Raw genomic sequence first — 72089 nt, forward strand, 5'->3', positions numbered from 1 at the left:
TTGACCATAGGGCACTATATAGGGAAATGGGGTGCCATTCGGGACACTCATATTCAACCCTTCTGTCGTGCGTAAAATGTCATCTCATGTAGGTAAGTGGTCCGTTTAACATTTATGAAACGTAACAGCAACTGCAATTTATTGAATTTCTCTACTAGAGTGAGAATCTCCATGAGGCAGTATCTGGTTATTACCGTGACGACACATGAACCCAACAACCAGTATGTTGTCATCTGAAGATAAGAAGCAGCAAAGTCATCAACAAAGAGTCATCAGTTTGATGTGGACCTAGCCAATGAGTGCATGCATGTAATATCAAATCGTTCTCTGGTCTGTGGACCAATGCCCAAACACACACAGCAAAAACTATGACCTTTAGATTCAAAATTAAGCTCAATGCACTTCATGTAGATTTGGATTGTTTGCAAAAAACCTGGCAGACTAAAAGGTTATTTTTCTTTTCTTTCCAATTTTCACTTAGTCATATATTGACGCCAATGGATGTTAGGATTCACCCCCATGGGAATAACAAGATCCAAATGCCATTGTAAGAAACAGATGGTAAAAACATTTAGAAACTTAAAAACAATAAAAAAAAATCTGCAGAGTAAATAAAACATTGGCAAAACTTCTCAGAGGTGTATTTACTTTAAAGTATCCACACTTGTGTATGAAAACGATCTGATTGACTTAAAGTCTTAGAAATGTGACTGTTAAAAAAATGGATGTAAGGCTCTACAAAGTCAGAAGCCGGTAAATAATCTGTTCCGTTTGGTCTCTATCCGTAGCTCCGCCATGGCACAGGTTACATATGGAAAAACTGCATAAGTACGTATGTGGTTGAGGTGACTTCGTTTTACTGGCTTTTCCAAGAGGGAATCACCATTGAGACCTATAGTACAATACAAAATTGAAACAGATGTGTTCTTCCTTGATCGATCAGAAACAAAATTAATTGAAACTTGCAAAATGTAACTGCAATAAGTTATCATAATAACTGAAATATTTTAAATGTCCTATATTATGCCCTAGATCTACACTACCGGTCAAAAGTTTTCAAACACCTACTCATTCAAGGGTTTTTCTTTATTTTTACTATTTTATACATTGTAAAATAATAGTGAAGACATCAACACTATGAAATAACACATATGGAATCATGTAGTAACCAACAAAAAGTTTTAAACAAATCAAAATATACAGTTGAAGTGGGAAGTTTAAATACACATAGGTTGGAGTCATTTTTCAACCACACCACAAATTTCTTGTTAACAAACTATAGTTTTGGCAAGTCGGTTAGGACATCTACTTTGTGCATGACACAAGTCATTTTTCCAACAATTGTTTACAGACGGATTATTTCACTTATAATTCACTGTATCGCAATTCCAGTGGGCCAGAACTTTACATACACTAAGTTGACTGTGCCTTTAAACAGGTTGGATAATTCCAGAAAATGATGTAATGGCTTTAGAAGCTTCTGTTAGACTAATTGACATAATTTCAGTCAATTGGAGGTGTACCTGTGGATGTATTTCAAGGCCTACCTTCAAGTTGAAATAAATCATTCTCTCTACTATTATTCTGACATTTCACAATCTTAAAATAAAGTGGTGATCCTAACTGACCTAAAACAGGGCATTTTTATTCGGATTAAATGTTAGGAATTGTGAAAAACTGAATTTAAATGTATTTGGCTAAGGTGTATGTAAACTTCTGTATTTTATATTTGAGATTCTTCAAATAGCCACCCTTTGCGTTAATGACAGCTTTACGACATGATTCCATATGTGTTATTTCATAGTTTTGATGTCTTCACTATTATTCTACAATGTAGAAAATAATAAAAAATTAAGAAAAATGGGTAGGTGTTCTAAAACTTTTGACCGGTAGTGTATATAATGAAACACCTACAGACGGAAAGAACATAACATTAAATAAAGTGTGAGATGCTTGTGGTCCAGACAGAGAAGTACAACGTACTCTATTCAATTACTCTAATACCATTTATCTTTCTGAATAATCTGTCATTTAAAAACCTACTGAAGCATATTAAAACATTTACATACTCTGATTCCAGACGTACAGAGTTTAAAAAATATTTGTTTTCAGGCGGCCAGCTCTATATGGTACACACTTATTGTGTGAATTCACATTTTGAAGTCTAAAACCATTTTAAATAAGCTGAAAGACACAGGGAACAAGTGCACTGTTTTGGATTGTGTGACGCCCAGGTCCTATGATAATGCCAATCGTCTCTCTCTTCGTTCAAGGAGGATGATCAGTGACGTGTTCCTCCTTTACTTCAGAGGGCAAAAAAAACTTCTCCCCCTCTTTCCTTAGACCACAGTGATCACTATAAGGAACTCATGGCGTTCAGAGAGGAGAGGGCTTCCTATAGACAGGAGGGGTCTTCCTATAGAAACTGTGTCAGAGGTTGAGAGGTACATCATCAGGTAGTCCGTGGTCAGGGGCCGGGGTTCAGGGGCCGGGGTTCAGGGGCGAGGTGGAAGGGAGGAGGTGCAGTGACGGACAGATCTCAGGTGCTGGTGAATAGAATCCCTGAGAGAAGGAAGAAGGAAGAGAAAAATATCAAGGAATTGTGTGTGTGTGTGTGTGTGTGTGTGTGTGTGTGTGTGTGTGTGTGTGTGTGTGTGTGTGTGTGTGTGTGTGTGTGTGTGTGTGTGTGGTGTCCCCTCTCATACCTTTGTGTAGTGCTACTCAGATGTGTGTCTCCACGTCAGTGTACCCAGGAATCATGTTTCCGTTAGAGCAGGCCGCCGGGGGCAGCATATGATCCGTGCTGGTGTCATCCGGCCCCCCATCCTGGTTCTCAAAGGCTCTCTGCTGCCGCCGGTGTATCAGGGGCACAAAGAACAGCACAATGCCCCCCACGATGGGAGGGCCCCCTGCCAGGTAGAAGGCCACGTTGTAATCACCACAGTAGTCATGCAGGAGTCCTGGGGGACAAGGGAGGGAGAGGTTTCAGATGTAGTGTATGGAACCACTACTCGTTACTCAAGATAGAAGCACTGAGCAAATCTCAATTGTATTTCCTTGATTCCTCGTGTCCACTCTCAACGCCTCTTTCTCAAAATGAATTGGTGGAGAAGATCTAAGGGAGAAGCTTTTGATATTTTGCTCCAATGTCCTTTGATATTCACCCACTATCTTGGTGATTCAAGTTGTTTTACCTGTTTGTCTGTTTTATTCCAGCAACTAGCTCAGAACTAATAATTAGCGGTCTTAAAATGTCTAAGAAGATAAGAAATAGTTTATTAGTCTGGAGGGCTGTCAGATGGTACAGCATCAGCAGTCAGGCGCCAGCTAGGGGCATGTCTTTGCGTTATTATTTTTACAGGGTAACCATAGAAACCATGCGTACCACTAAATTGGGGTACATTTTATTAAAACGTTCCTCAGCAAAGTGTGTCTAGTGTATGTCCAGGGTGATGGGCAACACTGGCCAAAATATTCAGTCAGGAGCTAGCTAGCTAAGTGGCCCTGCCATAAACAAGAACTGAAAATGACAGATAATTCCTCCAACATCTGGCACTAAGAAAAGAAAGAAATAAAGAGAGAGAGAGATTCAGCCAGGCCTCACAGGACGCAATGTCAATACAGAACACTGAGGCTCTGAGAAGGAGGACGAGCCGGGAGACAGACCTGGGTTTAAATATTATTCTGAATCTTTCAATTACTTTAGCCATGCTTGATTGAGCTTGCCTGGCGTGATGTAATCAATTATTCAGTCTACTAAAGTGTAGTCTGCAAACCCCACACATCTGGCACTCAAGGCAGACTCAAGCAAAGCTCAAAGTATAAAAAAATATATCTAATACTATTTGAACCCAGGTCTGCCGGGAGGCGAGCAGACAGGCTTATGTCCAGTCTGGGTGCTCCTGCTGCAGACTGACGGGGCATGATTCCTCCTCCTTCTCACTGGGATCTCTGGAGTGTTTTCAGCCAGAGGAAATATTCTGAATATTGCAGATAGACATATAATGACTCCCTATTCAACATGACTGATACTTGTTCTATGTAATACATTTCTATCAGAATCATTGCATCACTCTGAACAGCACCCTGGTGGTCTGAACAGAAATGTGGCGAGTGGCAGTGGAGCCTGACGAGTGGCAGTGGAGTAGCAGAGCCCCATAAATGCAGCCATAATGTCTACAAACCATCGCTAAACTATCCACTATCCGAGACTACTACTCCCTCTGAAACAAATTACCAGCCCTGGATCTCAGCCACTTTACTCAGGGTGCATCCCAAATTTCACCCTATATAGTACACTACATTTGACCAGAGCTCTATGGGCCCTGGTGAAAAGTAGTGCACTATAAAGGGGATAAGATGCCATTCGGGATGCATACTCACTCTATTTACTCTATAGACCAGCTACATTCAGAGCCAAGACCAATGACGTACATAAACGCAGTGAATATACGCATGTATATGGAGGAGACATGTCAGCTCAACGGCATGATAAACACAAAATACATTATTCTAATCCTACCCCATTTAGAATTCCATATGGAATGTGGCTATCCTCAAAGGACTTACAGGGCCTTTGGAAAGTATTCAGACCCTTTGACATTTTGCTAGGTTACAGCCTTATTCTAAAATTGACAAAAATGTTTTTTTCCCTAATCAATCTACACACAATAACCCATAATGACAAAGAAAAAACAGGATTTTATAAAAAATATAAAAACTGAAATATCATATTTACATATGTATTCAGACCTTTTACTCAGTACTTTGTTGAAGCACCTTTGGCAACTATTACAGCATCAAGACTTCTTGGGTATGACGCTACAAGCTTGACACACCTGTGTTTGGAGAATTTCTCCCATTCTTCTCTGCAGATCCTCTCAAGCTCTGTCAGATTGGATTGGGAGCGTCGCTGCACAGCTATTTTCAGGTCTCTCCAGAGATGTTCGATCGAGTTCAAGTCCGGGCTCTGGCAGGGCCACTCAAGGACATTCAGAGACTTTTCCCGAAGCCACTCCTGTGCTGTCTTGGCTGTGTGCTTAGGGTCGTTGTCCTGTTGGAAGGTGAACCTTCGCCCCAGTCTGAGGTCCTGAGCGCTCTGGAGCAGGTGTTTAATCAAAGATATCTCTGTACTTTGCTCCGTTCATCTTTGCCTCTATCCTGACTAGTCTCCCAGTCAGTCCCTCCTGCTGAAAAACATCCCCACAGCATGATGCTGCCACCACCATGCTTCACCGTTGGGATGGTGCCAGGTTTCCTCTAGAAGCGACGCTTGGCATTCAGGCCAAAGAGTTCAATATTGGTTTCATCAGACCAGAGAATCTTGTTTCGCATGGTCTGAGAGTCTTTAGGTGCCTTTTGGCAAACTCCAAGCGGGCTGTCATATGCCTTTTACTGAGGAGTGGCTTCAGTCTGGCCACTCTACCATAAAGGCCTGATTGGTGGAGTGCTGCAGAAATGGTTGTCGTTCTGAAAGGTTCTCACATCTCCATAGAGGAACTCTTGAGCTCTGTCAGTGGGACCATCGTGTTCATGGTCACCTCCATTACCAAGGCCCTTCTGCCCAGATTTCTCAGTTTGGCCAGGCGGACAGCTCTAGGAAGTCTTGGTGGTTTCAAACTTCTTCCATTTAAGAATGATGGGGGCCACTGTGTTCTTGGGGACCTTCAATGCCGCAGACATTTTTTGGTACCTTAAAAAAACTGTTTTTGCTTTGTCATTGTAGGGTATTGTGTGTAGATTGCTGAGGATGTTTTTTTATTTAATCTATTTTAGAATAAGGCTGTAATGTAACAAAATGTGGAAACGGTCAAGGGGTCTGAAAACTTTCCAAAGGCACTATATAATGGTACTACTATGCTAGCTCGGGACTTGACTTTTCTCGATGGGAAGGAATAGGTTCCTGTAGAGAAACTAACCATATTTTTTATCACGTTGGCTTCCACTCCTAAGTTTTGAGGTGATACTCAGCAGCAATTGCCTGTCACATAGAAGTAAACCATCTCTTTATCACCTGCCATTCAAAATCTTTGGAGGTCAGTGTTTAGTAACCCAAGGAACCGATAGTACTCACCAGCGATGGGGGGTCCTGCGGTCATGGGCAGGGCCATGAGTCCCAGTAAGTATCCTATAGCCTGGGAGGCCTGCATGGGGCCCACCAGCTCAAAGGCTATAGGAGCCATGATGGTGATGAAGCAGCCGTCACACAGCCCCAGGAACACACACACCACAATCAGCCCCTCGAACACAGTGCACTGGGGGATCATCATGGACATCAGCCCCAGCACCATGAACGACACCGACTGGGGGAGAGAAGAGCAGGGACAATAAACACACAATAATGAATGCCATTTAGCAGACACTTTTCTCCAAAGTCACTTGAAGTACAGTGGTGTGGGCGTACATTTTACTTTGGGTGGTGTTGTGTAACATGTCGGAGAGAGGAGTCTTAGGTTAATGTTGTCCAATACCTCTCCAGACTAATACCTTCTCCCTTATACACTCTTTCACTTCATACAGAAACAACAAAGCAACTGACCAACATGGCAAACAACTTGGGTCAAATCCATGTCAAATACTTTCAACCACTTCAATTAGTTACATTTTATCAAGCGCAGCGAGTTCTTTACTTACACTACCGTTCAAAAGATTGGGGTCACTTAGAAATGTCCTTGTTTTTTAAAGAAATGCTTGTTTTTTGTCCATTAAAATAATATCAAAATGATCAGAAATACAGTGTAGACATTGTTAATGTTGTAAATGACTATTGTAGCTGGAAACGGCAGATTTTTTATGGAATATCTACAGTTGAAGTGGGAAGTTTACATACACTTAGATTGGAGTCATTAAAACTCGTTTTTCAACCACTCCACAAATTTCTTGTTAATAAACTATAGTTTTGGCAAGTCGGTTAGGACATCTACTTTGTGCATGACACAAGTCATTTTTCCAACAATTGTTAACAGATAGATTATTTCACTTATAATTCACTGTATCACAATTCCAGTGGGTCAGAAGTTTAAATACACTAAAGTTGACTGTGCCTTTAAACAGCTTGGAAAATTCCAGAAAATTATGTCATAGCTTTAGAAGCTTCTGATAGGCTAATTGACATCATTTGAGTCAATAGGAGGTGTACATGTGGATGTATTTCAAGGCCTACCTTCAAACTCAGTGCCTCTTTGCTTGACATCATGAGAAAATCAAAATAAATCAACCAAGACATCCGGGATGCTGGCCTTCTAGGCAGAGTTGCAAAGAAAAAGCCATATCTCAGACTTGCCAATAAAAAGAAAAGATTAAGATGGGCAAAAGAACACAGAAGGCCAGCATCCCGGAGTCGCCTCTTAACTGTTGACATTGAGACGGGTGTTTTGCAGGTAGTATTTAATGAAGCTGCCAGTTGAGGACTTGTGAGGCGTCTGTTTCTCAAACTAGACACTAATGTACTTGCCCTCTTGGTCAGTTGTGCACCGGGGCCTCCCACTCCTCTTTCTATTCTGGTTAGAGCCAGTTTGCGCTGCTCTGTGAAGGGAGTAGTACACAGCAATTTCTCGCATTCAATGGCCTTCTTTCTCAGAGCAAGAATAGACTGACGAGTTTCAGAAGAAAGTTATTTGTTTCTGGCCATTTGGAGTCTGTAATCGAACCCACAAATGCTGATGCTCTAGATACTCAACTAGTCCAAAGAAGGCCAGTTGTATTGCTTCTTTAAAATCAGGACAACAGTTTTCAGCTGTGCTAACATAATTGCAAAAGGGGTTTCTCATGATCAATTAGCCTTTTAAAATTATAAACTTGGATATCTAACCAACGTGCCATTGGAACACAGGAGTGATGATTGCTGATAATGGACCTCTGTACACCTATGTAGATATTCCATTAAAAATCTGCCTTTTCCAGCTACAATAGTCATTTACAACATTAACAAATGTCTACAGTCGTGGCCTAAAGTTTTGAGAATGACACAAATACAAATTTTCACAAAGTTTGCTGCTTCAGTGTCTTTAGATATTTTTGTCAGATGTTACTATGGAACACTGAAGGATTATTACAAGCATTTCATAAGTGTCAAAGGCTTTTATTGACAATTACATGAAGTTGATGCAAAGAGTCAATATTTGCAGTGTTGACCCTTCTTTTTCAAGACCTCTGCAATCTGCCATGGCATGCTGTCAATTAACTTCTGGGCCACATCCTGACTGATGGCAGCCCATTCTTGCATAATCAATGCTTGGAGTTTGTCAAAATTTGTGGGTTTTTGTTTGTCCACCCGCCTCTTGAGGATTGACCACAAGTTCTCAATGGGATTAAGGTCTGGGGAGTTTCCTGGCCGTGGACCCAAAACATCTATGTTTTGTTCCCCGAGCCACTTGGTTATCACTTTTGCCTTATGGCAAGGTGCTCCATCATGCTGGAAAAGGCATTGTTCGTCACCAAACTGTTCCTGGATGGTTGGGAGAAGTTGCTCTCGGAGGATGTGTTGGTACCATTCTTTATTCATGGTTGTGTTCTTAGGCAAAATTGTGAGTGAGCCCACTCCCTTGGCTGAGAAGCAACCCCACACATGAATGGTCTCAGGATGCTTTACTGTTGGCATGACACAGGACTGATGGTAGCGCTCACCTTGTCTTCTCCGGACAAGCTTTTTTCCGGATGCCCCAAACAATCGGAAAGAGGATTCAGAGAAAATGACTTTACCCCATTCCTCAGCAGTCCAATCCCTGTACCTTTTGCAGAATATCAGTCTGTCCCTGATGTTTTTCCTGGAGAGAAGTGGCTTCTTTGCTGCCCTTCTTGACACCAGGCCATCCTCCAAAAGTCTTCGCCTCACTGTGCGTGCAGATGCACTCACACCTGCCTGCTGCCATTCCTGAGCAAGCTCTGTACTGGTGGTGCCCGATCCCGCAGCTGAATCAACTTTAGAAGACGTCTTGGCGCTTGCTGGACTTTCTTGGGCGCCCTGAAGCCTTCTTCACAACAATTGAACCGCTCTCCTTGAAGTTCTTGATGATCCGATAAATGGTTGATTTAGGTGCAATTTTACTGCCAGCAATATCCTTGCCTGTGAAGCCCTTTTTGTGCAAAGCAATGATGACGGCACATGTTTCCTTCCAGGTAACCATGGTTGACATAGGAAGAACAATGATTCCAAGCACCACCCTCCTTTTGAAGCTTCCAGTCTGTTATTCGAACTCAATCAGCATGACAGAGTGATCTCCAGCCTTGTCCTCGTCAACACTCACACCTGCGTTAACGAGAGAATCACTGACATGATGTCAGCTGGTCCTTTTGTGGCAGGGATGAAATCCAGTGGAAATGTTTTTTGGTGATTCAGTTAATTTGCATGGCAAAGAGGGACTTTGGAATTAATTGCAATTCATCTGATCACTCTTCATAACATTCTGGAGTATATGCAAATTGCCATCATACAAACTGAGGCAGCAGACTTTGTGAAAATTAATATTTGTGTCATTCTCAAAACTTTTAGCCACAACTGTACACCGTATTTCTGATCAATTTGATATTATTTTAAAGTACAACAAATGGGGTTTTCTTTAAAAAACAAGGACATTTCTAAGTGACCCCAAACTTTTGAACGGTATTGTATGTATTTGAAATAATCATGGATTTTAAGTATTTAGTAGCCGTCACCATCCAGGGGAAAAAAACAAGGGGATGTGGCTGACGTGCTTACCCATATTTAAACATCTGAATTGGTTCCAATTAAGCTGACAATTGGATGCCGAAGAGGGTTACCTCACCTGCATCCAGATCTTCTTGGCTCCGGGAATGAGGTCTCCTACTTTCCCGAAGAGGAGGCGTCCCACGCCAGATGAGGCTCCTATACACACCAACAAGATCCACTCCTTCTGGGGCTCCTTGAACTGCTCCTTCACGAAGTTCATCTGGTGGAAAAGAACAAGAGGAATACTTTAAAATGTCCATTGCTTAGTGCCTCCCGAGTGGCGCCACTGTCTAAGGCTGTGCCACTAGAGAATCTGGGTTCGAGTCCAGGCTCTGCAGCCGGCCGCGACCGGGAGGCCCATGGGGCGGCGCACAATTGGCCCAGCGCCGTCCGGGTTAGGGAGGGTTTGGCCGGCAGGGATGTCTCAATGCACACTAGCGACTCCTGTGGCGGGCCTGGCGCAGTGCACACTGACACGGTCGGTGTACGGTGTTTCCTCCGACACATTGGTGCAGCTGGCTTCCGGGTTGGATGGGCATTGTGTCAAGAAGCAGTGCGGCTTGGTTGGGTTGTGTTTCGGAGGACGCATGGCTCTCGACCTTCGCCTCTCCCGAGTCCGTACGGGAGTTGCAGCGATGAGACAAGACTGTAACTACATCAATTGGATACCACGAAATTGGGGAGAAATAAATAATAAATAAATGTCCATTGCTGCTTTCAAACCAAGCCCCCTGGATACACACATCCCCTGAGGGGTTGGACGCAGCCAAGCCAGGCCCCCTGGATACATACACACCCTGAGGGGTTGGAAGCAGCCAAACCAGGCCCCCTGGATACATACACACCCTGAGGGGTTGGAACCAGCCAAACCAGGCCCCCTGGATACATACACACCCTGAGGGGTTGGAAGCAGCCAAACCAAGCCCCCTGGATACATACACACCCTGAGGGGTTGGAAGCAGCCAAACCAAGCCCCCTGGATACACACACACCCTGAGGGGTTGGAACCAGCCAAACCAGGCCCCCTGGATACATACACACCCTGAGGGGTTGGAACCAGCCAAACCAGGCCCCCTGGATACATACACACCCTGAGGGGTTGGACGCAGCCAAACCAGGCCCCCTGGATACATACACACCCCGAGGGGTTGGAAGCAGCCAAACCAAGCCCCCTGGATACATACACACCCTGAGGGGTTGGAAGCAGCCAAACCAGGCCCCCTGGATACATACACACCCTGAGGGGTTGGAAGCAGCCAAACCAGGCCCCCTGGATACATACACACCCTGAGGGGTTGGAAGCAGCCAAACCAAGCCCCCTGGATACACACACACCCTGAGGGGTTGGAACCAGCCAAACCAGGCCCCCTGGATACATACACACCCTGAGGGGTTGGAAGCAGCCAAACCAGGCCCCCTGGATACATACACACCCCGAGGGGTTGGAAGCAGCCAAACCAGGCCCCCTGGATACATACACACCCTGAGGGGTTGGAAGCAGCCAAACCAAGCCCCCTGGATACATACACACCCTGAGGGGTTGGAAGCAGCCAAAGAAAATACAGAATTACACATCAAATGCGTAGTAATTTCTTGATATGTCATCATGGATTCTTTCATGTGTGTTATTCCCATGTTGAATCATCAATGGGATTCAAAGTGAAGGGATTTCAACGGAGAAACAGGGATATTTTCTTCTTATAACATTCCAAATTTCCATAACCATTCCATGGAATAACACATTTTTTCATCAACGTCCCACTGTCAGAAGAACTGTCAATAGTGAAGCAGGAAGGGGCGGAGCTATAGGTGAGTGATTTCCTTTCTCTCCTCTCCGCCCAACACCTGAATCTGATCCAAAACACAAAACCCTCTGAAGTCCATTCCTGATCAGAAGCTTCTCTCCCTGAGGAAACATGTGAAGTGTTTCCTCTGCTTTGATTCTGCACTACATGGCACCAGCATAACATCAAGGGCCATAGGATACCCATGTTTAGGGCTGACCTAAAGCAAAGATCACAACAAAAGCCGGTGGCTTTGTTTACATCTGGGCCTGGCTCTGGGGCCTGAGAAAACAGAACAGGCAGTGGGGAGGCTGCCTAAAACATCTGACTTGTGTAGCAGAACTTCACACTACACATCTACCCCTTCTCTTCCCTCCCTCTCGCTCTCTGTCCCTCCCTCCCACTCTCCTTCTGTCCTCCTTCCTCATCCCTCTGGGATGTTTTACGTAACATACTGCTGTGACAAGGTGTCTCCTTGATATTCCTCACATCACCATGCAGCAATGTCACTAGCTGCTTATTTTAGATAAGTAGGTCTTGTCTGACAACCTAACCCAACACACAATGTAACCTAACCCAACACACAATGTAACCTAACCCAACACACAACGTAACCTAACACAACACACAATGTAACCTAACCCAACACACAACGTAACCTAACAACACAACCTAACCCAACACAACACAATATGACACGACCTAACCCAACAATGTAACCTAACCCAACACACAATGTAACCTAACCCAACACACAATGTAACCTAACACAACACACAATGTAACCTAACTCAGCACACAATGTAACCTAACCCAACACACAACGTAACCTAACCCAACACACAATGTAACCTAACCCAACACACAACGTAACCTAACAACACACAACGTAACCTAACAACACACAATGTAACCTAACCCAACACACAACGTAACCTAACCCAACACACAACGTAACCTAACACAACACACAACGTAACCTAACCCAACACACAATGTAACCTAACAACACAACCTAACCCAACACAACACAATATGACATGACCTAACCCAACACACAATGTAACCTAACAACACACAACGTAACCTAACACAACACACAATGTAACCTAACACAACACACAACGTAACCTAACCCAACACACAATGTAACCTAACACAACACACAATGTAACCTAACACAACACACAACGTAACCTAACCCAACACACAATGTAACCTAACCCAACACACAATGTAACCTAACCCAACACACAATGTAACCTAACCCAACACACAATGTAACCTAACACAACACACAATGTAACCTAACAACACACAACGTAACCTAACCCAACACACAATGTAACCTAACACAACACACAATGTAACCTAACACAACACACAATGTAACCTAACACAACACACAATGTAACCTAACAACACACAACGTAACCTAACACAACACACAACGTAACCTAACCCAACACACAATGTAACCTAACACAACACACAATGTAACCTAACACAACACACAACGTAACCTAACCCAACACACAATGTAACCTAACCCAACACACAATGTAACCTAACCCAACACACAATGTAACCTAACCCAACACACAATGTAACCTAACACAACACACAATGTAACCTAACAACACACAACGTAACCTAACCCAACACACAATGTAACCTAACACAACACACAATGTAACCTAACACAACACACAATGTAACCTAACACAACACACAATGTAACCTAACAACACACAACGTAACCTAACCCAACACACAATGTAACCTAACAACACACAACGTAACCTAACCCAACACACAACGTAACCTAACCCAACACACAATGTAACCTAACAACACACAACGTAACCTAACACAACACACAATGTAACCTAACACAACACACAATGTAACCTAACAACACACAACGTAACCTAACAACACACAACGTAACCTAACCCAACACACAATGTAACCTAACACAACACACAATGTAACCTAACACAACACACAACGTAACCTAACAACACACAACGTAACCTAACAACACACAACGTAACCTAACAACACACAATGTAACCTAACACAACACACAATGTAACCTAACAACACACAACGTAACCTAACACAACACACAACGTAACCTAACCCAACACACAACGTAACCTAACCCAACGTAACCTAACACAACACACAATGTAACCTAACAACACACAACGTAACCTAACAACACACAACGTAACCTAACAACACACAACGTAACCTAACACAACACACAATGTAACCTAACACAACACACAATGTAACCTAACAACACACAACGTAACCTAACACAACACACAACGTAACCTAACCCAACACACAATGTAACCTAACAACACACAACGTAACCTAACACAACACACAACGTAACCTAACCCAACACACAATGTAACCTAACAACACACAACGTAACCTAACACAACACACAATGTAACCTAACACAACACACAACGTAACCTAACCCAACACACAACGTAACCCAACACAATATTACACAAGATTTCCTCTAAAGTCGGCTTGGTGAACTCTTGGTCAGAAAGTCTAGTTTTCCTACATACGATAAGATGCCAATCAAGCTGCCACTAAAAGCAGTCAGGGTGACATTATTTCCCCCTCGCAAAAACAGCTGGGCTGTAAACCAACACACAGCAACATTCTAAATGGAAATTGTTAAAGAAAAGTGACATCATAAATTGTGCTGCAGATGACTTTAATTCTATCATTATAATTTCACTCACAGCGTAGGTGTCTCTGCCAGCAGAAAACGGTACCCTAAATACAGCACAATATCAAGAACATGGCCAAATCTTGAAGAAATTGTATTGATGGTCCCCGAGCCCTTACCAAGTGGATGTAAGGCACAAAGTAACCCAGCACAGCCGTAGACACCCCGAACGCCCACACCCGGTAGGTGACGATGTGGAACACCTTCACGTTAAAGGCCTTCCGGACCTGGGTCTGGGCACTGCTCCAGCGGCTTCCCCGGGCAGGGGCTCCTGGCTGGGTTGTGGACCCAGCGGGGCCCCCTGGTTCTGGTGGTCCCATTGGAGCTCTCTGGGGCAGCAGGGGTCTGAAGATCAGGGCCAGCAGGGCCTGGACCTGTTATGTTTAAAAGAACGAAAATAAACAGTTGTTCAAAGTCGAATCTGACGTTTACTTCAACGAGTCACATCATTCAAAATCAGGAAAATGTAAACAAACAGGCTGTGTAATGGATGATCATTGAACACATTACAGCAGTACCAGCATGAAGAGGCTGAGGATCTGGAAGGTTCTGCTGAGGCCCAGCGGCTCCACCACCTTGGTGAGCAGCACCGGGAGGCCCATGGAGAACAGGCTGCTGCCCGCCGTCACCACGCCGTTTGCCAGGCCAAGCCGCCGCCGGAAGTAGTGGCCCAGGATCACCAGGGAGGGCTGGAAGGCAAAGGATGAGCCACAGCCAAACAGGATCCCATAGGTGAAATACCGTAGGCTGAGGGACCTGGTTGGGCAGGGGGGAGAGGTAATAAAACACTGGAAAACTAATGTATGTCAATTCTAACGGGTGAAGATGCAGGCGATCTCACTACTGTGCTATGTTCCACACTAGCATAATTTAGCACCTAGAATATACAGTGCATTCGGAAAGTATTCAGACCCCTTGACATTTTCCACATTTTGTTAATTTACAGCCTTATTCTAAAATAAATTAAATTAATTGTTTTCCTCAATCTACACACAATACCATAACGACAAAGCGAAAACAGGTTTTTAGAAATGTTTGCAAATGTATTAAAAATAAAAAATGTAAATACCTTATTTAAGTAAGTATTCAGACCCTTTGCTATGAGATTAGAAATTGAGCTCATATGCATTCTGTTTCCATTGATAAATCTTGAGATGTTTCTAAAACTTGGAGTACACCTGTGGTAAATTCAATTAATTGGACATGATTTGGAAAGGCACACACCTGTCTATATAAGGTCCCACAGTTGACAGTGCATGTCAAGGCAAAAACCAAGAAGCCATGATGTTCAAGACAGGATTGTGTCGAGGCACAGGTCTGGGGAAGGGTGCCAAAACATGTTTGCACATTGAAGGTCCCCAAGAACACAGTGGCCTCCATCAGTCTTAAATGGAAGAAGTTTGGAACCCCCAAGACCCTTCCTAGAGCTGGCCGCCCGGCCAAACTGAGAAATCTGGGCAGAAGGGCCTTGGTAATGGAGGTGACCAAGAACACGATGGTCACTCTGACAGAGCTCAAGAGTTCCTCTATGGAGATGTGAGAACCTTTCAGAACGACAACCATTTCTGCAGCACTCCACCAATCAGGCCTTTATGGTAGAGTGGCCAGACTGAAGCCACTCCTCTGTAAAAGGCATATGACAGCCCGCTTGGAGTTTGCCAAAAGGCACCTAAAGGACTCTCAGACCATGAGAAACAAGATTCTCTGGTCTGATGAAACCAAGATTGAACTCTTTGTCCTGAATGCCAAGCGTCACATCTGGAGGAAACCTGGCTCCATCCCTATGGTAAAGCATGGTGGTGGCAGCATCATGCTGTGGGGATGTTTTCAGGGGCAGGGACTGGGAGACTAGTCAGGAACACAGGAAAGATGAACGGAGCAAAGTACAGAGAGATCCTTGATAAAAACCTGCTCCAGAGCGCTCAGGACCTCAGACTGGGGCGAAGGTTCATCTTCCAACAGGACAACGACCCTAAGCACACCGCCAAGTCAATGCAGGAGTGGCTTCGGGACAAGTCTCTGTCCTTGAGTGGCCAAGCCAGAGCCCGGACTTGAACCCGATCAAACATCTCTGGAGAGACCTGAAAATAGCTGTGTAGCAACACTCCCCATCAACACTGACAGAGCTTGAGAGGATCTGCACAGAAGAATGGGAGAAACTCCCCAAATACAGGTGTGCCGAGGCTGTAATTGCTGCCAAAGGTGCTTCAACAAAGTACTGAGTAAAGGGTCTGAATACTTATGTAAATGTGATATCGGTTTTTAATTTGTAATACGTTTACAAAACATTCTAAAAACCAGTTTTTGCTTTGTCATTATGTGCTATTGTGTGTAGATTGATGAAGGGGAAAAAATCTATTTAATCAATTTTAGAATAAGGCTGTAACATAACAAAATGTGGAAAAAGTCAAGAGGTCTGAATACTTTCCGAATGCACTGTATATCCAATACTTTACTTCCTTATAAGTAGTAAGTTAGTGTAAATGTTGGAACAGAGCCTGTGACACCCTAACATGAATGTGTAATGCTCAAGTCACTGAGGGCAGGACATGTAAATGATGTGCAAAAGGAGTGGCAAAACATACAAGGACTGTTATAAAGATTGTGAAGGGTTCTAGAAGGGCTCTAGAGTAGATGGGTTGTAATAGTTCTAGAGTAGATGGGTTGTAATAGTTCTAGAGTAGATGGGTTGTAATAGTTCTAGAGTAGATGGGTTGTCATAGTTCTAGAGTAGATGGGTTGTAATAGTTCTAGAGTAGATGGGTTGTAATAGTTCTAGAGTAGATGGGTTGTAATAGTTCTAGAGTAGATGGGTTGTAATAGTTCTAGAGTAGATGGGTTGTAATAGTTCTAGAGTAGATGGGTTGTAATAGTTCGAGAGTAGATGGGTTGTAATAGTTCTAGAGTAGATGGGTTGTAATAGTTCTAGAGTAGATGGGTTGTAATAGTTCTATAGTAGATGGGTTGTAATAGTTCTAGAGTAGATGGGTTGTAATAGTTCTAGAGTAGATGGGTTGTAATAGTTCTAGAGTAGATGGGTTGTCATAGTAATAGAAGGTGTGGAGTGTTCTAATGATTCTAGAATGTTTGGAGGGTTCTAGAAGGGCTCTAGAACAGAAGTTTCTGTTACGTTGCGAAGGCGGTGCTGAGGAGTCCGATGAAGGCCATGGTGGCCCCGCCCACAGCTGTCTTCCTGCAGCCGAAGTGATCGGTGAACATGGAGACCACCGGGGAACAGAAGAAGATCATGCCCATCGCCAGGGCCCCCACCCAGGCTGGAGGGAGGGAGGAGAGGGAGGGACAGGTCGGGAAGAGGTAGGGGTGGAGGGATGTAGGGACAGGTCGGGAAGAGGTAGGGGTGGAGGGATGTAGGGACAGGTCGGGAAGAGGTAGGGGTGGAGGGATGTAGGGACAGGTCGGGAAGAGGTAGGGGTGGAGGGATGTAGGGACAGGTCGGGAAGAGGTAGGGGTGGAGGGATGTAGGGACAGGTCGGGAAGAGGTAGGGGTGGAGGGATGTAGGGACAGGTCGGGAAGAGGTAGGGGTGGAGGGAGGGATATGGAAGGTAGTGAGAGATGGGATGAGGACAGCAAAAAATAGTTACAATAATCCACACATTAACAGGATTATTTTTCATATTGATACAGTCAAAATGTAACCTCAAAGCTGTTTCCAAGCAACATGAGAGCTACCTAGATGGGGGACAAGGTAGGATGAATCCCTTAATCTGTGTCCTTCAACATGGTACTTGTTACAGTACATGTATGTCAACTGATAACGGGTCTGTGATGTCTGGACAGTCTGTCTGAAGTACATGTCTGCTACCTGTCTATGCCCTGCTTGCAACATATTTACAACCAGTGTATAACCTCTGTGCAACCTTTCACAACCAACCTGTTGACAACCTCCAGAAGCCAACATGTCAAAGAACATGTCAACCTCGATTTAAACTGTTAACTTCCCTGGTGCTCATGACCACACCAGTAAGGTTAACCTATACATACACACACATGCTGTAATTGATATCCTGTATAAAACATGCAGTAGGGTACTCAATGGGGCTCATCAGCATGTAGAAACATGCTGTACCCTCCTCATATAACCTGTAGAATAACAGCTGATCTAGTATAATATTAACATGCTGTACCCTCCTCATATAACCTGTAGAATAACAGCTGATCTAGTATAATGTTAACATGCTGTACCCTCCTCATCTAACCTGAAGAATAACAGCTGATCTAGTATAATATTAACATGCTGTACCCTCCTCATATAACCTGTAGAATAACAGCTGATCTAGTATAATATTAACATGCTGTACCCTCCTCATATAACCTCTAGAATAACAGCTGATCTAGTATAATATTAACATGCTGTACCCTCCTCATATAACCTGAAGAATAACAGCTGATCTAGTATAATATTAACATGCTGTACCCTCCTCATATAACCTGTAGAATAACAGCTGATCTAGTATAATGTTAACATGCTGTACCCTCCTCATATAACCTGTAGAATAACAGCTGATCTAGTATAATATTAACATGCTGTACCCTCCTCATATAACCTGTAGAATAACAGCTGATCTAGTATAATATTAACATGCTGTACCCTCCTCATATAACCTGAAGAATAACAGCTGATCTAGTATAATATTAACATGCTGTACCCTCATATAACCTGAAGAATAACAGCTGATCTAGTATAATATTAACATGCTGTACCCTCATATAACCTGAAGAATAACAGCTGATCTAGTATAATATTAACATGCTGTACCCTCATATAACCTGAAGAATAACAGCTGATCTAGTATAATATTAACATGCTGTACCCTCCTCATATAACCTGAAGAATAACAGCTGATCTAGTATAATATTAACATGCTGTACCCTCATATAACCTGAAGAATAACAGCTGATCTAGTATAAAATTAACATGCTGTACCCTCATATAACCTCTAGAATAACAGCTGATCTAGTATAATGTTAACATGCTGTACCCTCCTCATATAACCTGAAGAATAACAGCTGATCTAGTATAATATTAACATGCTGTACCCTCATATAACCTGAAGAATAACAGCTGATCTAGTATAATATTAACATGCTGTACCCTCATATAACCTGAAGAATAACAGCTGATCTAGTATAATATTAACATGCTGTACCCTCCTCATATAACCTGAAGAATAACAGCTGATCTAGTATAATATTAACATGCTGTACCCTCCTCATATAACCTGAAGAATAACAGCTGATCTAGTATAATATTAACATGCTGTACCCTCATATAACCTGAAGAATAACAGCTGATCTAGTATAAAATTAACATGCTGTACCCTCATATAACCTGTAGAATAACAGCTGATCTAGTATAATATTAACATGCTGTACCCTCATATAACCTGAAGAATAACAGCTGATCTAGTATAAAATTAACATGCTGTACCCTCATATAACCTCTAGAATAACAGCTGATCTAGTATAATGTTAACATGCTGTACCCTCCTCATATAACCTGAAGAATAACAGCTGATCTAGTATAATATTAACATGCTGTACCCTCATATAACCTGTAGAATAACAGCTGATCTAGTATAATATTAACATGCTGTACCCTCATATAACCTGAAGAATAACAGCTGATCTAGTATAAAATTAACATGCTGTACCCTCATATAACCTCTAGAATAACAGCTGATCTAGTATAATGTTAACATGCTGTACCCTCCTCATATAACCTGAAGAATAACAGCTGATCTAGTATAATATTAACATGCTGTACCCTCATATAACCTGAAGAATAACAGCTGATCTAGTATAATATTAACATGCTGTACCCTCCTCATATAACCTGAAGAATAACAGCTGATCTAGTATAATATTAACATGCTGTACCCTCCTCATATAACCTGAAGAATAACAGCTGATCTAGTATAATATTAACATGCTGTACCCTCCTCATATAACCTGAAGAATAACAGCTGATCTAGTATAATATTAACATGCTGTACCCTCCTCATATAACCTCTAGAATAACAGCTGATCTAGTACTGACCATCAAGGATGAGTGACTTACAGAATAGGAGTCAAAGAAGGTCAAGATGTAGGATTTAAGGTAAACAAACAATTTCCTAGGAAAGCAGACAACTGTACAGGGATTGGGTTGGCCAGATTGAAGTACTCGGCCAACCCACCTCGGTTCACTTTAACTCCTGGTGAGTACCAGTGTTATAGACACAAGAAAGGCACCAGGAATTTAGGATTTTAATGGATGTAAGTCTGATAGTTAATGTGACTGACTTAGGTTTGGAAGCACAGGAGAAAATTCTTAAACCTGACACACCTATAACTGATGTATGGTAGGCTTGTACCAGCAAAGGACGCAAATGACAGACACTATCAAAAGGGTGGTTAGGTACTTGCGCCCCGGGGTTATTGGTCCAACCAGTTAAGAGTTAGTCAGAGGCCAGTTATAGGAGGCTAAAGTAGGCACAGGAGGAGTTTTGACCAGGATGGGAGTAGCCCTGTCTAGATGGATGCTATTGGCATCCCCAGGGGCGTTACAGAGGAATACAACGCTATGAATCAAATAGGTGAAGGCTTTACCATTACGTTCTTCTGTTGGGTAACGATGTGGATTGGATCAATTACATATATTATATTCAACAACGTTTTGTGAAACAAATTAGAGATGCGGTGAAGGGGAGCTCTGACCAATTATCCGCCACCTCCCTCATGACCTGGCAAAATAGGCTGGCTCTCGATATGTTATTGGCAGAAAAGGGCGGGGTATGTAGAATGATTGGCGTTCATTGTTGTACGTTTATTCCTAATAATACAGCTCCAGATGGATCAGTGACCAAGGCCCTGGCCGGTTTAACCCCATTGGCTAACGAGTTAGCGGAGAACTCTGGGGTGGATACCTCACTGACTGGGTGGTTCGACAGTATGTTTGGAAAATGGAAAAATGTTATAATTACCGTGTTATGAGCTGCTTTCACCTGTATGAGTGTGTTGGTGTTGTGTGGTTGCTGTTTGATTCCGTGTATGAGAGGTTTAATTACCAGGACTCTAGAGAGATCGATGACGCAACAAATGATGAGGTACGGACCGATTCCGAGCTCCGACCAGTGGGATGACAACTACATGCCTCCAAGCCTAGTAGATGGCTCCGTTTCTTTCAACCACGAGGTGTCCATGTTGGATGAGACTATCTTCAATATTTAGACACCCTGTTTATTTAATGAAGATAATGAAAATCCTAAAAAGAAGAGTTATAATTGGATATAGGCCTAGAACAGTCGTTGATGAGTATATGATGTAAATACATGTATTGGTTAAGTTTGCTTTTGTGTGATATTTATAATTCCAAATAAAGGTTGACATATCAGTGTGTAATATTTAGTCAAAGGTTGGATTGATAAGGGAAGTTATATGTTTAAAGTAATGACTAAAGAATTCCACCCTGAAACGTAATTATTAGATTATGTGAAGTGTATTAGAATAATTAGACTATAATCCAATAATGTATGGTTGAGACAAGTTAAGGGTGAGAAATGTGTGACTGAGAAAACACAGAGGACAATTGAACTATACATGACCTGACCTGGTTTGAACTCTGAAAAACTTACAACAGGAAAGAGGCCCTGTCAAGGCCCCTCTAATCTAGGGAGGAAAGGAACGGCAAGGAACTGCCAGCTTGGTAGAATAGTGATAAACGAGGAATGTGAACTGTGGAAAAAGATACAGCCCACCTACTGTTTGTGTGTGTGTGTGTGTGGGGGGGGGGGGGGGGGGGGGGGGGGTTATAAAGACTGCTCACATTTTGGTTGACTTTAGAACGTTCTCTGAATAAAGAACAACGAACATTTTGCGGAATCGAACATCTTTGCCTAATTATTATTAAACCCAGGGTCTTACAAATCTCGGGGATTGGTCAAAGCTTAAATGATTGTTTAGTTATCATCATTGGGATTGAAAAATATTGTGACATAATGTCAGTATGGTAACGTCAGAACAGTAGCCTATGGTAATGTCAGTACAGTAGACTATGGTAATGTCAGTATGGTAATGTCAGTACAGTAGCATACGATACTGTCAGTACAGTAGCCTATGGTAATATCAGTATGGTAACGTCAGTATGGTAACGTCAGTACGGTAGCATACGATACCGTCAGTACAGTAGCCTATGGTAATATCAGTATGGTACCGTCAGTACAGTAGCCTACGGTACCGTCAGTACAGTAGCCTACGGTACCGTCAGTACAGTAGCCTACGGTACCGTCAGTACAGTAGCCTACGGTACCGTCAGTACAGTAGCCTACGGTAATGTCAGTACATTAACCTACGGTACCGTCAGTACAGTAACCTACGGTAACGTCAGTACAGTAACCTACGGTAACGTCAGTACAGTAACCTACGTTAATGTCAGTACAGTAACCTACGGTAATGTCAGTATGGGAACGTCAGTAATGTAGCCTATGGTAACGTCAGTATACTAATATCAGTATGGTAACATCAGTATGGTAACGTCAGTACGGTAGCCAGCGGTACCATCAGTACGGTAGCCTATGGTAAAGTCAGCATGGTAATGTCAGTACAGTAGCAAATGGTGATGTCAGTATGGTAACGTTACTACAGTAGCCTACGGTAACGTCAATAAAGAAGCCTATGGTAAAGTCAGCATGGTAATGTAAGTACAGTAGCCATTGGCAATGTCAGAATGGTAACGTCAATACAGTAGCCTACGGTACCGTCAGTACCGTAGCCTTTGTAACGACAGTACACTAGCCTATGTAACGTCAGTATGGTAACATCAGTACAGTAGCCTATGGTAATGTCAGTACAGTAGCCTATGGTAACGTCAGTACAGTAGCCTATGGTAACATCAGTACAGTAGCCTATGGTAACGTCAGTACAGTAGCCTATGGTAACGTCAGTACAGTAGCCTATGGTAACATCAGTACAGTAGCCTATGGTAACGTCAGTACAGTAGCCTATGGTAACGTCAGTACAGTAGCCTATGGTAACATCAGTACAGTAGCCTATGGTAACGTCAGTACAGTAGCCTATGGTAACGCCAGTACAGTAGCCTATGCTTCAGAGGGGGGAGGAGCTGTTAGCCTAAACACACACACTGGTAAAGAACGTCAGCTTGCAGGCAGACACTGTAATAAGGTTCTGATTGATTTTGCAAATCAAATCAAATTTTATTTGTTACATACACATGGTTAGCAGATGTTAATGCGAGTGTAGTGAAATGCTTGTGCTTCTAGTTCCGACCATGCAATAATATCTAACAAATAATCTAACCTAACAATTTCACAACAACTACCTCATACACACAAGTGTAAAGGAATGAATAAGAATATGTACATAAAAATATTGGGGCGATAAGCAAATTGGAGTGGTTCTAGGGTGTCAGGTAGGGTGGAGGTGATATGGTCCTTGACTAGTCTCTCAAAGCACTTCATGATGACGGAAGTGAGTGCTACGGGGCGGTAGTCATTTAGCTCGGTTACCTTAGCTTTCTTGGGAACAGGAACAATGGTGGCCCTCTTGAAGCATGTGGGAACAGCAGACTGGGATAAGAATTGATTGAATATGTCCGTAAACAAACCAGCCAGCTGGTCTGCGCATGCTCTGAGGACGCGGCTGGGGATACCATCTGGGCCTGCAGCATTGCGAGGGTTAACACGTTTAAATGTTTTACTCACGTTGGCTGCAGTGAAGGAGAGCACCGCAGGTTTTGGTAGCGGGCCGTGTCAGTGGCACTGTATTGTCCTCAAAGCGAGTAAAGAAGTTGTTTAATTTGTCTGGGAGCAAGACATCGTGGTCCGCGACGGGGCTGGTTTTTATTTTGTAGTCTGTGATTGACTGTAGACCCTGCCACATACCTCTTGTGTCTGATCCGTTGAATTGCGACTCTACTTTGTCTCTATACTGACGCTTAGCTTGTTTGATTGCCTTGCGGAGGGAATAGCTACACAGTTTTTATTAGGTCATGTTTCTGGTCACCTTGCCCTGATTAAAAGCAGTGGTTCGCGCTTTCAGTTTTGCGCGAATGCTGCCATCAATCCACGGTTTCTGGTTGGGTACAACATCACCGATGCACTTGCTAATAAACTCGCTCACCGAATCAGCGTATTCATCAATGTTGTTGTTCGACGCTATGCGGAACATATCCCAGTCCACGTGATCGAAGCGATCTTGAAGCGTGGAATCCGAAGCGTGAAATCCGATTGGTCGGACCAGCGTTGAACAGACCTGAGCAAGGGTGCTTCCCATTTTAGTTTCTGTCTATAGGCTGGGAGCAACAAAATGGAGCCGTGGTCAGCTTTTCCAAAAGGGGGGCGGGGGAGGGCTTTATATGCGTCGCGGAAGTTAGAATAATAATGATCCAGGGTTTTGCCAGCCCGGGTCGCGCAATCGATATGCTAATAAAGTTTAGGGAGCCTTGTTTTCAGATTATCCTTGTTAAAATCCCCAGCTACAATAAATGCATCCTCGGGATATGTGGTTTCCTGTTTACATAGAGTCAAATGAAGTTCTTTCAGGGCCGTCGATGTGTCTGCTTGGGGCGGGATATACACTACTGTGATTATGATCGAAGAGAATTCTCTTGGTAGATAATGCGGTCGGCATTTGATTGTAAGGAATTCTAGGTCAGGTGAACAAAAGGACTTGAGTTCCTGTATGGTGTTATGATCACACCACGTCTCGTTAATCATAATGCATACACCCCTGCCCTTCTTCTTACCAGAGAGATGCTTGTTTCTGTCGGTGCGATGCGTGAAGAAACCAGGTGGCTGTACCGACTCCGAAAGCGTGTCTCGAGTGAGCCATGTTTCCGTGAAACAAAGAATGTTACAGTCTCTGATGTCTCTCTGGAAGGCAACCCTTGCTCGGATTTCGTCTACCTGACATTGGCGAGTAGTATGTTTGGGAGCGGTGCGCAATGTGCCCGTCTACGGAGCCTGACCAGAAGACCGCTCCATCTGCCCCTTCTGCGGCGCCGTTGTTTTGGAACGCCGGCTGGGATCCGATTCATTGTCCTGGGTGGTGGACCAAACAGAGGATCTGCTTCGGGAAAGTCGTATTCCTGGTCGTAATGATGGTGAGTTGACGTTACTCTTATATCCAGTAGTTCCTCCCAACTGTATGTAATAAAACCTAAGATTTCCTGGGGTAACAATGTAAGAAATAACACATAAAAAAACAAAATACTGCATAGTTTCCTAGGAACGCGAGGCGGCCATCTCTGTCGCGCCGGAAGATGACTTGCTTCGTAGCATTTTTTGTGGGACTAGAAAAATGCCTGGAACGTTTAACATCATTATTAACCGGTTCCCCTGCTTTTAAAAATAACGGTTCTGTTCCGAAACAGTATGTATCACTTTCATTCACGGTTCAGTTATTTTTCAGTTCTGTTCCCTGAACTGGTTCACCGAACCAATTTTTGTTTGCTGTGTATACACAGTATTTACTGTGTGCATGAGTCGACTATATGCAGAAAGAAGTTCAATGGGTGTAATGTGTTGCATAGCTTAGCTTCTGAACAAACAACAGGTCCTAGGCCTGGAGCACATGCAGAGTTACAGTATAGTGGACTCAGAAACAGGTTGTTCAATGTGTCTAAATACACTATGAGGAGTGAAAATACCTTCAGCTTCTGTGCACAATTAAGTGGCCTAAAGTACATACACAGACAAACTGTTGAGGACTGGGCAAGTATTTGATTGGGTCTAAAATGCATTGGAGGGAGAGGCGGTGGACTGGACAATGGGCCCTGATCCGATTGGGATCTATTCTATTCCACAGCCTTCTGGAATGCTAAACATGCCACATTATTCCTTAAGCTGCAAGTTGTTAGAGTTTATGCTGTAGCTAGCCTCTGTACTAGTCCAGAGAGAATACAAAGGGTGGTAAATCGGAACAAGTTCATTACTCATGGGTAAATGATCATAGGCATGGTAAAGATAATGTATTGTCTTACAAAGTGAGTAGTTTTGTCAGAGCCGAAACAGTTTTTTTTTCTTGTTTTGGTACAGTAACATGAGGCGGCTTGATGTATAACTAAACACCTCTGGACAGGACGCTAGTCTAACTGTAATAACAGTATCTTGTAAAATAATGGAAACAAATGACATTTATACATCAAAAACGAATCTGCAATCAAATATCCTTTTAGGGGATTATGTTTGTCAGGTCCCAGAGAACACAAATCATAAACATCGGGTTCAAAATGGGCACAGAGTGGAATATTTCTACGGCCTATAAGGATGGGAGAGACAGCATACAGGTGCCAGTGAATAGATTTCTTTCTGAAATGGACAAAATACCAATTTTAGGGATAGTTCCATCTTACTGTATTCTACTCCTATTTAAACTGACCATAATACTGTGCATAGGGATGTTATGTACAAACTAGTGTCAATGTTTCAAGCATCAAGTCTTTAAATCCTGTAAATGCGTTTCCTTCAGTCTGTAAACCAGATGATCTATTTCTATTTCAGGGCAAATCAAATGTAGTAAAATGAGCTGAGCCAGCAGGTCCAGACAGATGAAGTAAGAGGATTCTTGTTTGTTGTGCTGTAAATGAATGGCGCCAGACTGTCATGTCTGCTCTCTATTCATGTCTCAGGCCATAGGGCATCTCGGGGGCAACAACTCCCCAAATAACCCCAAAATAAAATGTATTTCCGGTGGTTTGGAATAAAGACATAGCTGCGAATAGTAAATAACCGTTATGACCATGGCAATAACAGTTATTATAGACTCCAGGAAGCTACAATAACAGGACACAAACCAGCTCAATAAATCACTGACTGTCACTATTTCACTACAACCCATACCAAGCCTTGTGGGTCACATGGCCTAAGTCTGTATCTCTTTCAGAAATTCCCTGGCCTGAGATCATTCACTACAAATCAAATTTTATCTGTTACATACACATGGTTAGCAGATGTTAATGCGAGTGTAGCGAAATGCTTGTGCCTCTAGTTCCGACCATGCAGTAATATCTAACAAGTAATCTAACCTAACAATTTCACAACAACTACCTCATACACACAAGTGTAAAGGAATGAATAAGAATATGTACATAAAAATATATGAATGAGTGATGGCCGAACGGCATAGGCAAGATGAAGTAGGTGGTATAGAGTACAGTATATACAAATGAGATGAGTAATGTAGGGTATGTAAACATTATATAAAGTGGCATTGTTTAAAGTGGCTAGTGATACAGTATGAGTGATGTAATAAATGTATGTCCATCACCCTCTCCATATCTTTCCTCCCCTCACTCCTAGATTGACACCCTGTTTCTAAAATGCATCTGTTTTCCTTCCTTCTTCCCTAACCCTTCCTTCTCTCCTTTAAGTAATTAATCACTGATCATTATGCGATTTGATAAGTGAAAGCAGTCACCACCTTTCTGCTTTCGCCAAGACAACACTCTCAGATTTACAGTGGTCGCATCCCAAATGGAACACTATTCCCTATTCAGTGCACTACTTTTGACCATAACCCTACACTATTCCCTATTCAGTGCACTACTTTTGACCATAACCCTATTAGCCCTGGTCTAAAGTAGTGAATCATCAAGGTAATACAGGGCCATTTGGGACGCATGTTGAACTTTATTGTCATGAATGTCGCCCTGGAGGCAGAACTGAGCGATTTCCGCTAGATGGGCCAGCTGCAAAATATCATAAAAATTCATGACAATAAAAATGTGCCTTCTGATTTTAATTTAAGGTTAGGGTTATCAGTGTGGTTAAGGTTAGGTTTAAAATCTGATTTGATGACTTTGTGGCTGTGTCAGCTAGTGACCACTCTGCAGAGCTGCCTCCAGGGCAAGATTCATGACAATAAATGCCAACCTGCATTTGGGACGCGAACAGTGATAACTTCAAGGAACTGGATGTTCCCTCACACCTTCCACCCCTTGTTCTCTTTTGTCATGTCCCTCCCTTACTCTTTCCACCACTCTATCCTCTACTATGTCCCTGACCCTTCCTTCGTTTCACTGTGATACCTCAAACACGCTCCGCAGGCACTCCTTTGTTGATAAGGCTTGACTTCTTGCCCATCTGGTTCAGATCATGAAACTATTGTTTTGATGAAAGAATTAAGAGGAGGATTTCCTCCATCTTGATATGTGGCTCCTTCTACACACTTAGCCAAATGGTGTCGATACCCCCAGGTAACCTCAGGCCATCATTTGTACCTGTGTAATTACATAGTAATAATCTAAACATGTCATGACGTCTGTTTCGTAGAGATTTGGACACTTTGATCAAAACAAGCACCTCTGGGCAGCGATTAGTACCTAATTTCCCTCGTCATAGCTCTTATGGGGAGAACTAGTGTGTCTTACTGTGGATCCATTTGACTTGACCTGGGATCTCACTCCAAATCACATGTTATTAGTCACAGTGAAAAGCTTACTTAAGAGCCCCTAACCAACAATGCAGTACAAATAAGAAATAAAAGTAACGAGTAATTAAAGAGCAGCAGTAAAATAACAACAGCGAGACTACACAGGGGGATACCGGTACAGAGTCAATGTGCAGGTGCACCGGTTAGTAGAGGTAATATGTACATGTAGGTGGTGTTATTAAAGTGACTATGCATAGATGATAACAACAGAGAGCAGCAGCGATGTAAAAGAGGGGGCAGTGGGGGGCAATGCAAATAGTCTGGGTAGCCATTTGATTAGATGTTCAGGAGTCTTATGGCTTGGGGGTAGAAGCTGTTTTTCAGCCTCTTGGACCTAGACTTGGTGCTCGGTACCACTTGCCGTGCGGTAGCAGAGAGAAGAGTCTATGACTAGGGTGGCTGGAGTCTTTGACAATTTTTAGGGCCTTCCTCTGACACCACCTGGTATAGAGGTCCTGGATGGCAGGAAGCTTTGCCCAAGTGATGGACTGGGCCGTACGCACTACCCTCTGTAGTGCCTTGGGGTCGGAGGCTGAGCAGTTGCCATAGCAGGCAGTGAAGCAACCAGTCAGGGTGCTCTCTATTGTGCAGCTGTAGAACCTTTTGAGGATGAAGACCCATGTCAAATCTTTTCAATCTCCTGAGGGGGAATAGGTTTTGCCCTCTTCACGACTGGACCATGTTAGTTTTTTGGTGATGTGGACACCAAGGAACTTGAAGCTCTCAACCTGCTCCACTGCAGCCCCGTCGATGAGAATGGGGCCATGCTCGGTCCTCTTTTTCCTGTAGTCCACAATCATCTCCTTAGTCTTGATCACGTGAGGGAGAGGTTGTTGTCCTGGCACCACAAGGTCAGGTCTCTGACCTCCTCCATATAGGCTGTCTCATCGTTGACCAGGCCTACCACTGTTGTGTCATCGGCAAACTTAATGATGGTGTTGGAGTCGTTCCTGGCCGTGCAGTCATGAGGGAACAGGGAGCACAGGACGGGACTGAGCACGCACCCCTGAGGGGCCCCTGTATTGAGGATCAGCGGGGCGGATGTGTTGTTACCTACCCTTACCACCTGGGGGCGGCCCGTCAGGAAGTCTAGGATCCAGTTGCAGAGGGAGGTGTTTAGTCCCAGGGTCCTTAGCTTATTGATGAGCTTTGAGGGCACTATGGTGTTGAACGCTGAGCTGTAGTCAATGAATAGCATTCTCACATAGGTGTTCCTTTTGTCCAGGTGGGAAAGGGCAGTGTGGAGTGCAATCGAAATTGCATCTGTGGATCTGTTAGGGCGGTATGCAAATTATAGTGGGTCTAGGGTTTCTGGGATAATGGTGTTGATGTGAGCCATGACCAGCCTTTCAAAGCTACAGACGTGAGTGCTACAGGTCGGTAGTCATTTAGGCAGGTTGCCTTTGTGTTCTTGGGCACAGGGACTATGGTGGTCTGCTTAAAACATGTTGGTATTAGACTCGGGCAGTGAGAGGTTGAAAATGTCAGTGAAGACACTTGCCAGTTGGTCAGTGCATGCTCGCAGTACACTTCCAGGTAATCCGTCTGGCCCTGCGGCCTTGTGAATGTTGACCTGTCTAAAGGTCTTACTCACATCGGCTGCGGAGAGCATGATCACACTGTGTTCCGGAACAGCTAGTGCTCTCATGCATGTTTCAGTGTTATTTGCCTCGAAGCGAGCATAGAAGTAGTTTAGCTCGTCTGGTAGGCTTGTGTCACTGGGCAGCTTTCAGCTGGGCTTCCCTTTGTAGTCTGTAATGGTTTGCAAGCCCTGCCTGTTTGATGGTTCGTCGGAGAGCATAGCGGGATTTCTTATAAGCTTCCGGGTTAGAGTCCCGCTTCTTGAAAGCAGCAGCTCTACCCTTTAGCTCAGTGCGAATGTTGCCTATAATCCATGGCTTCTGGTTGGGGTATGTACGTATGGTCACTGTGGGGATGACGTATATAGCCCATCTATAATTTAGCCCAAACAACTACCTCTTTCCCTACTGTATTTATTTATTTTGCTCCTTTGCACCCCATTATTTCTATCTCTACTTTGCACATTCTTCCACTGCAAATCAACCATTCCAGTGTTTTACTTGCTATATTGTATTTACTTCGCCACCATGGCCTTTTTTTGCCTTTACCTCCCTTATCTCACCTCACTTGCTCAAATTGTATATAGACTTATTTTTCTACTGTATTATTGACTGTATGTTTGTTTTACTCCATGTGTAACTCTGTGTTGTATGTGTCGAACTGCTTTGCTTTATCTTGGCCAGGTCGCAATTGTAAATGAGAACGTGTTCTCAACTTGCCTACCTGGTTAAATAAAGGTGAAATAAAATGAAAATAAATAAATAAATACTGTAGATCATAATGCATTAGATCACATGGACAGGATGGGAACTGATCCTTGATCAGCACGCCTACTCAGACATGATTTGTGAGTACATACGGCCCTGATGCAGTGAGGCAAAATAAATAAAAGGCTATTCAATCCTAAACAGATTGGAGGTGAAGATTGAGGACACAATACAACAGAGGGCTTTGGTAAAACTGACAGGCAACCAGAGGGCTTCTTTTAGTGACACACACTTGCGACTTTGTCACGTGGAAAATACATTAACAACATGAGGAGAACATAAGGACAACAACATGAGAACGGTATGTTATCCAGCGGTATGACAGAATTAGAGCCGTAACCAGAAAGTTAATGCAAGGAAACTCTGGTGCTATATGGCCTAGGTATAGTCTATATATTAACTTGAAGTCTTCAGACAGATGATGATGAGACTGAAGTAGTCGCCTAAATTCTCTGACACATCACAGCAAAAATGGGTATGATCAATAATGAAAATTGTCATTTTATGTTTTACTTCAATGTCGTCTTGAGACAATGCTGAGCATGCTTCTAGTTCTGGCTATGTTTATGTGACCATTCTCGATGATCTTCAACAGTAAGCCAGCATCAGTAGGCTCATTTGAACAGGTGCAACAGTTACAGGACAGACTCACCTACTTTAAACTGCGACGTTTTGTCATTGGGGTCTGTGTGGTCTTCCACCAGCATCATGTGGAGGATACCGAAGGAGTTCTGTATCCCGAAGATGGATCCATTACACCAGGTAGCAGCGAAAACAACTAACCAGCCGAACCCGCCCTCGGGTGGGACGAACCCGGGGCTCTGCCCTGGTGCCGGGGACTGAGACTGGGAATTCGGGGACACAGCGGGTTTACTATCGAGACATCCAGCCTCGATTAGCTGGATAGTGCTGTCCTCGTGTGGGATCTTGCATTCGCTATCTCCCAGGTCCTGTCCCTGGTGCTCCTTCTGTGCTTGCTGATTCTCCTGGTCTTGGGGAGAACCACCGTTGTGCGCCATTACAGAGTCTGCAGTAGGCTCATCACAGTGTTCGGTCGGCGGCTCGCCGCTCAATGCTTCCTCCTCCGTCTGATTGTCTCCTATCCCGTTGACCCCCCCATCATCCTGTCCAGTATAGGGGTTACTGTTGTGTTCTGGCTGCATCGCTCATGCATCAGATAGCGACAGTATCCTACTGATTGACAAGGATTGTCTATAATAAAAACTTTGTAGGTTTCTTTCTGCTCTGCTCTTCCAAGAATAGTAGACAAAGTGAAGTCACAGCACCAATGACAGTATCCGAAATGTCGCTATAAAATTGATGTATGGTGAAAGGACAGGCACGTCTTATTTATCATGGTATCAGATGTCCCCATAGCCTAGTTCTATGGGAAATGATGACGCCAGAAAATATTTAACTTTTGCTTTCCTGCTCCGTGCAAAATATAAATCAACCTGTGAAAACGTCTGCTGCTCGCCAATCTCGTGCTCGCGCTGCACGGAGTCTCTACACTCCACATCGTGTAGCCTAATCTGTAAATAAATGAGTGCCGGCTCCTCCTCTTTCATTTGTTTAATTTTACATTGGAATATGTGGATCTCTCGGCCGGAGGCTTTCAGTATCACGGTGTCAACACAGAAAACAACCTTCATTCAAAAAGCTTGCCCCCGCCTCCACGTCCTCGTCACCAATGGCCGAGCTCAGAGACGGGTTTAAAATTCCTGCAGTATGAGATTACGAAAATACTCGAATGTCGCCCCCACCCATTCTGCTGTCTCTGACAAACACTACTCGAACTACTTTGGAAAGCGCAGCCGCAACTCAGTGAATGACGTTGATACAGTTTCTCGCGGAAGTGTCAATGTAACAATTTCTCGGCGCAACTTTGTATCCGGTGTATAGCAGCTGATTTAATTTCACTACGCCATGATGCAGCCTTCTATTTCATCAGCAAACATGCACAGTTTACATCCCATACATCGGCGTTTTAGACCAGGATAAAATAGCGTTTAGACGTTATTTATATTAATGGTGAAGAACAGGCTTGTAAAGCAAGCTCTATATTTGCATTTACACAGGCAGTCCCTGTTAAACTTCTTGGCGTAACGGTTAATGTGTGGGTTTGATATTAGGATTTGGGTTCGAAACCCGGTCAGGTTGTTATCATTGACTCTACCCTTTAAAGGGGGCAATCAGCAGTTGCTATATCCATGTTTGGACTTCATTTAATTATAAGTACCCAATATTCTTCAAGAATATAACTTAAAAAATGCCTAATGAGCTTAATTCATACCCCACCAGAACCCCAAATATAAGTTTGCTTACACCAGGTAAATGTAAAAAAAAAATATATATATATATATAGCCTCAAAACATGGTTAAAATTAAACTAGAATTTTGATATCATGGATAGTCAGTCTTTGCATCCACAGCTCTATGAATTTAAGAGGTTACATTCCTCCAGCCCCATCCCCCAGCTTTTTACCAAAGCAGGTGCAGGGAGTACGCTTTGTTATTGTTTATACTGTTAATTGCCACTCTAAACTTCTGTAAATTACACATTTTTAGCTACCACTTCCGAGTCCATTGGAGAGGATCAGTTTGAGCAAAATTAGGTATAGAATCACTGATCTACAGTTTTCCCTGCCAAATAATCGGCTTTGTGCAATTAAGATTAGTAGAGGAAGCCTCCCCACCGAACACTCACACACAACCAGACAATGATGGATTGATTGGAGACAGCTTGTGTCAATTAAATAACATTTCCTAGGATTTTCTACAGCTGAACCTAGGATTTTCTGCAGCAAACCTAGTGGATAATGGTGAAAACACTGGTATAAAACAAATAACCAACCAAAACAACTGGCCCTAGTCATAGACCACAGCTGTGATCGTGTACAACTGTCCCTAATCATTGGCCACAGCTGTGATCATGTACAACTGGCCCTAATCATAGACCACGGCTGTGATTGTGTACAACTGGCCCTAATCATAGACCACAGCTGTGATTGTGTGCAATAGTTAACTTTCACCATTGGATGGGGCCAATATGCCACAGTTGACACACAGGATGTGTTTAGTTGACAGTGTGGTTAGGATTGATTGACCACTCATGTTGGGAGATGGAGAAACCTCTCTTTAGCCAAATTACGATTCTTGGTTAGCTGAGATTGAATTTATGTAGGCATAATTAGGTCAATGTCGAGGTAGAAACAAGCTAGTGTCCGACATCCATGGGTCACATTCCTATGGATGTCTTGGAAAACATCTTAAGCCAATACCCAATAACATCCTGTCTGAATTGCTTTTGAAATTAACACCTCACCTGGCCTATCTCAGTGTATAGCTCAGTGGTATAGCTAAGCACCCTTTGTCCCTCGGGGTCGATACACTGATGGGTGGCGTTGTTTAATAATCATATATTTCATCATTAGATTACAACATAAGATTTATCTCTGTGGGAGCATCATCCCACTCCTTTATGAGGCCTATAAATAGATGATTGAGGAGTTATGTTTCTAGAACTTTCCCAGCAATTCCCACATGTAAGGGGTCAAAGGTCAGGGGGCCCAGGAGAAGGTTGGTCAATGATTTCCTGTTGATGCTGGGATTCTTTAATTCCTCTGAGAGGTGGAGGCGGGTGATCCAGGCTCAAGAACACAGAGGAATGACTGGGACTGGGGGCGGGCAGGTGGTCTCCCAGCAGAGTAAAGACAGAGACTTTATGTAACCATATGGGGGAAGTCTGGAGGCAGACATTTAATTTCATCAAGGCTGAATGATGCATGCTGTCAGACTGGAACTGACTGAGAGAGGGTGAGTGGGTGACAGAGGGGTTAAGTGGGAGAAAGAAGGTGAGAAAGAGAGGGTGGGTGAGTGGAAAGGAGAGAGAGGGTGCGTGGGAGAGAGGGTGAGATGGAGAGACACAGAGAGGGTTAGTGGGAGAGAGGGAGGTTAAGAAAGAAAGGGTTAGAGAGGGTGAGAAAGAGAGCGAGGGGGGGAGAGGTGCAGGTAATGTAAGTAGTGTTCAGCATGCCTGAACATGCAGCATCCAGCAGGGTGGGGTGGGGCTGGCGGAACCATTATCACACTTGTGACTCACATCACATGATTTACCCTCAGGGTTCTGAAAGCGATACAATTTGTTCTATAGAATTCAATTAACTGGTCTATTCCCTAGCTGTACTCCATAGCTGATGTCTGTGATCCTGGTGTGGTTCGCATTGGAAGCAAACCTCTTCTATCGAAAGGTGTCACCCTCATACCTGTAGTCTTTGGCACACGTGACGCACTGGGGAAGAAAACGTTCAGACAAAACAATATTTTGTGTGACACACTGTGCTAGACAGTCTCCTGACGTGACATGCATGGTTTCATCTCAGTGTACGTGACCAGACAGCAGCTAGCAATGATTGTCCCTGACAGTCTAGACTCCCTCATTGAAATGTACATGATGAATTATCCACTTAAAAGTCCATTGGCAATTCATCAATGTGAAAACAAATGGACTGAATAGGTGTTTATTGTTTTTAATAATAAAGTGTTCTAGGCCTGCTGCATTAGCAGTACCAGCACTCATATACCCAGGGATCCCTGCCTATAGATATTGTCTGACATGTCCCATGTTTCCATCTGGTTAGAAACAGACAAAAGTAGCACTTAACAACAAAACAAAGAAGAGGAAACGCTGAAGGGAATGTGTGTCTGTGTGTTGTCAGTGTTCTTCCATTCTTGTCAGAGAGATGTCCTGTCAGCATGATTTATGAGCCGTCATATTAGCATGACTTAATATTTTTTTATTTCACCTTTATTTAACCAGGTAGGCTAGTTGAGAACAAGTTCTCATTTACAACTGCGAGCTGGCCAAGATAAAGCAAAGTAGTGCGACACAAACAACAACACAGAGTTACACATGGAGTAAACAAACATACAGTCAATAACACAATATAAAAAGTCTATATACAGTGTGTGCAAATGAGGTAAGTTAAGGGAGGTAAGGCAATAGATAGGCCATAGTGGCGAAATAATTACAGTTTAGCCATTAACTTCTTACGGATACGTGGGACGGTAGCGTTCCACCTGGCCAACATCCGGTGAAATTGCAGAGCTCGAAATTCAAAAATACTAAATTCAAATATTTAACATTCTTGAAAATATATGTGTTATACATCAAAATAAAGCTTAACTTCTTGTTAATCCAGCCAAGGTGTCAGATTTCAAAAAGGCTTTACGGCGAAAGCAAACCATGCGATTATCTGAGGACAGTGCCCCGCATACAAATGCATGACAAATCATATTTCAACCAGGCAGTTGCGACACGAAAGTCAGAAATAGCGATATAATATATGCCTTACGTTTGAGGGATAGATGTGCAGAAGATGAATGTGCAAGTAGAGATACTGGGGTGCAAACGAGCAAAAAAACAACAACTAAATAACTGTATGGGGATGAGGTGGTTGGATGGGCTATTTACAGATGGGATATGTACAGGTGCAGTGATCTGAGAGCTGCTCTGACAACTGGTGCTTAAAGTTAGTGAGGGAGATATGAGTCTCCAGCTTCAGTGATTTTTGCAATTCGTTCCAGTCATTGGCAGCAGAGAACTGGAAGGAAAGGCGGCCAAAGGAGGAATTGGCTTTGGGGGTGACCAGTGAAATATACCTGCTGGAGCGCGTGCTACGTGTGGGTGCTGCTATGGTGACCAGTGACCTGAGATAAGGCGGGGCTTTACCTAGCAAAGACTTATAGATGACCTGGAGCCAGTGGGTTTGGCGACGAATATGAAGCGAGGGCCAGCCAACGAGAGCATACAGGTCACAGTGGTGGGTAGTATATGGGGCTTTGGTGACAAAATGGCACTGTGATAGACTGCATCCAATTTGCTGAGTAGAGTGTTGGAGGCTATTTTGTAAATGACATCGCCGAAGTCAAGGATCGGCAGGATAGTCAGTTTTACGAGGCTATGTTTGGCAGCATGAGTGAAGGATGCTTTGTTGCGAAATAGGAAGCCGGTTCTAGATGTAATTTTGGATTGGATATGTTTAATGTGAGTCTGGAAGGAGAGTCCAGACACCTAAGTATTTGTAGTTGTCCACATATTCTAAGTCAGAACAGTCCAGCGTAGTGATGCTGGATGGGTGGGCAGGTGCGTGCAGCGATCGGTTGAAGAGCATGCATTTAGTGTTACTTGCATTTAAGAGCAGTTGGAGGCCACGGAAGAAGAGTTGTATGGCATTGAAGCTCGTCTGGTGGTTAGTTAATACAGTGCCCAAAGAAGGGCCAGAAGTATACAGAATGGTGTCGTCTGCGTAGAGGTGGATCAGAGAATCACCAGCAGCAAGAGCAACATCATTGATGTATACAGAGAAAAGAATAGGCCAGAGAATTGAACCCTGTGGCACCCCCATAGAGACTGCCAGAGGTCCGGACAACAGGTCCTCCAATTTGACACACTGAACTCTGTCTGAGAAGTAGTTGGTGAACCAGGCGAGGCAGTCATTTGAGAAACCAAGGCTGTTGAGTCTGCCGATAAGAATGTGGTGATTGACAGAGTCGAAGGCCTTGGCCAGGTCGATGAATACAGCTGCACAGTATTGTCTCTTATCGATGGTGGTTATGATATCGTTTAGGACCTTGAGCGTGGCTGAGGTGCACCCATGACCAGCTCGGAAACCAGATTGCATAGCGGAGAAAGTACGGTGGGATTCGAAATGGTCGGTGATCTGTTTGTTAACTTGGCTTATGAAGAACTTAGAAAGGCAGGGTAGGATAGATATAGATCTGTAGCAGTTTAGGTCTAGAGTGTATCCCCCTTTGAAGAGGAGGATGACCGCGGCAGCTTTCCAATCTTTGGGGTTCTCAGACGATACGAAAGAGAGGTTGAACAGGCTAGTAATAGGGGTTGCAACAATTTCGGCAGATAATTTTAGGAAGAGAGGATCCAAATTGTCTAGCCCGGCTGATTTGTAGGGATCCAGATTTTGCAGCTCTTTCAGAACATCAGTTATCTGGATTTGGTTGAAGGAGAAATGGGGGAGGCTTGGGCAAGTTGCTGTGGGGGGTGCGGGGCTGTTGACCGGGGTAGGGGTAGCCAGGTGGAAAGCGTGGCCAGCCATAGAAAATTACTTCTTGAAATTCTCAATTATCGTGGATTTATCGGTGGTGACAGTGTTTCCTAGCCTCAGTGCAGTGGGAATCTGGGAGGAGGTGCTCTTATTCTCCATGGACTTTACAGTGTCCCATAACTTTTTTGAGTTTGTGCTGCAGGATGCAAATTTCTGCTTGAAAAAGCTAGCCTTTGCTATCCTAACTGCCTGTGTATATTGGTTCCTAACTTCCCTGAAAAGTGGCATATCGCGGGGGCTATTCGATGCTAATGTCGTACGCCACAGGATGTTTTTGTGCTGGTCAAGGTCAGTCAGGTCTGGAGTGAACCAAGGGCTATATCTGTTCCTGGTTCAAACATTTTTGAATGGTGCATGCTTATTTAAGATTATGAGGGAAGCACTTTTAAAGAATAACCAGGCATCTTCTACTGACGGAATGAGGTCAATATCCTTCCAGGATACCCTGGCCAGGTCGATTAGAAAAGCCTGCTCGCTGAAGTGACGGACGCAGGCAATGAGGCAGTGATCGCTGAGATCCTGGTTGAAGACAGCAGAGGTGTACTTGGAGGGCAGGTTGGTTAGGATGATATCTATGAGGGTGCCCGTGTTTACGGATTTGGGCTTGTACCTGGTAGGTTCATTGATAATTTGTGTGAGATTGAGGGCATCAAGCTTAGATTGTAGGATGACCGGGGTGTTAAGCATGTCCCAGTTTAGGTCACCTAACAGCACGAGCTCTGAAGATAGATGGGGGGCAATCAATTCACATATGGTGTCCTGGGCACAGCTGCGGGCAGAAGGTGGTCTGTAGCAAGCGGCAACGGTGAGAGACTTGTTTCTGGAAAGGTGGATTTTTAAAAGTAGAAACTCAAATTGTTTGGGCACAGACCTGGATAGTAAGACAGAACTCTGCAGGCTATCTCTGCAGTAGATTGCAACTCCGCCCCCTTTGGCAGTTCTATCTTGTCGGAAAATGTTATAGTTAGGGATGGAAATTTCAGGGTTTTTGGTGGCCTTCCTAAACCAGGATTCAGACATGGCTAGGACATCCGGGTTGCGGAGTGTGCTAAAGCAGTGAATAAAACAAACTTAGGGAGGAGGCTTCTAATGTTAACATGAATGAAACCAAGGCTTTTACGGTTACAGAAGTCAACAAATGAGAGCGCCCGGGGAATGGGAGTGGAGCTAGGCACTGCAGGGCCTGGATTAACCTCCACATCACCAGAGGAACAGAGGAGGAGTAGGATAAGGGTACGGCTAAAGGCTATAAAAACTGGTTGATAGTATGTTCGGAACAGAGAGTAATAGGAGCAGGTTTCTGGGCACGGTAGAATAGATTCAAGGCATGTGATGTCATGTTAGCATGATTAATGTGATGTCATGTTAGCATGATTTATATACTGTCATGTTTGCATAATATATGTGATGTAATGTTAGCATGATTCATGTCTTGAGTTGTACAGTGCATTCGGAAAGTATTCAGACCTACTGTATTTACCTTTTCCACATTTTGTTACGCTACAGCCTTATTCTTAAATGGATTAAATAAAAACATTTCCTCATAAATCTACACACAATACCCCATAATGTGAAAGCAAAAACAGTTTTCTAGAATATTTTTGCAAATGTACAAAACAATAAAAATTGCTTATTTACATAACTATTCAGACCCTTTGATATAAGACTCGAAATTGAGCTCAGGTGCATCCTGTTTCCATTGATCATCCTTGAGCTGTTTCTACAACTTGATTGGAGTCCACCTGTGGTAATTTCAATTGATTGGATATGATTTGAAAAGGCAAACACCTGTCTATATAAGGTCCCACAGTTGACAGTGCATGTCAGAGCAAAAACCAAGCCATGAGGTCAAAGAAATTGTTCGTAGAGCTCCAAAACAGGATTGTGTTAAGGCACAGCCCTGGGGAAATTCTGCAGAATTGAAGGTCCCCAAGAACACAATGGCCTCCATCATTCTTAAATGGAAGAAGTTTGGAACCACCAAGACTCGTCCTAGAGCTGGCCGCCCGGACAAACTGAGCATTCTGGGGAGAAGGGCCTAGGTCAGGGACAGTGGCGACCCGTCATTCAGGGCAGTTGGGGCAGAGCCCCATCTGTTTTGAGCATCATATTTCTTGCAAAAAAATGTGGTGGGGGGTTGCCTGTTTTGCATGTTATTTTGGTATTAGTACGTTTCACATCAGTTTGCAAACATTGTAAAAAAATATATAAAATCCTTGAGTTAATAAAGCTGCATAAAAACATGGTCTCTTTTTTGCTTTCTTGAGTAAGGCAGCTCCAAAATGCAGGTGTTTCAGCCTAGCTCAGGGCTTTCTGTGGTGGTGGGTCAGCCAGCGGAAAATACAGAGGGTAGGGGTTGGTAATGCTCTCTAGTTGCGCCATGATTAGCTCAGTGTTCTGTCACTCATGGGGAGACTACATCACTGCCAAATCTAAGGGTAGAGCTTGAAAATTCAAGCCCCTTGGGTGCTGCCATAGAATTACATTAGAAGTGCCCATCCAAGTAGGCTCAAGGTCATTGGTCACAGATAAAATGACATCAAGTCACTTCATATCTACAGTAGCTTTGATTGGACTGATCATGTCAACATCATACATTCAAAATCTTAGCTAGCAGTCATCATCATGAATCAAGTCAACAATCTATTGTCAAATCCTTTTTAATCCTTGTCAAATATAAACTTTTAATATTGAAGAGAAATTATAGATAAAACATATCGGTGCTCATCAGCCATTGGATATAAACATTACACAACAAGTTAGAAATCGCAAATTCAGCATGATTTCTGCCGCGTTAAAAACAACTGTTAACTTGGAACTGGGAAATCTGACTTCAGTGAGTTCAAGACAACTGGGAACTCGGGACAAAACTAGCTCCGACTGGGAAAATAAGTATTGAATGGTCATCCAACTCAGAATTGTAAGTCGGGAACATGGGCCTCTTTCTCGAGCTCCGACCTGAAGATCATTGACGTCATCATGATTCAACCTTGTTTTGTTCTGAGTTCCCATTTGTCTTGAAAGCACCATAAATCCAGAGAATGCCAGACTTTGATGACAAAGTTTGATGACAAAATTTGCCCACAAAGGAATGCCGCGCCATCTTCCTGTTCAAGTGAATACAGCACAACAAGGTGGGTCCAAAAATGTATTGTATGCAGTTGCATAAATGATGTATTATGCCAGGGAGATATGTATACCGTAGCTAAGAAAGTAATACTAGTAATACTAAGTGTATGTTGTGTAGTAAGCCCATGTGCCTCACCCTAATAATGTGGTCTATTTTTCCCTCTTAATTTCATGTACTGTTCTGATTTGGTGGTGCACATGTAGCCTATAACCTGTTTTAGAGAAATGTAATCATTGAATATTTGTAGAGCTTTCATTGTCTGCTTATATGCCCTCTTTATTTATCATACGGTTCTGACTTGATGTACAGGGTGAACACTAAGAATGGCACGTGTTCTGAATTCTGTTGCTGTACATTTAAAAGTGCTGAACAAATAGTTATATTGACTATGTCCGTCCAAGCTCGCTCATTAATGTCTTAGTCAAAATTACAGATGAACTCTTATCTGCTTGTCGTCCCCTTATGTCATAGTTTGTACATCTCAATTGTCAGTAGAAATCACATTTGTTTAAGCAAGTCAGCCATATCAGCAAAAAAAAAATTAAAGGCAGTAAATGAGGCTGAATGAACTGTTTTGCTGCCAGACAAGGCTCCACTGATAGCCAGGTGTAGCAGTGGTAAAGTGTTGGGACTGCTGTTGGGACAGCTTTATGTAGGCCCTAACAGTTTTTGGCGTTTGTCACCGTTATAGTGCAATTCATGTATTTGTTTGTGTTGTGTTGTGTAGTAGCTTTGCTGGTATGCATCCCCCCCCAAAATGTTTGTTTCCCCCACCAAGATTTACATGCTAAAATTGCCACTGGTCAGGGAGGTGACCAATAACCTGTTGGTCCCACTGACAGAGCTCAAGAGTTCCTCTGTAGAGATGGGAGAACCTTCCAGAAGGACAACCATCTCTGCAGCACTCCACCAATCAGGCCTTTATGGTAGGCCAGATGTAAGCCACTCCTCAGTAAAAGGCACATGACAGCACAGTTGGAGTTTGCCAAAAGTCACCTGAAGGACTCTCAGACCATGAAAAACAAGATTATCTAGTCTGATGAAACCAAGATGGAACTCTTTGGCATGAATGCCAAGCGTCACGTCTGGAGGAAACCTAGCACCATCCCTACGATGAAGCATGGTGGTGCCAGCTGTTTTTCAGCGGCAGGGACTGGGAGACTAGTCGGGATCGAGGGAAAGATGAACGGAGCAAAGTACAGAGAGAACCTTGATTAAAAACCTGCTCCAGAGCGCTCAGGACCTCAGACTGGGGGCGAAGGTTCACCTTCCAACAGGACAACGACCCTAAGCACGCAGCCAAGACAACGCAGGAGTGGCTTTGGGACAAGTCTCTGAATGACCTTGAGTGGCCCGCCAGAGCCCGGACTTGAACCTGATCGACCATCTCTGGAGAGACCTGAAAATAGCGGTGCAGCGACTTTCCCCATTCAGCCTGACAGAGCTTGAGAGTATCTACAGAAAATAATGTGAGAAACTCCCCAAATACCAGAGGTGGAACAAGTATTCAATTGGCATACCTTAATATAAAATGACTCAAGTCAAAGTGAAAGTAACCCAGTAAAATACTACTTGAGTAAAAGTAAAAAAAATATCAGATTTTAAATGGACTTTAGTACAGTGGTGGAAAAAGTACTAAATTGTCATACTTGAATAAAAGTACAAAGTAAAAGTAAATGCTATACATCAAATTCATTGTATTTAGCAAACCAGACGGCACAATTCCATTTTTGTATTAGTTTTTTTCACAGCCAGGGCCACACTCCAACACTCAGACATAATTTAAAAGGAAGCATTTATGTTGAGTGAGGCAGTAGGGAAGACCAGGGACATTCTCTTGATAAGTGTGTGAATTGGACCTTTTTCCTTTACTGCTAAGCATTCAATTTGTAACTAATAATTTTGAGTGCCAGGGAAAATGTTTGGAGTAAAATGTACATAGTGGAGTAAAAAGTACATAGTGAAGTAAAAGTAAAAGTAGTCGAAAATATAAATAGTAAAGTCAAGTACAGATACCCTCAAAAACAACTTAAGTAGTACTTTAAAGTATTTTTACTTAAGTACTTTACACCACTGTCAAATACAGGTGTGCCAAAGTTGTAGTGTCATTCCCAAGAAGACTTGAGGCTGTAATTGCTGCCAAAGATGCTTCAACAGAGTACTAAGTAAAGGGTCTGAATACTTACGTAATTTTATTTGTGCTTTTTTCTTTGTCATTATGGGCTATTGTGTGTAGATTGATGAGAATAAACATTTCTTAAATACATTTTAGAATAAGGCTGTAACATTACAAAATGTAGAAAAAGTCAAGGGGTATGAATACTTTCCAAATACACTGTGTATATCTATAGTCTCACTCCATGATACATACATTCTATTTCTTCATACATAAATTATTCACTTGAACTTCATATAAGTATAGACAAGTCTTTGCATAACACCCACCAATAAAGTTACAACTCATAATATTTGGGGTTTAAGGTGACATGTTGGGGGTAGTATCAGGTGACCACATCTTGTAGTCAAGATGAGGTGTCATGTTGTGGATTGTAGTAGTAGATAACATCTCAGGGTATGGGGGTATCAGTGAGGTGTTGGGTAGCAGTAGTATTTGGGGTGTAGCATGGGACAAAGAGGAAGCTAAGTGATTCCAGCTCTGATTCTGATTTCCTGGTTCGCTCTCTTTATCAGTCAGATGCTGGTACTTCTGTCATGTCCCAGCTAGTCCACCTTGCCAGCTCTCCTTAAAAGGACTGGAGCCCAACCCCTATCCTCCTCTCCTTCAGGTCTGCAACAATGAACACCATGGAGATTGTAACAATACACATGCATGCTCAAACATTCCCTCCCTCCCTCACTCACACACTCAAGCATTCACCCTCACACACGCTGACACACTCCTGCACACACTGGAATGTGAGTATGTGAGTCACATGCTTTAAAAGGATCTGATCCCAAACTCGTGTTCTATACACATACATTACACACAAAAATACATGGGCACTTTGTCATACAATTATGTAATGAACAGCCAACATACTATATTCCTCCTCATAGAAAAACACACTGACATACACAAACAAGCCTGTTCAAGCTTGCCTACTACTACTGATGAGTAAATTAGTATGCAAGGAGGGACACATACGAACAGTACACCCTCCCCCCTAACGGAAAGAGCCAAGGAGACCTGGAGTGAGAGATAGAGAGAATTGAATTGAGAGAAAGAGAGAGAGAGAGGGGGGAGAGAGAGAAGCACAGAGGGTAGAAATGAGGGGGTGTTAAAAAGGAGGGGGAAGTTTGGTGAGAATAAAAGAAGACGCTGGTGTGGAGAAAGAGAGAGGGAGGGAGAGAGAGAGAATGTGAGAGTTAAGAAAATAACAAAGAAGAGTGAAGAGGGATTGCGGGAAGAGACATTAGATATCCTATTATTCTACATTTCAGGTATAGTAAAAGATCACTACTCGCATTGGTATGTTATAGTTTTCTTTCACTTGGTTGCTATGGTGATGTTTGAGAGCATGACTGTACTCATGTTTCTCGCATTTTCACAACCACCTAAAAAGATGAATGATTGATTAACCTAGTCAACATCAACTCAGATAAAACCATACAACAACTTTAATCATTTAGAATGTTGCTGTGTTATTCTATGGATGAAAGTATGTGGAAGCTAAATAGAGGACTAGCATGTGTTGAGAGTTCAGCTCGGGTTCCCACAGATTTGTCTGGCACGCTGCCAACTGAGAAGAGAGCACTAGCTGGTGGAGACTCCACTTTCCCTTTGTTGTGTTTTTAATGGTTACTCATCTGAGCCAATGAATGTTCATTATTAAAGCCCTAACAAGTGACCCTTCACCTACATACATTTGTAAATCCTATATAACCCCAGGATGCTTATCTACCACAGGAGGTTAGTGGCACATTAATTGGGGAGGACGGGCTCGTGGTAATGGCTGGAGCGGAATAAGTGGAATGGTATCAAGTACATCAAACACATGGTTTGATGCCCTTCCATACGCTCCATTGCAGCCATTATTATGAGCCGTCCTCCCCTCAGCAGCCTCCACTCCACTCTGCTTTATGTACAATAGTGACTAAATGTGGTGGGAAGCGTTGTCCATCTTTCTAACCTTTGTACAGAATTAATTCTGTCTTTCTTTTTTTTAACTCCTTGAGAATCAGGCTTGTTAGTGTACCTCTCTGTGAACCAGTTGTCATACAGTACATTATCTCACTCTGAATCGGTTGTCCCACAGTACATTATCTCTCTGTGAACCGTTTGTCCTACAGCACATTATCTCTCTGTGAACCTGTTGTCCGACAGTACATTATCTCTCTGTGAACCTGGTTGTCCTACAGTACATTATCTCTCTGTGACCTGGTTGTCCTACAGTACATTATCTCTCTGTGACCTGGTTGTCCTACAGTACATTATCTCTCTGTGACCTGGTTGTCCAACAGTACATTATCTCTCTGTGAACTGGTTGTCCTAAAGCACATTATCTCTCTGTGAACCGGTTTTCCTGCAGTACATTATCTCTCTGTGAACCGGTTGTCCTACAGTACATTATCATTCATATCTTTCTGTCTGTTGTATCCTGTGCCTCCTCCTGTACGGGTTGACATGGTGATAATGTGGGAGGTAATTCCTACTTGTGGTTATAATCTTTCCATTTCTGTTCCACAGAGATGATGTCATTCTGCTGGAACTTGGCTGCTATGCTCCTTCTACTACTACTGACCCCTGACCTGCTTCCCACCCGCCTCATCAACACCCGCCCCCTTCTCACACACGCCGTTCCCACCTCCCCGCCAGTCACATACCCCAAGATCCAATACGTTACCGGCATGGGCTTCGACTACGACGAAGATGACGACACTGAAGAGGATGCTTCCCATTTCCCTCCTAACCACAGCAAAGCCTCATCAGCTTCTACTCTAGTTCCGATGCAGTCCAAGCCCTGTGACTACCATCCCTGCCAGGACAACCAGCTCCCCTGCTCCCAGCTCTCTGCCCAGACCAGATGCCTCTGCCCTGGTCTAAGTGGTGCAGGCGAGCCCCCTCATGCTCCACACCTCCAGAAGCTAGTGCCAGGCGCTAATGGGGGGGCAGAGGTACGGTGGTGCGCCCCAGCCTCTGTGGTATCTGGGTACCGGGTCGTGATCGAAGATCGAAGAGGAGAACCTCTCCAGTTCGGGGGTGATTCTCGGAGCGGGGTGCTGGGGGAACTAGAGGCAGGTGTCAAGGTGTGTGTGGAGGCGGTGAACATGGCGGGAACCAGCGCCCCCTCGAAGCTCTCCTGCCTGCGCTACGACCCCCCTGAGGCCACCAACCTGGCCCTAAGGGCAGGGGTTATCGGAGGGGGGCTGGGTTTTCTCCTGCTCCTTTTCCTGGTCACCCTGGTCCTCTGGAGGCGACAGACATGTAAAACAGGGGAAAACTCAGCAGAGGGGCTGGGAAACCCCTCCTACAGCACAGAGGGAATGCTGTGATCCAGTTTTGAGATTACAGACGGTACAGTGATTCAGTAGCACAGGCGACCCTTAGAGAGAATGTAGGAGTAAAGCAACTGGGACAGGACAGAGCCAAAATGGCTTCACTCACCAGTGACTCACCAGCACTGTGCTCAGGTTGTTCAGAATCCTGCACTTATGAATATAGGAATTAAACAAGAACTTTGGACTTTTGTGAACTAAATAACCCTAACAAAATCTTAAGAGGCGTTGTGACTAAAGAGACTGCAGGTTGTTTGCTGGCAAATTAACTTGTGTTCAGAAGGATCAAGACAGAGCAGTTATGGCAGTCAGATTCATGTGTAGAATAAATGAAACTAACTCAATAATCATGATGAATAACAAAAGTAATTGTTTTTCTAATAAAAGTGCTTTCATAATTTTGGCTGAGTTTGTGTGAGTGATTGTTTTTAACGGAAGGAACATCATATTTTGATAAAACTAAATTAATACTGTTGGAAGTAATAAAAGTTCCGATTACAGTAATGCAACTTTTATTTTGAAACTTGAGTATGATGTGCGGTTGAAGATCAGTCTGATTGGCTATAGCTTCAATACTGGCTGAAGTGCCTCCTTTTTAAGAATGTCGTCCAATGATTACCACTCAAACAATCAACATGGAACGAATGAGGAAATACAGTACTACATGAGAAGATTCCATTCAAATAGGCACCGATAAACAAGATGGCAAACTCAGGTAAGTGCGTATTTTACGACTGTATTCTGCATTTACCTTCTTCGTGCAGTTCGCAGCGCCGTTTGATCATCTGTCTCTGTGAGCCATAATACATTGGATCAAATGTCATTGATTTTGTCAGTGTAACACCAGGTTTATTTTTTTATTTTTTTATTTCACCTTTATTTAACCAGGTAGGCTAGTTGAGAACGAGTTCTCATTTACAACTGCGACCTGGCCAAGATAAAGCAAAGCAGTGCGACACAAACAACAACACAGAGTTACACATGGAATAAACAAACATACAGTCAATAACACAGTAGAAAATAAGTCTATGTACAGTGTGTGCAAATGAGGTAAGATAAAGGAGGTAAGGCAATAAATAGGCCATAGTGGTGAAATAATTACAATTTAGCAATTTAACACCGGAGTGATAGATGTGCAGAAGATGAATGTGCAAGTAGAGATACTGGGGTGCAAAGTAGCAAAAAAACTAAATAACAGTATGGGGATGAGGTAGTTGAATGGGCTATTTACAGATGGGATATGTGCAGTGATCTGTGAGCTGCTCTGACAGTTGGTGCTTAAAGTTAGTGAGGGAGATATGAGTCTCAAGCTTCAGTGAATTATATTTTAAAAAGCGATCGGTTGAAGAGCATGCATTTAGTTTTACTTCCATTTAAGAGCAGTTGGAGGCTACGGAAGGAGAATTGTATGGCATTGAAGCTCGTCTGGAGGTTAGTTAACACAGTGTCCAAATAAGGGCCAGATGTATACAGAACGGTGTTGTCTGCATAGAGGTGGATCAGAGAATCACCAGCAGCAAGAGCGACATCATTGATGTATACAGAGGAGAGAGTCGGCCCGAGATTTGAACCCTGTGGCACCCCCATAGAGACTGCCAGAGGTCCGGACAACAGGCCCTCCAATTTGACACACTGAACTCTGTCTGAGAAGTAGTTGGTGAACCAGGCGAGGCAGTCATTTGAGAAACCAAGGCTGTTGAGTCTGCCAATAAGAATGTGGTGATTGACAGAGTCGAAGGCCTTGGCCAGTTCGATGAATACAGTATTGTCTCTTATCGATGGCAGTTATGATATCGTTTAGGACCTTGAGCGTGGCTGAGATGCACCCATGACCAGCTCGGAAACCAGATTGCATAGCGGAGAAGGATTAAAAGGAGAAGGAGAAGATTAAAAATGGTCGGTGATCTGTTTGTTAAAACTTCTTATGGCTGCAAGGGGCAGTATTGAGTAGCCAGTTAAATGGTGCCCATTTCAAACGGCCTCGTACTCAATTCTTGCTCGTACAATATGCATATTATTATTACTATTGGATAGAAAACACTCTCTAGTTTCTAAAACCGTTTGAATTATTTCTCTGAGTGAAACAGAACTCATTCTGCAGCACATTTCCTGACCAGGAAGTGGAATGTCAGAAATCGATGCTCTGTTCAACTTCCTGCCTATACATGGGCATGATACGTAAGAGTCTACGTACACTTCATACACCTTCCCCTGGTTGTCAAGAGGCGGTGAGAGAAGAAATTTCGTGTTTATCTTGGTCTGAGGTGGAATTAAAGCTCTTTGTATGACGTGACCGTCCATTTCCTGTTTCTGGAGCGCGCGAAAGGGGACATGGATTTGCCTTCTGTTTAGCTGTCGTTATGGACGACTAACATCTCCGGTTTAGATTTTATTTGATACATGTGACCATATCATCGTAAAGTATGTTTTTTCAATATAGTTTAATCAGATTATTGAAATTTTTTCGGGAGTTTTGCCGTGTTCCGTTCTCTGACTTTGTTGACGTTGGAGAGATCCGTGCCACTTGGCAAGTGCCCATGCTAAATGATGAGGGAAATTTGCCGTTCCAGATCCAAACAACGACTGTTCTGGACAAAGGACACCTTGTCCAACATTCTGACGGAAGATCACCAAAAGTAAGAAACATTTTATGATGCTATTTCTAATATCTGTCGTGCATGTGAACTGGTCGTCGGCGCCCAAGTGTTTCTGGCTATTGTGGCTACGCTAATATAACGCTACATTTTGTTTTCGCTGTAAAACATTTAATAAATCGGAAATATTGTCTGGAATCACAAGATGCCTGTCTTTCAATTGCTGTACACTATGTATTTTTCAGAAATGTTTTATGATGAGTAATTAGGTATTTGACGTTGGTGTCTGTAAATATTATGGCTGCTTTCGGTGCAATTTCTGATTGTAGCTGAAATGTAAACTATGATTTATACCTGAAATATGCAAATTTTTCGAACAAAACATATGCTATACAATAAATATGTTATCAGACTGTCATCTGATGAAGTTGTTTCTTGGTTAGTGGCTATTTATATCTTTATTTGGTAGAATTTGTGATAGCTACTGATGGAGTAAAAAACTGATGGAGTAAGAAAAGTGGTGTCTTTTGCTAACGTGGTTAGCTAATAGATTTACATATTGTGTCTTCCCTGTAAAACATTTTAAAAATCGGACATGTTGGCTTGATTCACAAGATGTGTACCTTTCATATGCTGTATTGGACTTGTTAATGTGTGAAAGTATTTTAAAAAAAATATCTTTTGAATTTCGCGCCCTGCACTTTGAGCTGGCTGTTGTCATAAGTGTACCGACGTCGGGCTTGCACGCCAAACAGGTTTAACTTGGCTTTCGAAGACCTTAGAAAGGCAGGGTAGGATAGATATAGGTCTGTAGTAGTTTGGGTCTAGAGTGTCTCCCTCTTTGAAGAGGAGGATGACCGCGGCAGCTTTCCAATCTTTGGGGATCTCAGACAATACGAAAGAGGTTGAACAGACTAGTAATAGGGGTTGCAACAATTCCGGCTGATAATTTTAGGAAGACAGGGTCCAGATTGTCTAGCCCGGCTGATTTGTAGGGGTCCAGATTTTGCAGCTCTTTCAGAACATCAGCTATCTGGATTTGGGTGAAGGAGAAATGGGGGAGGCTTGGGCAAGTTACTGTGGGGGGTGCAAAGCTGTTGACCGGGGTGGCCAGGTGGAAAGCATGGCCAGCAGTAGAAAATTGCTTATTGAAATTCTCAATTATTGTGGATTTATCGGTGATGACAGTGTTTCCTAGCCTCAGTGAAGCGGGCAGCTGGGAGGAGGTGCTCTTATTCTCCATGGACTTTACAGTGTCCCATAACTTTTTGGAGTTTGTGCTGCAGGATGCAAATTTCTGCTTGAAAAAGCTAGCCTTTGCTATCCTAACTGCCTGTGTATATTGGTTCCTAACTTCCCTGAAAAGTTGCATATCGCGGGGGCTATTCGATGCTAATGCCGTACACCACAGGATGTTTTTGTGCTGGTCAAGGGCAGTCAGATCTGGAGTGAACCACGGGCTATATCTGTTCCTGGTTCCACATTTTTGAATGAGGCATGCTTATTTAAGATTGTGAGGGAAGCACTTTTAAAGAATAACCATTCCCTACTGACGGAATGAGGTCAATATCCTTCCAGGATACCCGGGCCAGGTCGATTAGAAAGGCCTGCTCGCTGAAGTGTTTGGGAGCGTTTGACAGTGATGACGGGTGGTCGTATGACCGCAGACCCATTACAGACGCAAGCAATGAGGCAGTGATCACTGAGATCCTGCTTGAAGACAGCAGAGGTGTATTTGGAGGGCAGGTTGGTTAGGATGATATCTATGAGGGTGCCCGTGTTTACGGATTTGGGCTTGTACCTGGTAGGTTCATTGATAATTTGTGTGAGATTGAGGGCATCAAGCTTAGATTGTAGGATGACCGGGGTGTTAAGCATCAATTCACATATGTTGTCCATGGCACAGCTGGGGGCAGAAGGTGGTCTGTAGCAAGCGGCAACGGTGAGAGACTTGTTTCTGGAAAGGTGGATTTTTAAAAGTAGAAACTCAAATTGTTTGGGCACAGACCTGGATAGTAAGACAGAACTCTGCAGGCTATCTCTGCAGTAGATTGCAACTCCGCCCCCTTTGGCAGTTCTATCTTGTCGGAAAATGTTATAGTTAGGGGTGGATAATTGGATTTGATAGGCAATGTGTGGTTTGAAAGTGGCTGGTCGTGTGCTATCATACAATGACTCAACTTTTCTGTCTTTTTTTGGGGCAACTTCTGCAATCTGCACTGTCTGACTCAGTAGTAGAATACATTTTATTGTCCTACACGTTTATTTCCGGAAAGGAAGGTTATGGTCAGTGCCAGGAAGCAGCATGAAGGTAGTTGTAAATCATGTATGTTAAGTTTGCACTAGGCTAAATAAAGCCTTGACACCATGGTGTTACATGTAGCAAATTGACCTCTCCACAGATAAGGATATCTCCTACTCTGACCTCAAGGCCCTTCTGGCCAAGAACAACTGGCCAGAAGGTTGATGTACGGACCAAAGAGGAGGTAGACAGAGGACACATTCCAGGATCAATCCATATTCCAGGTGAGCTCCCAGTCGGAGTCCTTGAGTTGAGTTACACTCTCAGGTCCAATTGGGATTTGCTTGTCCGGAGTCCAAACCTTTGGAAAAATAATGAACCCCAATTCACATGGGTATAATTCAGCCCAAAATTTGCTAAACAGGATTGATTTATTGTTGTTGTCACTGAGCCAGCTATTTTGGTATATTTATTTTATTGTAAATTGAGCCGCATTGTAAACTTCCTGTGTCTCCTCTCCCAGTTGATACAGTGGAGTGCCCTAGTGCCCTAGCGCTGGACCCTGCTGAGATCCAGGCAAAATACGGGGTGCCCAAACTAGAGGTCGACCGATTATGAGGGGAATAACTACTCCAAGTCTCAGAGCGAGTGACGTTTGAAACGCTATTAGCGCGCACCCCGCTAACTAGCTAGCCATTTCACATCGGTTACACCAGCCTAATCTCGGGAGTTGATAGGCTTGAAGCACAGTGAAGAGCTTCTGGCAAAACGCAGGAAAGTGCTGTTTGAATGAATGCTTACGAGCTTGCTGCTGCCTACCACCGCTCAGTCAGACTGCTCTATCAAATCATAGACTTAGTTATAACATAATAACACACAGAAATACGAGCCTTAGGTCATTAATATGGTCGAATCTGGAAACTATCTTCTCGAAAGCAAGACGTTTATTCTTTCAGTGAAATACGGAACCGTTCCGTATTTTATCTAACGGGTGGCATCCATAAGTCTAAATATTCCTGTTACATTGCACAACCTTCAATGTTATGGGCTCCGGGCAGCCGAGCGGAAATGGAGGAAAACTCGCCTCCCTGCGGACCTGGCATCCTTTCACTCCCTCCTCTCTACATTCTCCTCTTCTGTCTCTGCTGCTAAAGCCACTTTCTACCACTCTAAATTCCAAGCATCTGCCTCTAACCCTAGGAAGCTCTTTGCCACCTTCTCCTCCCTCCTGAATCCTCCTCCCCCTCCCCCCTCCTCCTCCCTCTCTGCGGATGACTTCGTCAACCATTTTGAAAAGAAGGTCGACGACATCCGATCCTCGTTTGCTAAGTCAAACGACACCGCTGGTTCTGCTCACACTGCCCTACCCTGTGCTTTGACCTCTTTCTCCCCTCTCTCTCCAGATGAAATCTCGCGTCTTGTGACGGCCGGCCGCCCAACAACCTGCCCGCTTGACCCTATCCCCTCCTCTCTTCTCCAGGCCATTTCCGGAGACCTTCTCCCTTACCTCACCTCGCTCATCAACTCATCCTTGACCGCTGGCTACGTCCCTTCCGCCTTCAAGAGAGCGAGAGTTGCACCCCTGCTGAAAAAACCTACACTCGATCCCTCCGATGTCAACAACTACAGACCAGTATCCCTTCTTTCTTTTCTCTCCAAAACTCTTGAACGTGCCGTCCTTGGCCAGCTCTCCTGCTATCTCTCTCAGAATGACCTTCTTGATCCAAATCAGTCAGGTTTCAAGACTAGTCATTCAACTGAGACTGCTCTTCTCTGTGTCACGGAGGCGCTCCGCACTGCTAAAGCTAACTCTCTCTCCTCTGCTCTCATCCTTCTAGACCTATCGGCTGCCTTTGATACAGTGAACCATCAGATCCTCCTCTCCACCCTCTCCGAGTTGGGCATCTCCGGCGCGGCCCACGCTTGGATTGCGTCCTACCTGACAGGTCACTCCTACCAGGTGGCGTGGCGAGAATCTGTCTCCGCACCACGTGCTCTCACCACTGGTGTCCCCCAGGGCTCTGTTCTAGGCCCTCTCCTATTCTCGCTATACACCAAGTCACTTGGCTCTGTCATATCCTCACATGGTCTCTCCTATCATTGCTATGCAGACGACACACAATTAATCTTCTCCTTTCCCCCTTCTGATAACCAGGTGGCGAATCGCATCTCTGCATGTCTGGCAGACATATCAGTGTGGATGACGGATCACCACCTCAAGCTGAACCTCGGCAAGACGGAGCTGCTCTTCCTCCCGGGGAAGGACTGCCCGTTCCATGATCTCGCCATCACGGTTGACAACTCCATTGTGTCCTCCTCCCAGAGTGCTAAGAACCTTGGCGTGATCCTGGACAACACGCTGTCGTTCTCAACTAACATCAAGGCGGTGACCCGTTCCTGTAGGTTCATGCTCTACAACATTCGCAGAGTACGACCCTGCCTCACACAGGAAGCGGCGCAGGTCCTAATCCAGGCACTTGTCATCTCCCGTCTGGACTACTGCAACTCGCTGTTGGCTGGGCTCCCTGCCTGTGCCATTAAACCCCTACAACTCATCCAGAACGCCGCAGCCCGTCTGGTGTTCAACCTTCCCAAGTCCTCTCACGTCACCCCGCTCCTCCGCTCTCTCCACTGGCTTCCAGTTGAAGCTCGCATCCGCTACAAGACCATGGTGCTTGCCTACGGAGCTGTGAGTGGAACGGCACCTCCGTACCTTCAGGCTCTGATCAGGCCCTACACCCAAACAAGGGCACTGCGTTCATCCACCTCTGGCCTGCTCGCCTCCCTACCTCTGAGGAAGTACAGCTCCCGCTCAGCCCAGTCAAAACTATTTGCTGCTCTGGCACCCCAATGGTGGAACAAACTCCCCCACGACACCAGGTCAGCGGAGTCAATCACCACCTTCCGGAAACACCTGAAACACCACCTCTTTAAGGAATACCTAGGATAGGATAAAGTAATCCTTCTAACCCCCCCCCCCCCCCCCCCCTTAAAAGAGTTAGATGCACTATTGTAAAGTGGTTGTTCCACTGGATATCATAAGGTGAATGCACCAACTTGTAAGTCGCTCTGGATAAGAGCGTCTGCTAAATGACTTAAATGTAAATGTAAATGTAATGTCATAATTACGTAAAATTCTGGCAAATTAGGCGGCCCAAACTGTTGCATATACACTGACTCTGCGTGCAATGAACGCAAGAGAAGTGACACAATTTCACCTGGTTAATATTGCCTGCTGACCTGGATTTCTTTTAGCTAAATATGCAGGTTTAAAAATATATACTTCTGTATTGATTTTAAGAAAGGCATTGATGTTTTATGGTTAGGTACACATTGGAGCAACGATACGCACCGCATCGATTATATGCAACGCAGGACATGCTAGATAAACTAGTAATATCATCAAACATATGTAGTTAACTAGTGATTATGATTGATTGTTTTTTATAAGATAAGTTTAATGCTAGCTAGCAACTTACCTTGGCTTCTACTGCATTCGCGTAACAGGCAGGCTCCTCATGGAGTGCAATGTAATCAGGTGGTTAGAGCGTTGGACTAGTTAACTGTAAGGTTGCAAGATTGAATCCCCCGAGCTCACAAGGTAAAAATCTGTCGTTCTGCCCCTGAACGAGGCAGTTAACCCACCGTTCCTAGGTTGTCATTGAAAATAAGAATGTGTTTCTTAACTGACTTGCCTAGTTAAATAAAGATTAAATAAAGGTGTAAAAAAATAAAATTTAAAAAACGACCAAATCGGTGTCCAAAAATGCCATTCCGATTAATCGGTCGACCTCTAGCCCAAACCTCCCCTGGATGCCCCTGAGCTGGTGTTTCACTGTCAGATGGGCCGGCGAGGAGGCGTGGCCACAGACAAGGCACGAGGCCTGGGATTCCAAAGTACGAGTATATGTTTTGACAATACTGCTCTGTATACTCTGTTTGATGCCTTGGGAATTTTTGGTAAAGGATGATGTCTGCCTTCTCTAATTTCAGGTCCGTCAACTATGCCGGAGGATACCAGGAGTGGTCTGAGAGGGGGGAAATGAGGTGCACGATTAGCCTGCATTGTGAAACCAGAGGATAAAAATGCACAAATGATGCTTACATTTTGCTGAAACATTTTGCTACTTTTACTTGTTTTTGCTGATGTGTTATATTTTAAAATAAAGATGGAGAATAAGATTGTACAATTAGTAGTTTTGTGGGGTTTCTTTTTACCACGTTTCCCCATAGTGCTCCACTTTTCCCATCTTCTACCTCTACCATGGCTGTAGCCTTGGACTGCTTATTGCCTTCAGTAAGACTTTCCTCTAAACCAATCCCCTTTCCCCTCATCCTCCTCATGGACGGAACAGCTGAAGTTGCACCGTGGCACATTATCCAGGTGATACACATCTACATCCCATAGACATAAAGGGAAACCCCTGGCTTTGCCTGAAATGAGTCCATTATCGGACATGTTATCAGACATGCAGTGTATGTGTTAAAAAATATATTTTTTTTAACTCTACAACTTCTGGACATTACTACTATGTCCCCAAAGCAGACTGCTCTCGTGGTAAATGTAAAACACTGTGGGAGTTGCTATCCAATAATAAAGTAGTAATGCCTATGTAATGCTGTGTGGCTAGTTGTGTTTAAACAGTAGTATGTTCTCTGTGTGACATATAGTCCTTTCTTTTGCAATTTGGCAGACATACAGCTGTCAGAGGAATGAGTACTACTAGAAGGCATGGAGGACCCAACATGACATCAAGCTGTAACTGAATACATATTTATCCAGTTCAGTGTTGTCCTCTACTAACATCTACTAACATCACTCACATGATGGATGAAATCCCACTCTGTTTGACCCAAAAAACACATTTTTCTCTTGTTAAATGTCATAAAAACTGGTTAGCATCTTCATATTTAGTTGGATCAATATATAATATGCAAATGTTTGCTCAAAAACCACAGCACTTCCTATTGATATCCCAGTTTATTTAGACTGTGTTCGAATCAGAAGCAAAAGCACACAGTACATGGATGTCTGAATATGAGGAGGGATGAATAATAACAGGATGTCTGAATATGAGGGGGGTAAAATGCTTTAATAACAGTGCTTGTGGTAACAACTTTAAAGGTCTTAAATAAACAAACCAAGGCCTTTGACTTATTTACCCATTGCTGACGCTGTCGCTATGTAAGTACCCTCTTCAGTCTAGAGGAATCAATTCCCTGAAGGCCCTCCATAGTCACCTGCACCACCTACACACATAGGTCATGAAGAAGAGTGTTTATACTCAGAACACAACAGCACTTTTAGAAAGCCAGCAGCAGAATTCTATAATGTAGAATAACATTTAAATAGTAAAATAAAGGGAATCAATGCTGATATAACCCATTATAAACCTAGTGTGAATATCAACCCAAGTCAAGAGCAAAACCCATAGCAAAGACTTTTGCTTCAAATACACATTTGACCTTTAACCTCTGTGTCTGACCTGTGCATGGTAGGGGTCAGGGTAGTCACAGACATTCTCTGGGAACACAGCGCGCATCAACTGCTTCAGCTCTTAGGACCTGCACCTCTTCCCGTGTGAGGTAGGGTCGTACTCTACGATGTTGTAGAGCAGATATTCCCAAACTGGGTACGCACAATGCCTTCGGGGGAACGCCAAATAAAAATGTGATTCACATTTAAAAAATATTTTTTTTTTTTTGCTTCACATTTTCAAACAGTCCATTTATATTTTCCAACGGGGCTATACATTTGGGTGAGGTTTCTTTCACGCCTGAGTAGCCTCGTTTCACTGCCAAAAATAAAATTAAACCATCTAGTGTTCAGCGAAACAACAACACAATGTCAAATACAGGTAGCCTAGTCAAATAATTAACATCCAATCACATTAACCGTTACTCTCTCACAGGAATTCCACTAACGGTCCGTATGTAGCCAAACTTGGCTGCTGCTAAATGCTTCAAAAGAGTACGGCCTGCGTCCAAAAAGAACAATACCAGCTCTACTGGTAGTACTGCTACTACCAGCAGTACTACACCTGCACCTGTCGACGACACAAGTTGTTCTGCTTCCACGAGCACATCCAATGCTAGCATCAGTATAGTAATTCTATATTTGTTGTTAGCCCAGCTAGCATGGACACTGACAGTTGTGATTCTGATGCAGCCGAAGAGCTACTGCCCACTTACCCGGGAAAGCACTGAACAACAGACAGGTGCGTTGGACCATCGAAGAGGCGCAAATATGATGAGAACTACATTGATATGGGGTTCACTTATATTGGGAGTAGTGCCTTTCCTCAGTCACAGTGTGTTATATGTGCAAAAGTACTATCTCACAACTCGATGAAACCTTCATTCTTGCGCAGACATTTAGAAACAAAATATGCAATTTGAAAAATAAGGAGTTTTTTGAGCGAGAATTAAGACAACTTTCGAGTAGTAAGACATGTATAAAAGCAACAGATATCATTAATAAGAAGGGGCTAGAAGCGTCTTTTATGGTGAGCTACCGAGTGGCTAGGACAAGCAAGCCCTTGTGGAGGACTTAATTCTTCCTGCTGCCGCGGACATGGCTGGGACATTGCTGGGGGAAAAGGCCCAAAAAACTATACAGACAATGCCTTCATCAAACAACACTGTTTCACGACGCATCAGTGACATGGCAGGAGATGTTTTGAAACAATTACTCCTTCGCATACAAGCATTACAGCTGGATGAGTCAACAGACGTGGCGGGCCTGGCACAGCTCCTGGTATATGTCCGTTACGTTTATGGGGGGGTCAATTAAGGAAGACATCCTCTTCTGCAAACCACTGGAAACCAGGACAACAGGAGAGAATTTTTTTAAAGTACTGGACAGCTTTGTGACATCAAATGGACTTTGGTGGTCAAGATGTGTTGGTATCTGTACTGATGGTGCAAAACCCATGACAGGGAGACATAGTGGAGTGGTAATGCACTTGCAAGCAGTTGCTCCCGACGCCACTTGGGTACACTGCAGCAGGCTCTTGCTGCCAAGGGAATGCCTGACAGCTTGAAAGACGTTTTGGACACTACAGTGAAAATGGTTAACTTAGTTATAGCAAGGCCCCTGAACTCTCGTGTATTTTCTGCACTATGCAATGATATGGGCAGCGACCATGTAACGCTTTTACAATATACAGAAGTGTGCTTATCAAGGGGCAAAGTATTGACACGTTTTTTTAAATTGAGAGACGAGCTTAAAGTTTTCTTTACTAACCATCATTTTCACTTGTCTGACCGCTTGCATGATGATGAGTTTCTCACATGACTGGCCTATCTGGGTGATGTTTTTTCTCGCCTGAATGATCTGAATCTAGGATTACAGGGACTTTCTGCAACTATATTCAATGTGCGGGACAAAATTGAGGCTATGAGGTTGGAGCTCTTCTCTGACAACACACAGGTCTTTCCATCATTGTATTATTTTTTGTGTGCAAATGAACTCAAGCTTACGGACAATGTCAAATGTGAAATAGCGAAGCACCTGAGTGAGTTGGGTGCGCAATTACGCAGGTACTTTCCCAAAACGGATGACACAAACAACTGGATTCGTTATCCTTTTCATGCCCTGCCTCCAGTCCACTTACCGATATCTGAACAAGAGAGCCTCATCAAAATTGCAACAAGAGATTCTGTGAAAATGGAATTTATTCAGAAGCCACTGCCAGATTTCTGGATTGGGCTGCGCTCAGAGTATCCTGCCTTGGCAAATCGCGCTGTTAAAACACTGATGCCCTTTGCAACCACATACCTATGTGAGAGTGGATTCTCGATCCCCACTAGCATGATAACTAAATACAGGCACAGACTGTGTGGAAAAAGACTGAGACTCTCTCTAATACAACCCAACATTGCAGAGTTATGTGCATCCTTCAAAGCACACCCTTCTCATTAACCTGTGGTGAGTTATTCACAATTTTTATGAACAAATAAGGTTTTATATGTAAGATGGCTAAGTAAAGCCAATGTGCGGGAGCAGTGGTTGGTCGGCCCAATTGAGGTAGTATGTACATGAATGTATAGTTAAAGTGACTATGCATATATGATAAACAGAGAGTAGCACCAGCGTAAAAGAGGGGTTGGGGGGGCACCCAATGCATATAGTCTGAATAGCCATTTGATTACCTGTTCAGGAGTCTTATGGCTTGGGGGTAAAAACTGTTGAGAAGCTTTTTCTTGGCACTCCGGTACCGCTTGCCATGCTAATCCTCAACACTGGAGCTCCCCAGGGGTGCGTGCTCAGTCCCCTCTTGTACTCCCTGTTCACCCACGACTGCATGGCCAGGCACGAATCCAACACCATCATTAAGTTTGCAGACAAAACAACAGTGGTAGGGCTGATCACCGACAATGACGAGACAGCCTATAGAGAGAAGGTCAGAGACCTGGCCGTGTGGTGCCAGAATAACAACCTATCCCTCAACTTAACCAAGACTTAGGAGATGATTGTGGACTACAGGAAAAGGGCACGCCCCCATTCTCATCGACGGGGCTGTAGGGGAGCAGGTTGAGAGCTTCAAGTTCCTTGGTGTCCACATCAACAACAAACTAGAATGGTCCAAACACACCAAGACAGTCGTGAAGAGGGCACGACAAAGCCTATTCCCCCTCAGTAAACTAAAAAGATTTGGCAAGGGTCCTGAGATCCTCAAAAGGTTCTACAGCTGCAACATCGAGAGCATCCTGACTGGTTGCATCGCTGCCTGGTACGGCAATTGCTCGGCCTCCGACCGCAAGGCACTACAGAGGGTAGTGCGTACGGCCCAGTACATCACTGGGGCTAAGCTGCCTGCCATCCAGGACCTCTACACCAGGCGGTGTCAGAGGAAGGCCCTAAAAATTTGTCAAAGACCCCTAGCCACCCCAGTCATAGACTGTTCTTTCTACTACCGCATTGCAAGCAGTACCGGAGTGCCAAGTCTAGGACAAAAAGGCTTCTCCAAAGCCATAAGACTCCTGAACCCTGTTATCAAATGGCTACCCGGACTATATGCATTGTGTGCCCCCCCAACCCCTCTTTTACGCTGCTGATACTCTCTGTTGATCATATATGCATAGTCACTTTAACTATACATTAATGCACATACTACCTCAATTGGGCCGACCAACCAGTACTCCCGCACATTGGCTAACCGGGCTATCTGCATTGTGTCCCATCACCCACCACCCGCCACCCTCCACCCGCCACCCGCCACCCGCCACCCGCCTCCCGCCACCCGCCAACCCCTCTTTTACGCTACTGCTACTCTCTGTTCATCATATATGCATAGTCACTGTTTGGGATAGGGGGCAGCATTTTCACGTGCCCAGAGTAAACTGCCTGCTACTCAGGCCCAGTTGCTAATATATGCATATTATTAGATTTGGATAGAAAACACTCTGAGGTTTCTAAAACTGTTTGAATGATGTCTGTGAGTATAATAGAACTCATATGGCAGGCGAAAACCTGAGAAGAATCCAACCAGAAAGTGGGAAATCTGAGGTTTGTAGTTTTTCAACTCATCACCTATCAAATATACAGTGTCTATGGGGTCAAATTGCACTTCCTAAGGCTTCCACTAGATGTCAGTAATCTTCAGAACCTTGTTTGATGCTTCTACTGTAAAGGAGGGGGGAATGGGAGCTGAATGAGTCAGAGGTCTGCCAGAGTGGCATGAGCTGGTCATGCGCATTCAAGTGAGAGTTAGCTCTGTTCCATTGCATTTCTACAGACAAAGGAATTCTCCAGTTGGAACATTATTGAAGATTTATGATAAAAACATCCTAAAGATTGATTCTATACTTCGTTTGACATGTTTCTACGAAATGTAACGGAACTTTTTGACTTTTCTTCTGAACTTTCGCCTGGACCTGCCTGCGCGTCGTGAGTTTGGATTTGTGAACTGAACGCGCTGACAAAAGGAGGTATTTGGACATAAATGATGGACTTTATCGAACAAATCAATAATTTATTGTGGAACTGGGATTCCTGGAAGTGCATTCTGATGAAGATCATCAAAGGTAAGTGAATATTTATAAAGCTATTTCTGACTTCTGTTGACTCCAACATGGCGGACATCTGTATGGCTTGATTTGTTGTCTGAGCGCTGTACTCACTTTATTGCATGGTTTGCTTTTTCCGTAAAGTTTTTTTTAAATCTGACACAGCGGTTGCATTAAGGAGAAGTATATCTCTAATTCTGTGCATAACACTTGTATCTTATATTAAAGTTTATGATGACTATCTCTGTAAATTGATGTGGCTCTCTGCAAAATCACCGGATGTTTTGGAAGCAAAACATTACTGAACATAACGCGCCAATGTAAACTGAGATTTTTGGATATAAATATGCACTTTATCGAACAAAACATACATGTATAGTGTAACATGAAGTCCTATGAGTGCCATCTGATGAAGATCATCAAAGGTTAGTGATTAATTTTATCTCTATTTCTGCTTTTTGTGACTCCTCTCTTTGGCTGGAAAAGGGATGTATGTGTTTTTGTGACTAGGCTCTGACCTAACATAATCATATGTCGTGCTTTCGCTGTAAAGCTTTTTTGAAATCGGACGCGATGGGTAGATTAACAAGAAGTTAAGCTTTAATTTGGTGTATTGCACTTGTGAATGTATGAAAGTTACATATTTCTAAAAAATATTTTTTAATTTCGCTCGCTGCCTTTTCAGCGGAATGTTGTCGAGGGGTTCCGCTGCCCTACCATACCTACATGTACATACTACCTCGATCAGCCTGACTAACCGGTGTCTGTATGTAGCCTCGCTACTGTTATTTTTCACTGTCTTTTTACTGTTGTTTTATTTCTTTACTTACTAATTGTTCACCTATTACCTTTTTTGCACTATTGGTTAGAGCCTGTAAGTAAGCATTTCACTGTAAGGTCTACTACACCTGTTGTATTCGACGCACGTGACAAATAAACTTTGATTTGATTTGATAAAGTGGAAAATAATTGATTATTATTATATATTTTTTGTGCCTTGGTCCTATAAGAGCCTGGTTGTGACAAACGCACACTCATTCTTATGTTCAATAAATGTATAATTTAGTGTGTGTGTGGCAGACTTACAATAATGGCAAAAAACAACATTTGAGAGTGCGCTGACCCTGGTGCTAGAGGAGGTACGCAGCTGGAGGTTGAATGTTTGAAGGTGTACGGGACTATAAAAAGTTTGGGAACCACTGTTGTAGAGCATGAACCTGCAGGAGCGAGTCACTGCTTTTATGTTTGCAGAGAACGTCAGGGTGTTGTCCAGGGTTACGCCAAGGTTCTTTGCACTCTGGGATGGGGACACCATGGAGTTGTCAACCGTGATGGAGAGGTCTTGGAGCGGGCAGGCCTTCACCAGGAGGAAGAGCAACTTCCGTCTTGTCGAGGTTGAGCTTGAGGTAGTGGGCCAACATCCAAGCTGAGATACATGTAAGTCTGGCTGCACAGCTGATTGGCTAACATACTGTAAATGTATAAATCATGTGACTAAACTGAACAAAAAGAAGAAGAAACTATATTATGAAACAAGATAAATGATATAAAGAATGATAGTCAAAGCTTTGGAGCACCTTAAAGGAAATGTTGGGAAAAAAGGCAAACCTGGCTCCATCGTTCATTGGATCAGATGGCTCATTCATTACAAAACCCACTGATATTGCCTACTACTTTAATGATTTTTTTCATTGACAAGGGTAGCAAACTTAGACATGACAAGCCAACAACAAATTCTGAACCTATATAACTGACAAAATTATGAAATGTAGTAATTTTTTGTAATTTGTAATTCCGTAAAGTGAGTATGGAAGAGGTGAAAAGGGTATTGTTGTCTATCAATAATGGCGAGCCACCTGGGTCTGACAACTTGGATGGAAAATGACTGAGGATGATAGCGGATGATACTGCCACTCCTATTTGCCATCTCTTCAATCTAAGCCTACAGGAAAGTGTGTGCACTCAGGCCTGGAGGGAAGAAAAAGTCATTCCGTTCCCAAAAATATCATAGCACCCTTTACTGGCTCAAACAGCCGACCAATCAGCCTGTTACCGACCCTTAGTAAACTTTATGAAAAAATTGTGTTTGACCAGATACAATGTTATTTTACAGTAAACAAATGAACAACAGATTTTCAACAAGTTTATAGGGAAGGGCATTCAACATGTACGGCACGTACACAAATGACTGATGATTGGCTGAGAGAAAGGTATAATAAAAAGATTGTGGGAGCTGTTTTGTAAGACTTCTGTGCAGCCTATGACATTATTGATCATAATCTGCTGTTGGAAAAACGTATGTGATATGGCTTTACATCCCCTGCTATAGGGGCGGCAGGTAGCCTAGTGGGTAGAGAGTTGGGCCAGTAACCGAAAGGTTGCTAGATCAAGGTAAAAATCTGTCATTCTGCCCCTGAACAAAGCAGTTAACCCACTGTTCCTAAGCCGTCATCGTAAATAAGAATTTGTTCTTAACTGACTTGCCTAGTTAAATAAAGGTTCAAAATTATAAATTTATATTTCCACAAATATTGTGGATTGAGAGTAACCTGTGTAACAGAACGCAGAGAGTGTTCTTTAATGGAAGACTCTCTAACATAATCCAGGTAGAGTCAGGCATTCCCCAGGGTAGCTGTCTAGGCCCCTTACTTTTTTCAATCTTTACTAATGAGTACTCTGAGTAAAGCCTGTGTGTCTATTTATGCTGATTACTCAACACTATACACATCAGCTACCACATCAAGTGAAATCACTGCAGCACTTAACATAGAGCTGCAGTCTGTTTCAGAATGGGTGGCAAGAAATAAGTTAGCCTAAATATTTCAAAAACTAAAAGCAATGTATTTGGGACAAATCATTCACTAAATCCTAAACCTCAATTAAATCTTGTAATGAATAATATGGAAATTGTGTAAGTTCAGGAGACTAAACTGCTTGGAGTAACCCTGGATTGTAAACTGTCATGGACTAAACACATTGATGCAATAGTAACTAAAATGGGGGAGGTCTGTCCATAATAAAGCACTACTCTGAATTCTTAACCATGCTATGAACAAGGCAGGTCCTACTGGCCCTAGTTTTTCCGCACCTGGTCTACTGTCCAGTTGTGTGGTCAGATGCCAGAACAGTGCAGCACGGCTGGCCCTTAAATGTGCACAGAGAGCTAACATTAATAATATGCATGTCAATCTCTCCTGGCTCAAAGTAGAGGAGAGATTGACTTCATCACTGCTTGTATTTGTGAGAGGTATTGACATGTTGAATGCACTGAGCTGTCTGTTAAACTACTTGCACACAGCTCGGAAACCCATGCATACCCCACAACACATGCCAGCAGAGGTCTCTGGACAATCCCCAAGTCCAGAAGAGACTATGGGAGGTACACAGTACTACATAGAGCCATGACCACGTGGAACTCTATTCCACATCAAGTAACTCATGCAAGCAGTAAAATTAGATTTAAAAAACAGATAAAAATACGCCTTATGGAACAGCGGGGACTGTGACGAGACACAAACACAGGCACAGACACATGCACACACACGATAACATACACACAATACACACACATACACATGGATTTTGTGTTGTAAATATGTGGTAGTAGAGTAGTGGCCTGAGGGCACACACTTAATGTGTTGTGAAATTTGTAATGAATGTATTGTAATTGTCACGACTTCCGCCGAAGTTGGCTCCCCTGCCTGTTCGGGCGGTGCTCGGCGGTCGTCGTCACCGTCCTACTAGCCGCCACCGATCCCTTTTTCGTTTGTCTGTTTGTTTTGTCTTATTAGTTTCACCTGTGTTTCTGTTGTTTTCGGTTAATGAGCTTCCCTATATTTAGTATGTAGACCCGCCCTTGTTTTGTGCGGGATTGTCTTTATGTTACGTGTGTGTGTTTTAGGTAGAGGTGTATTATTTTACTTTTTACTTGGCACCCTGTGTTTTGGGTTGTCAAGTTGTTCTCTGCACCTTGTATGTTTGGGCTTATCATTTTTTGTGTGCAATAGTAAAAGGAGCACTTTTCCCAAGTGGAACTCTCTGCGTCTGATTCCTTCACCCACCTAGTCCCACGTGACAGAATCCCGCACCCAACATGGAATCAGCAGGAGCAGCCGCATCTCCTCTCCCATCGATGGAGGAAAGGGTCCTCCATCATACCAGTGTTCTCCACAGGATTGGTTCAGCTATGGACCAAATGATGGAGAGGATGGATCGATGGGAGAGGAGTGGCCTTCCCACCTCATCTCCAGCACCCCCTCCTCCAGCACCTCCTGTTCCTGCTACCGCATCCGGCTCCGGGGCTCTTCGTCTGGCGCTCCCACGGGAGTATGATGGAACGGCGGCTGGGTGTCAGGGTTTCCTTCTCCAACTGGAACTTTACCTGGCGACCGTTCGTCCTACTCCCTCCGGAGAGGAGAGCGTGAGCGCCCTCGTCTCCTGTCTGACTGGACGAGCTCTCGAGTGGGCCAACGCAGTGTGGAATGGCCCAGACTCGGCGAGGGATCATTACCCTGAGTTCACCCGCCGATTCCGAGCTGTGTTTGACCACCCACCAGAGGGTCGTGCGGCGGGTGAACGGCTGTTCCACCTGCGTCAGGAGACGAGGAGCACACAGGACTTTGCCCTGGAGTTCAGGACCTTGGCCGCAGGAGCAGGGTGGAATGACAGGGCCTTAATAGACCATTTCCGATGTAGCCTTAGGGAGGACGTCCGCAGGGAGCTAGCGTGTCGGGACACCACCCTCACGCTGGATGAACTCATTGACATGGCCATCCGTCTCGACAACCTGCTGGCTGCCCGCGGACGTTCGGAACAGGTCCTGTCGTTTCCACCTCCCAGCCCTCCTGCTCCTATCCCTATGGAGTTAGGGGGGGCAGCGTCGAGGGGGACCGGAGGAGGAGTGTCGACTAGCGCCTTATGCTGTAGAGAGGGAGAAAACCCGGGGAAAGAGGTTAACACATACATATGACCGACAGGAAGCTCTGGGTAAGTCTGGTGCTGACTCACCTGGGGTGATTGAGTAGTGCTCCGCCTGCCCTCCCGACTCCCAGACGAGTTCCTCCTCTGGTGCTGTTAGTGGAATTAAATCATTCCTCTAATGTACTCATTAATTAAATTCAATCTGTCTATTTATAAGAATTTGTAAGATACTTATTAACATAAAATAGACAGGATACAGTCTTATTAAAATTAGATAATAGGGTTTATTCTCGGAGCAAGCTCCCATTTGGTCATAAACACAGGTTTATATACAAGATATGACGACATAGGTTACAGAATTAAGTCTCATTGTCCTGACAAATAGAAAACAGGTTCAAAAGTTCATTCCAACTTCACAGGGCACTCACATGACACATATATAATCATTTATCCTGAAGGCTCACTATAATTTATTACCACTTTAGCAGACAACTCAAGATAATGGAAGACCTAAAAAGTTTATCTAAACACCTCAGGGCTAAGTTGGGTCAGTTCAACCATAGTTTAACGACCCTTTCTGCTTATTTTATGACCCACAACACAAATCTCTTTTCACCAGGCATGCAGAGTTCAATTTGTTATAGTTTTATCTAAAGCTAGAATTTGTTTTAACTATTTATTAACAAAATTCCTAACAGGTGCGTAAGGTACTTGGGCGACTGCTGGAGCATGACCTGTATTGCAAGGCGGAGAAATGTGAGTTCTTCAAACAGGCCGTTTCCTTCCTGGGTTATCGTATTTCCACCTCCGGGGTGGTGATGGAGGATGACCGCGTTACAGCCGTGCGTAATTGGCCGACTCCGACCACGGTGAAAGAGGTGCAGCGGTTTTTAGGGTTTGCCAATTACTACCGGAGGTTTATCCGGGGTTTTGGTCAGGTGGCTGCTCCCATTACCTCACTGCTGAAGGGAGGACCGGTGCGCTTGCGTTGGTTAGCAGAGGCAGACAGAGCTTTCAGTCGTCTGAAGGAGCTGTTCACCAATGCGCCCGTGTTGGCGCATCCGGAACCCTCTTTAGCGTTCATAGTGGAGGTGGACGCGTCCGAGGCGGGGGTCGGGGCCGTGCTGTCCCAGCGCTCGGGTACCACCCACGCTCCGCCCTTGTGCCTTCTTTTCGAGGAAGCTCATTCCGGCGGAGCGAAACTATGATGTGGGGGACCGGGAGTTGTTAGCTGTAGTCAAGGCTCTGAAGGTGTGGAGACATTGGCTTGAGGGGGCGAAACACCCTTTTCTCATCTGGACTGACCATCGTAATCTCGAGTACATCCGGGCAGCGAGGAGACTAAATCCGCGTCAGGCTAGATGGGCCATGTTTTTCACCCGGTTTCAGTTCACCATCTCATACCGACCAGGTTCCCAAAACACCAAAGCCGACGCGCTGTCCCGCCTCTATGATACCGAGGAGCGGTCCGTTGAGCCAACTCCCATCATTCCACCTTCATGTCTCGTGGCACCGGTGGTATGGGAGGTGGACGCAGAGATAGAGAGAGCCTCACGGTTAGAGCCAGCCCCCCCTAACTGTCCAGCGGGGGCTCAGTACGTGCCGGGGGGGGGGGGGGGGGGGTCCGGGATAAGCTAATCCGTTGGGCTCATACTCTCCCCTCCTCGGGTCATCCTGGCATTGAGAGGACAGTGCGGAGTCTTAGAGGGAGATACTGGTGGCCCACGTTGGCTAAGGACGTGAGATTTTATGTCTCCTCCTGCTCGGTGTGCGCTCAGAGCAAGGCTCCTCGGCACTTGCCTAGAGGGAAGTTACAGCCCCTCCCCGTTCCACAACGGCCGTGGCAGAGACTGGACCTCTCTGCCTCCCCCTGTCCCTGACCCAGAGGAACTGTGTGCTTTCACCGAAATCTACAGCCCTTTCCACTTCCTTCTCTCCCTCCAGGTGGGTAAACTACAGTACCCACCAGGCTCAGCCAAACATACACCCTGTTGGTTAGTAAGTCAGTTGACAATAGACAAGAGATTATCTCCACAAAATAGTGTACTGCGCTATTTTAATTTCAGCCACCACACAGCACCGTGGACAAACTCAAATAACACCTTTTGGGAAGGTGTTACACTGAGTGGGGTATGTGACTCTGTGTCCTTTATTCTCCAGATCAGTGAGGTGAAACTGGACAGGTGTAAGATACGGTGAAACTGGACAGGTGTAAGGTGTGGTCACACACAGAAGGCTTCTTGCACATACTGAGTCTGACTAACGCAGGGGTGAAAATTCACCTCAAATTGAAATTGGAAGGAGAAACATACCAGAGAATTTTTAGGTATATTCTCATTCTATTATTACTGCCACTGAATATATTTCATGTGTGTGCATTGTGGAATAATATGATGTTATTCGTGTGTTTTACTCTGGTTTTTCTTAGTGGGAAGGCAGAGAGACTCGCCCTGAAGGACCAGACTGTGACCATGGACGTTCCTCCTTCTATCATGCGGTCAGTATTACTCCAATGCCTCTTGTCATCGTGTAGGTTGGAGAGAGTTTACCTCTATCATTCACACTACATCATATTGTAATTATGTGTGCGTGGCTGTATGTGTTGGTCCTGCAGGCCTCCCATGTCATTGGGAGCAGGCCCGTGGTGCCAGCGAGACCATCCTGTGTTAGGAGGTGGGTTGCCTCTACTTATCCTGCTTGAGGCCATGGAGAGAGGCCTGTATGGGGAGCTGAACCTCCTACCAGTCACAGTTCTCACCCCCTGTGTATTGCAGTACTCCAACCTGGCAACCAGAGTCACACGCATACAGATATCCTTTATCAGTCACATCACACACACTCACACTCACACACATATCATATCCCCTTGCTTTGGGGGCTAGTTATTTAGAAAAAAACATTTGAAAGATGTCTGACTAGTGACAGTAGACCCTTATTCCTACTGAACCATCAGTCTTTAACCCCAGTGGTACGTGGTGATTTACAGCCCCGTAACTTCCCCCTGCTGGGGCCCTCAGCCTTCCTACAGCGTAAAACGTATCCTGATACACAGGTTAAACACCCACTCCTTGCAGTGAGGGATTGAGTCATATGAGGCATTAACCACATTTCCATAATTTAGCATTGAGTAGGTGTGACTATGCAAAGAGGTGGATGTCATCAATTATCATCAATATTTATCATTATCATCAATATTGTCACGTTCCTGACCTGTTTTTCCTTTTTCTTGTATTTATTTAGTTGGTCAGGGCGTGAGTTGGGGTGGGTTGTCTATGTGTTATTTTCTATGTTGGGATGTTTGTGTTCGGCCGGGTATGATACTCAATCAGAGACAGCTGTCAATCGTTGTCCCTGATTGAGAATCATACTTAGGCAGCCTGGGATTCACGTGTGTTTTGTGGGTGTTTGTATCTCGTGTCTGTATTCGTGCCACACGGGACTGTTTGTAGGTTCTTTTGTCATTTTGTTTCATTAGTGTTCCGGTTATTTTTGTTAATAAATAATCATGGACACAAACCACTCCGCATATTGGTCTGATCCTTCTCGCCTCTCCTCCTCGTCCGAGGAGGAGGATTACGACGACCGTTACAGAAACACCCACCACCAAAGGACCAAGCGGAGTGGAGAAGGGCGGCAACAGCAGTGGAAGAAAACACAGGACTCGTGGACTTGGGAGGAGATCCTGGACGGCAAGGGACCCTGGGCTCAGCCAGGGGAATATCGCCGTCCCAAGGCGGAGTTGGAGGCAGCGAAGGCAGAGAGGCGCTGGTATGAGGAGGCAGCGCGGCGACGCGGTTGGGAGCCCGAGAGTCAGACCCAAAAATTTATTGGGGGGGGCACACGAGGAGTGTGGCAAAGCCGGGTAGGATACCTGAGCCAACTCCCCGTGCTTACCGTGGAGTGAGAGGGCGTCGTACTGGTCAGACACCGTGTTATGCGGTAAAGCGCACGGTGTCCCCAGTACGCGTGCTTAGCCCAGTGCGGGCTATTCCACCTCGCCGCACTGGTAGGGCTAGGTTGGGCATCGAGCCGGGTGCCATGAAGCCGGCCCAACATATCTGGCCTCCAGTACGTCTCCTCGGGCCGGCATACATGGCACCAGCCTTACAGATGGTGTCCCCGGTTCGCCAGCATAGCCCAGTGCGGGCTATTCCACCTCGCCGCACTGGCAGGGCTACGGGGACCATTCAACCTGGTAGGGTTGGGGAGGCTCGGTGCTCAAGAGCGCGTGTCCTCCTTCACGGTCCGGTATACCCGGTGCCACCTCCACGTACCAGTTCACCGGTGGCAGCCCCCCGCACCAGGCTGTCTCTCCGGGTTCTCTCTCCAGCTGCTCCCACCTTCCCAGCGCTGTCTGAACTGCCTGCCTTCCCAGCGCTGTCTGAACTGCCTGCCTTCCCAGCGCTGTCTGAACTGTCTGCCTGCCCAGCGCTGTCCGTCTGTACTGAGCCTTCAGAGCCGTCCAGCCAGGACCAGCCAGAGCCGTCCAGCCAGGACCAGCCAGAGCCGTCCAGCCAGGACCAGCCAGAGCCGTCCAGCCAGGACCAGCCAGAGCCGTCCAGCCAGGACCAGCCAGAGCCGTCCAGCCAGGACCAGCCAGAGCCAGCCAGTCAGGAGCTGCCTGAGCCAGCCAGTCAGGAGCTGCCTGAGCCAGCCAGTCAGGAGCTGCCTGAGCCAGCCAGTCAGGATCCGCCAGAGCCAGCCAGCCAGGATCCGCCAGAGCCAGCCAGCCAGGATCCGCCAGAGCCAGCCAGCCAGGATCCGCCAGAGCCAGCCAGCCAGGATCCGCCAGAGCCAGCCAGCCAGGATCCGCCAGAGCCAGCCAGCCAGGATCCGCCCCTCATTCCGGTGTTGCCCCTCAGTCCGGTGCTGCCCCTTAATCCAGTGGGGTTAATTTGGAGGGTGGCCATTGGGAGGAGGCCAAGGAAGCGGGGTTTGACTATGGTGGGGTGGGGACCACGACCAGCGCCAGAGCCGCCACCGTGGACAGACGCCCACCCAGTCCCTCCCCTAGACTTTATGCTGGTGCGCCCGGAGTTCGCACCTTAAGGGGGGGGTTATGTCACGTTCCTGACCTGTTTTTCCTTTTTCTTGTATTTATTTAGTTGGTCAGGGCGTGAGTTGGGGTGGGTTGTCTATGTGTTATTTTCTATGTTGGGATGTTTGTGTTCGGCCGGGTATGATTCTCAATCAGAGACAGCTGTCAATCGTTGTCCCTGATTGAGAATCATACTTAGGCAGCCTGGGATTCACGTGTGTTTTGTGGGTGTTTGTATCTCGTGTCTGTATTCGTGCCACACGGGACTGTTTGTAGGTTTGTTTCTCTTTTGTAATTTTGTTTCATTAGTGTTCCGGTTATTTTTGTTAATAAATAATCATGGACACAAACCACTCCGCATATTGGTCTGATCCTTCTCGCCTCTCCTCCTCGTCCGAGGAGGAGGATTACGACGACCGTTACAAATATGTAGAAATGTTTACATTCTGAAATGCCATCCACTGAACATGGCTTGTTATGTATTATAATGTTCAGACCAGA

At 44.3% G+C, this 72089-nt stretch overlaps 2 protein-coding genes across 2 annotated transcripts; one reads left to right on the plus strand and one right to left on the minus strand.

Moving 5' to 3' along the window:
• Positions 1-1821: 1821 nt before the first annotated feature.
• LOC120062422 (monocarboxylate transporter 8-like) lies at positions 1822-32704 on the minus strand. The gene is made up of 8 exons (XM_039012392.1): positions 31686-32704; positions 17367-17511; positions 14755-14992; positions 14356-14610; positions 9765-9908; positions 6074-6302; positions 2706-2960; positions 1822-2562 (listed from the first exon to the last, which is right to left on the minus strand). Exons 1-7 carry the CDS (start codon positions 32194-32196, stop codon positions 2722-2724), a joined length of 1761 nt encoding a protein of 586 aa, XP_038868320.1. The 5' UTR covers positions 32197-32704; the 3' UTR covers positions 1822-2562; positions 2706-2721.
• Positions 32705-44632: 11928 nt separating this feature from the next.
• Positions 44633-47174, plus strand: LOC120062050 (LRRN4 C-terminal-like protein). The gene is made up of 2 exons (XM_039011858.1): positions 44633-44728; positions 45975-47174. Exon 2 carries the CDS (start codon positions 45977-45979, stop codon positions 46778-46780), a length of 804 nt encoding a protein of 267 aa, XP_038867786.1. The 5' UTR covers positions 44633-44728; positions 45975-45976; the 3' UTR covers positions 46781-47174.
• Positions 47175-72089: the final 24915 nt, after the last annotated feature.

Source organism: Salvelinus namaycush, chromosome 17 (genome assembly GCF_016432855.1).
Source record: "Salvelinus namaycush isolate Seneca chromosome 17, SaNama_1.0, whole genome shotgun sequence".
Lineage (NCBI taxonomy): Eukaryota > Metazoa > Chordata > Actinopteri > Salmoniformes > Salmonidae > Salvelinus > Salvelinus namaycush.

Coding starts and splice junctions, on each gene's coding strand:
- LOC120062422 (XM_039012392.1), bottom strand. CDS start 32,196: ATGCAGCCAGAACACAACAGTAACCCCTATACTGGACAGGATGATGGG. Junction 17,512..31,685: donor AACGTCGCAGTTTAAAGTAG/GTGAGTCTGTCC, acceptor CCCTCCCTCCAG/CCTGGGTGGGGGCCCTGGCG. Junction 2,961..6,073: donor CGCAGGACCCCCCATCGCTG/GTGAGTACTATC, acceptor CTTGTCCCCCAG/GACTCCTGCATGACTACTGT.
- LOC120062050 (XM_039011858.1), top strand. CDS start 45,977: ATGATGTCATTCTGCTGGAACTTGGCTGCTATGCTCCTTCTACTACTA.